Genomic DNA, 72089 nt, shown 5'->3' with positions numbered 1-72089 from the left:
GCTTCCTCTCAGAGGAAGAGCTGCTCTTCATCACTGAGAAAGTAGAAAATCTCCCAACCAATAACCATGCGGAGGAAACCAGTGGTCCACAGGACAACGAGTCATCTTCAGGGACGTACTGGCCTGTCCACTCGGACGTGGAAGCGCCCGACTTGGACTTGGGTTGGCCGAATGTCATGCAAGAAAAACTACAGACAAATATAGATCTGCTCTTTCATCCACCAAGACAAAACAACCCCACCATCAAAGAGGTGATTCGGAAGCATATTCAAGATGCAAGACAGGTAATCAAAACTACCTGGAACAATATTATGCTAAGACAGAACCCATATAACAAGGTTGGATGTGCGGTGTTCAGACTGATAACACTTTATTTTAGAGCAGCACATTGACTCGGACGTACTGTTTCTCCACTGTGTTCAGCTTGAGCTCTTCTAAAGTATGTCGCAACCACCATTTCCCGCCAGGGAATGTCCTCAGACCTTTGTTGCTCTCAACTTCCAGTTGGAAGGAGTGTCGGCTCGGGCTGTTGAGGCCAAAATCTGGTTTAGCAACCCATCCTCGTGAGAAGAGAGTGTGGGAACCATAAACAGTCTGACTGTATTATGGCATCATATCAATCACTCACAAAAAATTGTGTCTTGATGAATTAGAAACTAGTTTTGGAGCTCAAAATTGTGGTTAGTAGACAATTAATATTCTGCTGCATCTGTACAGCCTTGTTACTTCTGCACTGCTGCTCTTAATTAAACCACATATTATAGCAACACACTGACTGGATGTCTGGAGAGAACAAACTATCAGCTTAATAAGAAAATCCTTTTCTCTTTTCAACCTATAATTACAATCAGTACAGTGAAAAGTAATCCAAATGAAATGCAGATACATATGTCATGTGACGCTGGAATGTCTCTCTCTGAATTTCTATTTAATTAAATGTTCACGTTTCTTTGGAAGTTGCATATATGATTAGGAATGAAGAACACTTCTCATGGTTCAACATAAGGGACAGAAACCTCCTCCACGAGAAATTAAACGAGTGAAAGAAATTAGTCTAAATAGCTTACAATGTCGTCGGAGTGATTTCATTAAAGAGCTCATTTCATGCAACTAGAACACAGTATTTCAAACTGTACATTATCTTGTTGGACTTTCCTCACAGTCCATTCAAAGTGAAACGAGAAAGGAAAGCCTTTAATCTGGTCTTTGAATACTCACAATAATTGTTCCACTAGTGACATATATGAATTTAGGATCAATATCTTGGTTAATTCACTTCTCCAAATTGATCTCAGTAAAATGTGCTACTTTATGCTTAGTCTGTCTCTGGTTATTCTAACAACATTTCGTCATTGGCATCACTTTGAGGTATTTATCTGTTTGTAGCACATTTATTATAGATGTGTGTGTTCTTAAATAGGTCACAGGTTTTTTACAAATGTAAACTGGTTAAATGCACTCTTGTCTCTAGCACGTTGAACTGATCATGGTTTATTCACTTTGTCCTTGCAGGTTGTTGCCATTGCGATGGACATGTTCACGGATGTAGATATATTCAAAGAAGCTGTTGATGCCTCTATACGAGGAGTGCCGGTCTACGTGCTTTTGGATGGTTTCCATTTGAAAGGTTTCCTCGCGATGGCTGAAAATCAAGGTGTCAAAATTCATCAACTCAGAGTATGTACAGTCTATGATTTAAAACATCCATTTGATTTTTAGAATTTGAATTAACTTTATTTATTCTAACATTCATTACAGGTACATTTTGAACTGTGTTTGTGTGTTTTTTTTATCGCTTTTTAATTATTAAGCACCCAGCATCATAATAAGCAACATTTAAACTGGCATATTTTGAGGATGACATTCTGAAACTAATAAAAAATAGTTTAATCTCAAGGAAATTTTTGTTCACTTCCTTTCCAAGAGTTAGATGAGAAGATTGTGGGGCGACTGTGGGTCAGTGGTTAGCATGCCCGTCTTTCAATCAGGGGGTTGGCGGTTCAATCCCCACCCTAGTCGATGTGTCCTTGAGCAAGACACTTAACCCTGCATTGTTCCCTCTAGCTGTGTCTACAGTGTATGAATTTAACATGATTGTAAGTCACTTTGGATAAAAGCGTCAGCTAAATGACATGTAATGTAAAAAAGATTGACACCGCTGTTATGTTTGTACGCTAAATATGACAACAATTAGCGTTTATTTATACACTTGCACCTTTGACTATGACCGTGAACTGACATGCATACAAAGGTGCAAATGTCGGGGATATATCACATGCAACAATAACAACTGATGACTGAATAATATTCCTTTATCGTGTGCCTATGTGCTCATGTGCGGGCATCTCTCATGCACGTCAGGCATAATACAAACTACTGCAGCGAATTGCGAGTAGCATGGAATTTGTTTTAGGACCCGCAGTTTTCAAATCTGTTTTAATGCGGCTTTTGATATATTTGATAGGCATGATTCAACAATTCCATATAGGTTTGGCCGAGCACAACACTGGCTGGTTACAAAAAAAGAGTTAGGTGATGATGAGGAGCTCCTGTGTCTACAATTAATGAGGTTGTTGAGAGCTTCTCCACAGAAGTATAAATTAGGCATGGGGGACTCAACAAATGTAACATATTTCAAAACTTTAGATTAATCTGCACAGTACTTCAGTTTTTGGGGTTGGGGGGTTGTGATGATTGACATACTTATTATCTTCTGCTGTAAGATTTAACAATGAAAAATATTTTCTGACATTTTCCTTTCACTGCTTCGACCACAGAACATGAGGGTGCGCACTGTGAAAGGTCTGGATTACCTCTGTCGATCAGGAGCTAAATTTCATGGAGCAATGGAGCCAAAGTTTCTTTTAGTCGACTGCCTCACAGCGATTTATGGCTCATACAGGTAAATAAAACTTCAGTGATTGAGACTACTGAGGCATAAACTAAATGCACTCATAAATCAAAGCAGTACACTTATTGACACACGCCACAAAATTGCTGTCATCATTTCTTATTGATGCTTTTTGAAGTAGATTGAACTTTCTAGAAAATGTGGCAACACAGCTCCTTACAAATAACCTTAAACCTTTGAAAATAATAATATATTTTCTGTTTTTACTGACTGTAGTTTCTTTTTGTTGTTGTTGTTGCTTAAGTTAAATTGAACCCACATTTCTTAAGAGTGTTATATCACACATCAGTCTGTTTTCTCCACTTTCGAGGAATAAATAATTATATTTTTTGTGTGTGTTTGCAGCTTCACATGGTCGTTTGAAAAAATTAATCTGAGCATGGTGCAGGTGATCACAGGCCACCTGGTGAAGTCCTACGACGAGGAGTTTCGAACACTCTACGCCCGCTCGACTGTGCCAGCTGAGCTGTGCCCTCAAGAAGTGTTGTTCCAATGCAATGGACCACATGGACAACTTATTTTGCCAAACACTCAGTCTGCCAAAAACATTGATCAGAAGGACCAGTTGAGGCATACGCTGGACGCAGTCTATCGGAAGACTTGCGGGAGGGAACCAGGAGCGAGAGATCTTGAGGAGGGGCTCTTTGAAGAGGAACCCAACAAGTTTAGGACCTTTATTGAGAACGGGATCGCTGTTCAGAACCAGATGCCCCAATTTCAGTCTACAGAGTCGATGAACTTCATTAAAAGGCACAGCTATGCTGGGGAGAGACAAGATGGACCTATGCCGCAGAACATCAGGCCCGGAGCGAGCAATTGGAATATCTCCAGAGAAAACGGAAACGGAATAAACCACTACCCCATAGACAATTACTTACAGGTTCCACAGATACATAGGGGCCAAAACATGCGTCAGTCTTACAATGGCAATGACAAGCAGATTGTTTCCATGCAGCAGAACATGCCGACGCTAGAGAATTCATCCAAGTCCTTCATGCGCACATTGAGGCTTGAGTCTTACCTCAAACACCCTGACGTCCCATTCGGAGACTCTTGTGACTATTTAGACCAGTTTGAACCACAGGACAAAGCAAACACCTTCATGCAGGGAAGGATAAGGTCTTCCCTTGTTTTCAGGTCCACCATACCAGAGCAAATGGAGCCAAACCGACATCTTCACAACTCCTCCACCAGTGTCAACACCTTAGCAGTCCCAAACAGTCCTTTACACTACTCATCCATGCAGTGGAATCCAACTGCAGCAGCTGAAAATAAGATAAGTAATGACGAGTACATGGTAAAGAGGCAAAGTTCGCAGATTTTTAATGACAATCGGAATAACGCAAACTCTGGTCCAGGTAGAAACTCTTACCACTCTGTATACGCTAGCTTAGGCAGAGCTCCAGGTGGTCACATGGTCACAAACCAGGACACCATGTCAGACAGTTGGCACAAAAGGCATAGCGTAGCAGACCCAAGATCAAACACTGAGTACAAGCATGAATCATCAGATCACATGTATGGAGCTTTTGCAAGGACCCAAGTGAATAGAAGCACAGCAGGGTTCAATGCACAGAGTGGTGGATACGGTTCAAATCTGAAAGAAGACCAGAAATCTGCTTCTCATTATGATGTCAACAGTGACATAGGCACAAAGAGCCATGGTAATCCCATTTGGCAGGATCTGCCATCCCGGACTGTGTCGGCAACAGCCCTGGATGTTGATAGCAAGGATTTAACAGCTAAATCCAACAGCACAAGCTCACAGCTCTTTGCAAAGAAGACTTCCAAAAAAATAAAATCGTTGCTTAACATACCAGAGAAGAAAGAGGATTCAGTAGGAGCCATTGAAACACATAGTCTGAAGTCAACTGGCAGCACAGACACCTTAACAGCTGAGGATGAGGAAAGGACATCCTATAGAGGAGGAAATCGTCCCCAAAGCACAGCCCACTCTGTCAGGTCCTCCTCGCAGCACCAGAGGAAGCAGATAGAGGGCGAAAATCGAGCGCCTTCAAAACCTCATTTCAGAACTGAGGAGCACAGAAATCCAGTGCAAGTCTCTCTTCCTAAACTGAGCTCACAGAAGAAACCCAGCGTTTTTGACAGAGGCGTAAGGCCCGTCCCTGACTCGGCAAGGTGGAACAAAGAACAAGGCCCGGAGACTCGCCTTTACAGCAGATTTGAGCCCTTCGGCTCGTTTGAAAAGAAACACTCTGCACACGGCTTTGGAAACTCCCAGGAGAAACCCAAAGGCCTTCCTGGAGGTGAGGATGCCATCGAACACAACCTCACCCGGGCTGCAAGAGGGCACCATGAGAATAAGCTGGAGAAATTCATTCAACGAATGGGGCATCTCATTAACAAGAACAAGTAGCAAATCTCCACAGCTCACTTCTTACCAATGCACATTTGAGTCATTATGTAAATATTCTTACAGTTGGTCTTTATTTCTGTGTTTAATTGTTTCTAGCAAACACTGTTTACATGTTGACCTCCACTTTTGTTATTGTGTACATATGCACTGATGAATGTTGTTTTATATCAATACAGATATAACGAAATCTTTAAGTCTGTCCTCGACTGGTGTCAACCTGAAGAAATACATGCTTACAATACAAACAACAACAATCAAATGCTGCAGATGCGTTAAGTAGTAGCGGTGCCAAATGGTAATAGATAGGTTTGTTTCGCGGCAACTGCAGGTGTGTTTGTGCACATAGTACCAACGTGCTGTTGTTGCTACTGTACACTAAGAGGATTATTGTCAACTGGCGTTGAAAATACCATCAGCAGAGAATCTAACAACAAATCCACCTCAGACAAGTCGAATGCCATGGAAGTTGCAATTTGTAAAATGGACCAAACAGGACAAACCAATGAAGGAAACGGTCCTCTGTGGCAAACAACATCCTTGCAAGATTTGTTTTATTCTATGAACAGACAAAACATTATTCATTTTTTTCTTTTCTTATTTTGGGCTATTTTGCTTTCTAACATTTCTTCTTTCAGACTAGTGGAAGGAAAACATTGAAAATACTCTTGGATGTTTATTTTACAGAGTCACCAAAGGTTTGCAGTAATGCCTCATTTACATATTTAAACATTGCATTTTAGAAAACTTGTAATACAAAAAATAATTGTTTTAATGTAAGTATTCAAGTGCATGTTGCATGCTGCTTTATAGTTTTACTCTCTTCACCTGGGGTGTCTTCCCTGAAAGCAGAACTCAATGTGCACTACATGCACAATGAAAACTGCAGTACGCTTACTCACTGGCCATTCAGAAGCGATTCAAGTATTTCATTTTTCATCCTTCACTCAAGGTGACAGATGTGTGGGTAAGCACAAAGCAACATGGCCTTCAGAGTAAGACATATGGAAGAAGAAGAATTATTCTCCTAGTTCATAAATATTCATTCTTTACAGTCAGGTGCTCAGTATTCTGACTGACTATTCAGCTCTATTTAAACTGTATATTTAATGGTGCTTGACAGCCAGTCCCACATTGCTTCTCTAGGTTTTGTCTTAGTGATATATGTGGTGGGAATAAAGTGGATCATTTTAAAACAGCAGATGTTCTTCCAGTGCACTTTCTATAATAATAATGGTGATAAAATGCTGATAACAATTATTGATGATGATTATTGTGTTTCTTCCTGTCTGACATGTATGGATGAATCATGTAACCGTAAAGTTTTGTTAGGTTTTGCTTTGAAAAATTATAAAAATGAAAGTGACTATAAAAAACCATTTTTACAAAATTTGGAGCAGAAGGAAAAGAAGATGAATAATAAGTAGCTCTTTGGCTGATCTTGAACCGACATGCCTACATTTCTTAGGCCTATCACAGCATCTTCCTGGAGTGTAACTAAAGTGGAAAACTAAAATATGTTGATTGTTGAAGGAGAAAACAACCAACTATATCTGCACACTGGAATCAGAGCCCCCTCAAGCTTTTAAAAGCAACGTTTTGACAAAACAAAAGTCTTCCAGGAAATTGATTATTAACAGAACATAAAACAATAGTGGTAGCCTCAACAATTTAAATTAAAACTACAGGCAAAATAGTTATGCATATATGTCATACAACAAACATTTAATGACCAGGCACACTTAACATCATTTACATAATTTTCCAAGATAGAAACCATAGTTAAAGCCTAAAGTAAAACATTTATGTTGATAGGAGTTATGTATTTTTAGAATATGTGTTTGTGTTATTACAATAAGCCAATGCATATGATACAATCCAACCATATGTGAGGCTGTGTTGGGTCACAGTGCACACAACTCATTCTAGAAAAATACAGTGATTGGACCACTACTTGTAGAGCGCTTTTCTATTCTTCCGACCACTCAAAGCTTTAACACTACATGACATAATTCACCCATTCACACCCATTCATACACTGATGGGAGGAGCTAAGGTTCTACCTGCACATTATTATTATTATTATTATTATTATATCTTTATTTAAAAGGAACCATGTACAGTTAAAACATAAATGTCACAATTTGATGCACTGTACCAGATTATAGCTACAGCTAATTTGCATCTGTAGTCCCTTGACAGACATAACAAACATAAAACAATAGCAAACAGTACAAGTAATATAACATCAGCAGTAACTAACATTCACACACATTCACAAACAGCTACGGGAGCAATTGTGGGGTCAAGTCTTGCCCAAGGACACATCGACATGTGCTAGAGGAGGCGGGGATCGAACCGCTCTCTTGTCCTCTGATTGAAGGACGACCTCACCACTGAGCCACAGTCGCCCCAGTGATGAGTGATTTAAGTATATACATTTCCTTGTGATTTACATATATGTGGTTAAAGACAGTTGTTAAGCATCCATTACAGCACAAATCCACATGTATCATATAAGGAATGCGAGAAAGAGATACATGTTGACCTGTTACATACAATATATTTAAATAGCGATGTGGGATTTAACATGAATAAAAAATATTTTTGTCAAATATATTATATATATTATATATTATTACACCATTTATATAGAGAAGGATGTCAAATGAAGCTTTGTGATGAAATAATTGGTCACACATTGCCAAGCCAACAGTTAAAACAAAATCCTGCTGCCGGTCTTCTGCTGTCCTGCATCTCCATCCATCCATTATCACCCGCTTATCCGGGGTCGGGTCGCGGTGGCAGCAGGTTCAGCAGGCCGACCCAGGCTTCCCTCTCACCCGCAGCACTTTCCAGCTCATTCTGGGGGATCCCGAGGCGTTCCAAGGCCAGCCGGGAGATATAATCCCTCCAGCGTGTCCTCGGTCTTCCCCGGGGCCTCCTACCAGTTGGACGTGCCCGGAAAACCTCTAATGGGAGGCGTCCAGGAGGCATCCTAACTAGATGCCCGAACCACCTCAGCTGACTCCTTTCGACACGAAGGAGCAGCGACTCGACTCCAAGCTCCCCCCTGATGTCCGAGCTCCTTACCCTATCTCTAAGGCTGAGCCCGGACACCCTACGGAGGAAGCTCATTTCGGCCGCTTGTATCCGAGATCTCATTCTTTCGGTCACGACCCAGAGTTCGTGACCATAGGTGAGGGTTGGAACGTAGACCGACCAGTAAATGGAGAGCTTTGCCTTCCGGCTCAGCTCCCTCTTCACTAAGACGGACCGGTACAGCGCCTGTTTTACTGCTGCAGCCGCACCGATCCGCCTATCGATCTCCCGCTCCACCTTACCCTCACTCGTGAACAAGACCCCGAGATACTTGAACTCCTTCGCTTGGGGTAGGCAGTTTGCCCCCACCTGGAGGGAGCAATCCGCCGGTTTCCGGCAGAGCACCATGGCCTCAGATTTGGAGGTGCTAACTCTCATCCCTGCCGCTTCGCACTCGGCTGCAAAACGCCCCAGTGAATGCTGGAGGTCACGGTCCGAGGAGGCAAACAGGACCACATCATCCGCAAACAGCAGAGAGGCGATCCCGAGACTCCCGAACCGGATCCTCTCCGCCCCCTGGCTGCGCCTAGATATCCTGTCCTTGAAGGTCACGAACAGGACCGGTGATAAAGGGCAGCCCTGGCGGAGGCTAACACCCACCGGGAACGTGTCTGACTTACTACCGAGGAGACGAACACAGCTCCTACTGCAGGCGTACAGAGACCGGATGGCCCGTGCCAACGGGTCCGGCACCCCATACTCCCGCAGCACCCCCCACAAAAACCCCCGAGGGACCTGGTCGAAAGCCTTCTCCAGGTCTACAAAGCACATGTAAACTGGTTGGGCAAACTCCCAGGACCCCTCCAGTAATCTTGCAAGGGTAAAGAGCTGGTCCACTGTTCCACGACCGGGACGGAATCCGCACTGTTCGTCCTGAATCTGAGGTTCGACAAGCGGTCGGAGCCTCCTCTCCAGCACCCTGGCATAAGCTTTTCCCGGGAGGCTGAGCAGTGTGATACCACGATAGTTCGAGCACACTCTCCGGTCCCCCTTCTTGAAGATGGGAACCACCACCCCGGTCTGCCAGTCCATGGGCACTGTTCCCGACCCCCATGCGACACTGAAAAGGCGTGTCAACCAAGACAGCCCAACAATGTCCAGCGCTTTCAGCATCTCAGGGCGGATCTCATCCACCCCTGGCGCCTTGCCACCAAGGAGCTTTTTGACTACCTTAGCGACCTCTGCCAGGGATATGGGTGAATCCACCCTAAAGTCTTCCGGCGCTGCCCCCTCTCCGGGGGACATGTTGGCCGGGTTTAGGAGTTCCTCAAAGTGCTCTTTCCACCGCCCGACGATGTCCCCAGTCCGGGTCAGCAGTTCCCCCCCCCCTGCTGAGAACAGCCTGGGGTAGACCCTGCTTTCCCTTCCTGAGCCGTCGGATGGTTTGCCAGAACTTCCTTGAGGCCAACCGAAAGTCCTTCTCCATGGCCTCCCCGAACTCCTCCCATGCCCGAGTTTTAGCCTCCGCGACCATCGTCGCTGCAGCCCTTTTGGCCCGCCGGTACCCGTCAGCTGCTTCAGGAGACCCCTGGGCCAGCCAGGCCCGAAAGGCCTCCTTCTTCAGTTTGACGGCTACCCTCACCCCCGGTGTCCACCACCGGGTTCTAGGGTTGCCGCCACGACAGGCACCGATGACCTTCCGGCCACAGCCCCGAGCAGCCGCGTCCACAATAGAGGCTTTGAACAAGGTCCACTCGGATTCCATGTCCCCAGCCTCCCTCGGGATTTGTGAGAAGTTCTTCCGGAGGTGGGAGTTGAAGACCTCCCGGACAGGATCCTCTGCCAGACGTTCCCAGTTCACCCTCACTACACGTTTGGGCTTGCCAGGTCTCTCTAGCCGAGTCCCCCGCCATCTGATCCAACTCACCACCAGGTGGTGATCAGTTGACAGCTCTGCTCCTCTCTTCACCCGAGTGTCCAAGACATACGGCCGCAGATCAGATGATACGATTACAAAGTCGATCATTGATCATTGATCTCCGGCCTAAGGTGTTCTGGTACCAGGTACACTTATGAGCCACCTTATGTTCGAACATGGTGTTCGTTATGGACAAACTGTGGCACAGAAGTCCAACAACAAAACACCATTCGGGTTCAGATCGGGCAAGCCGTTCCTCCCAATCACGCCCCGCCAGGTTTCTCTGTCATTGCCCACGTGAGCGTTGAAGTCTCCCAGGAGAACTATGGAGTCGGCAGGCGGCGCCCTTTCCAGGACCCCTCCCACCGACTCCAAGAAGGCCGGATACTCCGAAATGCTGTTCGGTGCATAAGCACAAACAACAGTCAGAGCCTTACTCCCCGCAACCCGTAGGCGCAGGGAGGCGACCCTCTCGTTCCCCGGGGAAAACTCCAACACAGCGGCGCTCAGCCGGGGGCTCGTGAGTATCCCCACTCCCGCCCGGCGCCTCTCACCCTGGGCAACTCCAGAAAAGGACAAAGTCCAACCCTTCTCCAGGAGCTTGGTTCCAGAGCCCATGCTGTGGGTGGAGGTGAGCCCAACTAGATCTAGCTGGTACCGCTCCACCTCCTGCACCAGCTCCGGCTCTTTCCCCGCTAGTGAGGTGACGTTCCACGTCCCTAGAGCTAGTCTATGCTGCCGGCGATCGGCCTGCCCAGGTCTCCCGCCTGGCCCGCCGCCCGGTCTACATAGCACCCGACCCCGATAATTCTCCCTGCGGGTGGTGGGTCCACAGGGTGACTGCTGCTCCATGTTGTTCTTTCGGGCTGAGCCCGACCGGGCCCCATGGGCGAAAGCCCGGCCACCAGACGCTCGCCGACGAGCTCCCCTCCTGGGTCTGGCTCCGGGAGGGTGCCCCGGTTTCCCTTGTCCGGGCAAGGTGGCTACAATCCGTGGGCTGCTTATCATCAGGGTTTGTTGAACCGCTCTTAGTCTGGGCTCTCCCCCGAGACCTGTTTGCCTTGGGAGACCCTACCAGGGGCTGACGCCCCGGACAACATAGCTCCCAGGATCACTGAGCCACTCAAACGTTAAGGTGGCGATTCATAGGAGGAGTCCTGCATCTCAATTACATTTTTATCATACGATTTTATTGAAGCAAAAAGATGAAAAAAAATATATATCTTGTTGTTTTGTATTATTATTATTATATTATGTTTGGACTATATGTACATAAGCAATTTTGTAAAAACTCCAGGTATCTTTGATAGTAAAAAATATAATTTGCAGTGGAGGACATATAATTTCCTCAAACTTTCTCCAGTTCTTTGAGTCTCTTTTCCATTCCCTTTCTTCCACACACCTGCAATCAATGCTTTAGTAAATTGTTGCATTGGTTTGCACCAGCACCTGTGTTCTTTATCTATAGTTATATGCATCTGATTTGTGATCTATGTATCACTTGGGGATGGATATCATGGATATCATCCTTGCAAACTGACTACCTTGCAAAAGGCCCAGAAAAATACCTGGATTTATTTTTAGATAAAATTAGTTATGTATCAACATCTCCATCTGCAAAACACCTGATATAGGGGCAAGACACATTGCCCCTGATCTAATGCAGCTGAGGCTAATTAAGCCTCTTCCCGGCACCTGTTCCCTGAGCCACTTCCCCGCTCCCCCCTGCAGCTGAGCCTAACCACGCCCCATGCCACCACATACCTCCACCGCCCGACTTAGGCCAGGGTACCATCTGGCCTAACCTCCCCCCCCCCCTCCCCCCCATGAGAGCGGGAGAGGAAGTCGGCCACAACCATCTGTGTCCCCGGCCTATGGATCACCTTGAAATTAAAAAGCTGTAAAGCCAGATACCACAGAGTGATCCGGGCATTGGTATCTTTCAGGCGGTGGAGCCATTGAAGCGGGGTGTGGTCCGACCAGAGGGTGAATGAGCGCCCCAGGAGGTAGTAGCGCAGGGAGTCGACCGCCCACCGGATGGCCAGGCACTCCTTCTCCACTGTGCTGTACCTGGCCTCCCTCTCTGAAAGCTTCCGACTGATGTAGAGGACCGGGCGGTCAACCTGCTGGGACAAAACGGCCCCCAGCCCTCTGTTCGACGCATCAGTCTGCAGAGTAAAAGGGAGAAAGAAGTTAGGTGTGTGAAGGAGTGGTTCCCCACAGAAAGCTTGTTTTACCTTCTCAAACACCAACTGGCACTGCTCCGTCCACTGGACCAGATCTGAGGCACCTTTCCGGGTTAGGTCAGTCAAGGGGCTGGTCAGCTCTGCAAAATTTTGAATAAAGCGCCTGTAGTAACCCGCCAGCCGCAAAAACTGCCTCACCTCTTTTTTTTGTCTTGGGCGGCAGCAGGCGCCGATGGCGGCAGTCTTGTCTACCTGAGGGCGCACCTGCCCGGCGCCCAAGTGGTACCCCAGATAACGTACCTCCCTCTGTCCAACTGCACACTTCCCTGGGTTGGCAGTCAGCCCCGCCTGCCTCAGGGACTCCAGCACCGCTCCCACCCGCTGCACATGCTCCGCCCAGGTGGTGCTGTGGATGATCACATCATCCAAGTAGGCAGCAGCATATGCAGCGTGCGGACGCAGCACCCGGTCCATGAGGCGTTGAAAAGTGGCTGGGGCCCCGGACAACCCAAAGGGAAGCGTGGTAAATTGGTATAAACCAACGGAGTGGAGAAGGACGTTTTTTCCTTGGACTCTGGCGACAGAGGAATCTGCCAGTAGCCCGTGGTTAAATCCAGGGTCGTAAAGAAACGCGCAGTGCCCAGTCGGTCCAGGAGTTCGTTGAGTTCATCGGGTAAGCATCGAACCATGACACATCGAGAACAATGGGGCTACACCAGGCACTGTGGGACTCTTCTATTACCCCCATCTCCAGCATAGCAGCCAATTCCCTCTGAACCACTTTTCTTTTGTGCTCAGGTAACCTGTAGGGCCGTAACCGCACCGTCACACACGGAGGAGTCTCAATCTGGTGCATGATGAGGTTTGTGCGTCCTGGCAGGAGAGAGAACACGTCAGCAAACTGCTCTTGCAACTGGCCAATGTCTGTTCTCTGGGTCCCGGAGAGATGGTCTTCAACAAAGGAGCGAGGCCGGATTGGTGGATTTTGGGACCTCAGGGCCCCAGCTCCTCTTTCTCATATACCGCGGACGCCAGAGAAACCGACTCCGCCTCCCTCCATGCTTTCAGAAGGTTGAGGTGGTAGAGCTGTGTAGCGCCGCCCCTGTCAGAATGCACAACCTCATAGTCAACATCCCCCACTCGCCGTGTGACCACAAAGGGCCCTTGCCACTTGGCGAGGAGTTTGGAGCTGGAAGAAGGAAGCAATACAAGTACCTTCTTTTCCAGTGTGAATTGTCTCAGCCTGGCCCCTCTGTCGTACAGGCATTGTTGACGCTCCTGGGCCTGGAGCAAATTCTCACGTGACATCCTACCCAGTGTGTGGAGCTTTGCTTGCAGGTCCAGGACGTACTGGATCTCGTTTTTGCTGGTGCTCGGCCCCTCCTCCCAGTTTTCCTTAATCAGTTTGAGCACCCCCCTCGGAGTCCTGCCGAACAAAAGTTCAAAGGGAGAAAATCCTGTGGAGGCCTGGGGGACCTCCTGCACTGCAAACAACAGAGAGTCAAGCCATTTATCCCAATTACGTTCATCTTCATTAGTAAATGTACGGATCACGGACTTCAAAGTCTTATTCAGACGCTCCACCAGACAGTCTGTGACCTGAAACAGCGCCTGTGCGACACTCTTTGCAGAAATGTTGTGCAATGGCACTGCCTCCGGATATCGTGTTGCATAATCCACCAGGACTAACACAAAGCGATATCCGCGTGCACTCCGGTGAAATGGCCCGATGAGGTCCATAGCGATTCGCTCGAACGGAACCTCCATTAATGGCAGAAGTTTTGGAGAATGTAGCAGGCGGCTGTTTCTGCAGTGGAGATTATTTCAAAATGACTTATAATAGAGAGTGTCTGGGAAAATTATATTTGCTCCCTTTCTTTTTTTTGTGATCTGATCCGTGGCCCAATCCGTTGCACCACTGATCAACGTCAGATGAACAGGTGTCCTCACTGTCACTATACTATTGGATCTCTCTCCTCTCCTCTCCTTAGAGCAAGAAGAAATACATCAGCAATACATTCACTGATATTAGTGTCAGTGTTATTTGATGCAATGCAGCAACAAGACGTCCTCCTCCGGCTCCACCCCGGTAGCTCTCGCTTTGATGGCAGGCTGGAGCTCTGTACACAATGTGAGACTAAACCTCTTGGCTTCACCTGATATTGATGTTGACAATGCTGCTGGCCTTCCGGGAGCTTAATTGAAATGCAGCTCAGTTCACCACTGAGGTGAATAGATGTGATTGCATTGCTGTGCCCACGTAAGGGTGAGGAAGGAAGTGGAGCCCCTCCGACTTGCACAGTCTCTGTCTCTGACCATTGTAAGTTTTGGAGAGTGTAGCAGGCGGTTGTTTCTGCAGTGGAGATTATTTCAAAATGACTTATAATAGAGAGTGTCTGTTGATAACAACACAAAGTTTTAAATAGTCTCAAATAGTTATGCTACGAAAAGCAATTTTGCGAGCTGTCTGTCTTCAAACCATATTTCTTAACTCAAATTCCAATCACTAACATGAATATTCCTCAAATTTACTCTGTTTCTGATGTGCTCCTAAAACTTACTGACAGCCTGAGTTTAATTACTTAGTCTCCCACAAAATTGCTCCAATCTCGATGACATTTGTTTCAAATTACATATACAGCTCAGCAGAGTTTTGGGATATTTACACAATGTTTCACAGTGGGACCCAACAAAAGCTGATGAAGTCATGCAGGCATCTCAGACAATGACCAATGGCTGAACTAATGGCCGCAGTATATATTTACTGTCTGTACATCTCTAGGTTTTGCAAATATTTTTACATTAGCCATTAAAATTATTATTATGATTTAATAGATTCTACAGATTCATATATGGGACTAATATGCTCTTATGCATGGTGGTCTGCATACGTTTTAGTCAGAGATTAAGTGCTTGAGATGTCACTGCAATGAGCTGTAAAAAAGATAATGCTGAGAAATTAATGATAAATAATTCAAACAGAGCTTACAGTTGGACCAGACAGCTGGTACATATTGCAAAATATAAAGCGAACATAACATGTACACCAATCCAGACAAATCAGATAGCTAGTGTAAAACATTATAATCTTTTTTCTCAATAAGTGTCCGGATGACAAAACATCAAGGTGTACTTGATGATGATGTCATTTCACAATATTCACAGCATGTTATCATGCAGCATGATCTCAGCTCCACATTTTTATTTCATAAAGCCATTTGCTGCCATTCCTTTAAGATATTTCCTGGTTCATATGCTAAAATGTTATTTATTTATTAGTTTATTGTATGGAGATCTTGATAATTGTCCTGTCAATTTCTATGATTGCATGACTGATGTCAATACTGTTCAAGAATTGTAAATAGTTAGCAAGCAAGCAAATCATTTAAACTATATACTGTCGCTAAAAGTAATGGACAAAAAGATTACTGCTGGTAACAGTGGACACATTTAAGAATTTGACACAATCTATGGAAAGAAATAACAAAAACTCTCTGAGACCAAGTGAAGAAGTAACATCTGCTAAATAAGTCAAGTACAGTTGAGGAGGTTCACTAATGTTAATGGATGGACAGGTATGAACAACAACGATGATAAGACCAGGACAACATATAAATCAATTTGCTGTCAAATGATATCTATGCATCACGTTGCTGAACAGACTTCAGTCTCCCTGTTTACACCATCAGTCATTCACAAAGAGGTCGGGAACACATTTGTAGATGTTCTTCCAGTCGTAGATGCAGGTTCTATATCTGCGGTACACTTTGAGTCTCATGAGATGAATATTTGTATTTTTCTGGGGATTGTAGCATACCTATAACTGGGAATCTAATATTAAAAGATACCGTACAATCTCTGTGTTTTACTCATGAGAGGAAATCACAATAATGAGTTAGAGTTGTATTGCATTTGGTTTCATTTCTTAAGTATTTAACATGTGTATATGTTTTCATTCATTAAACAACGAGGTGATTTATCAAATTCATATATTTTCCAAATGGCTGCTGTCGACTCTTTAGATGCCAATACATATGAAGAAGTAATAGTAAAGGAACAGGTTTATAAATGTTGTCAAATTAATGGTTATATGCATCAGTTTCCATTACATGGAAAGCTTTGATGGATTACTTTATTGTTCATAATGTATTGACTGTATGGCGTTCCATGTCTTCTCTTCATGCAAGATGATTTAGGATTTAGAGGCGTAAAGCATTATTCCAACTAAAAATAGAAGAACATGTATCTTATGTGTGATCATCTTTCAAGAAGATCCCCAGAGGAGGAACACTTGACTTTAAACTCAGTGCTGAGTCATATCTGACATCTTTTCCCAGACGTGGTACTTTAGCAGGGGCATATTGATCAAAGGCAAACAAAGGAGAACTATTAGATGGTGTAAACACTTTCATGGGAGGAGCTTCAATCACAGATAATCGTTGATAAGCAACAACAAACACACAAACACAGCAGGAAATTAATTCACTAGGCTTTGGGAAGGTGAAACTAATTCAACAGGCAGATATATACGTGGAACATGGGGACACAGTCCTGATAATATTCAAACAAAAAAATACAATGATAAAAGCAGGAAAAAGGTTTAACTTGGAGTACATGGTGTAGGAAGGCCTTTCTTTAGACTACCTCTACAGCTGCATCATTCGGACAGTTTGACACAAACATATAATGAATGACAAACAAATAGAGAGATTTTGTTTCATGTCAGACATGAAGAAAAACAATAGATTGAATGTTGATAGATACAAAAACAACTCAATCCTGTCAGGTGTTCAAATGAAGATGAAAACCAAGATCAAAATAATCAATGGAAACTAAAGATTGGGTCTGGTCCTCTTACTGAGAAAAGAAAAACTGTGGTGTCATGGCAACTATGAGGCTTTAAATTGAACTGTTGTTGTCAGATGAGCCCGTTCATTTAGCCTGTCACTCAAATAATTAAGTAGAATCCATCATGAATCATGAATCGGGGTTTCACAGCTGTTTGCAATTAGGAATGCAGATCTTCATATATTTGCAGAACAAACTGCAATACTTTTGTCTCTAGTCCTGCTGGGAGGTATCACCAAAGGCACGTTGGTCGGCGTTGTGTTGGACTTTCTTTGTTGTGAGTGTAACTTGGAATAAAGGAACAAAGCAAGAATTCTAAAGGAACAAAGCAAGAATTCCGCAAGAATAAAGTCATATTTCATATTGCTGGTGCTCCGGCTTATACTGACAATGCTTCAAATATAGAAATTAGAAACAGCTTAAAAGAATAGTTCAACATTTTGGGAAAAGAGTTAGACAAGAAGATTGATACTACTCTCATGTTTGTTTGTTTATGAAACATGAAATTACAATCAGTAAGCGTGCTTGGTATTAGGACTGTAAATGAGGAAATAGCACCTCTAAAGCTCACTTTAGACAAAATCTACTGGAAAAAAAGAAGAGAAGAAGAGACCAAGCTCAAACATTGAGAAGCCATATTTATTTTGTCTTTATGTTTTTCTCTGAGGCACGTGTAGCATGTGAAGAGAACAGAATTAGTCGAGTACAGTTGTGGAAGTTTGAGAAAACTAAGTCTAAATAGCGCTCATAGTGGCAGCTATTGGGTAGTGCAAATAAATAATACTGAATGTATGTGATTATATTAAAGAAGTGACATTGAATGTAATAATAGGTTAGATCACAGAAATATAGCACGATGCATTATGCAATCAATTAAATCAAGTAAAGAGCACAACATGTATTATGCAACTATAAACAAGTGAATAACTTTGAATGTGTGATGTGAGTTGGAGGCAGTGAAAGAGAAGACGACATGCTGTAATAAAGAAGGGGATGTAGGATGAAACGGGACACTACAGGACTGGTAAGAAAACGGTTGAAGAAGAGCAATAAAAGATTAAATATCCAATCGTGGAATTGGAAATTGGGGACGAAGAGAAAGTGAAGGACTTTCTCAAAGAAAACGGCTTTTCTCGCGAACCATTGAACAGACCACAGACTACGATGTGCTGGGAGATGGGATGTATTTAAGGCCCTGTTTCATGAAACATACTTTGTCGCACTTCATTTCGGCTTATTTTTGTTTCAACAGAGCTCTCAGACGGGGAAACTCGCTTGGAGGAAGCCGTCATTTCTTAACAGAAGTTAGTGCAGTCTGGAAGTGTGTTCAGGTATGAACAACCAAATGTTTTCATTCCCATATCGTCAAATACTGTTGCTTGGTCAATACCCCTCAGCATCAGAGATGGACACACAGAGGACCCCTTTAGTGGAAGGGAAGATAAACCAACTTTGAATGCAGTCTGCTGAGATGGGGCCGGTGGGGGATGGGTCAGACATACCCAGAACTTACATGAGACTGGTGTTCGTGTTCCGTAACAAACTAAAAGTACAATATTTGAGTTGAGCAACATCAACCATGCTCTTCTCCTCATCCTTACTACGTGGTTTTGTTGCCTCAACCTACATTTCAGTGAAGGCAGAAGTTTGTTGCAACAACAATAATGAAAAGGGGAAATATATCATTAAATTTGCTGTAAATGATATATATGAATCATGTTACTGAACATACTTCTGTCTCCTACAACATTTAACACAAAATGAAGGGATTTAGTATCACCAAAGACCTGTCGCCGTAAATGTCCGACCACAACGCTGTAATAATATCGTCTGAACTAATAACGTTAGCATCTTTAAAAGAACACATTGGAAACATGTTTGGTAACTCAACTATTGGGGCTGTGCTGTACATCAGACAAAACAGTTGAAAACCACGGAGCAACAAAAGATGATACCATGTATGGACCTCAACTCTCAGCAGCCATTGTGTTGTTTTGTCGAGTTTCTCTCACAGCTGGATTCCACCTCTGGCATCATCTGAGGCCTCTTTCTCGCTGAAACGATTCTTTGAAATTATTAAATGACATGATTCTTTGCTCAAAACCGCCGCCTCAACAAACCGGATCACTGTTTTTCACTATCAAACAACAAGACCCTGGCGTACAGTGGGGTGTTGTGTGCAGATTCATGAAACTTGTTATTTTGCATCTGCTGCAGAATTATTCCTCTGCTTCTGACAGTGAACGCACCAAAGAGGTGGAAATATTAAGTTACTGAATTTACTGATTTATAGGATGTCCCTTATATTGGTAAAATAAATATCTAGTCATGTTATGCCATTCAGTCTGTCATATATCATACCATGTTTCCCACATTTGGAGGCCATTCATCCAATTTATTTTAAAAGTGCACTGCTGTGTTGACAGCTGTGCATCACGATCATGCACGTGTGTGAGATGGCCCCAAGTCGTCCTATAGAGGCGTGCACTGAATTCAAAATAGAAAAGGCTGCAGCTCATTATCGTGTCAAGTTCGCCACCGTGTCATGACAGCCAATGTGATGACATCTTAACAACATTTGAGCTCGATTTCAATAACAAAATTGAAAATCTCCATACAGAGTATTTGATGGGTATATAAAAGCAGGACATTATGTACTTTACAGTCAGTAGCCATATACCCTATATCCATTTTCAGTGTGGAATTATATATGTTTTTTAAAGAAGTAATCCACAGCGCTGTGCCATCAGTGTCTGATTTAATATATACTATATAAAATGCAGTTTATGAACTTACACTTATATTGTATTGAATATTTATTAAATAACTATTTTAAAAAGCTTTTTGAATTGATGTAATTTGAAATATATGTTTTAAATATCTCAAGTACCCCCAGGAGTGCCTTCACGTACCCCCAGGATACACGTATACCCCCCATTAGAGAACCACGTGCCCTATAGGGGATATTTAAATGTTCTTATGAGAAAATAATAAATATCCGCACAACGATTTTCCGCTGCTCTGCTCAGGTTTCTACCCATCCTTTGAGAAGGGGGTGGGTCAGTGGAGTGTCTCTCCATGGCTCCCTATCCACTGTGTTGCTGTGTGACCCTGTGGCCGCGCATGAAGACAGAGGAGATATCAGCGTCACGCTGATCGAGCTCCGTAGAGCCTCACAGCGACGCGTCTTCATCGGCAGTCTGCATCCCGCGGTCACGGCGGACGCCGGTCAAACAGCGGGTACACAACGGACACACACACGGCTCGGAAGATGTCTGGGGCAACTGGGAGTTTGGATTGCGAGGAGTGTTTATCTTCAGCACATGTGGCCAACAGCACGGAGTTACAACCGCACTCCGTTGTGGATGATGACGATGAACTTCTGAGATACATCTGGAGAGAGTACTTACACCCCAAGCAGTATGAATGGGTTCTCATCGTGGCTTATATTATTGTCTTCTTCGTCTCACTCATTGGAAACTCGTTGGGTGAGTTGTAGGTTATATATATTTTTTGTATTTCCATTCATGCGTAATCAGTCCACAAATGCACTTTGGATAACTTTTTGAGAATGTGCTTGAGCATGTGACGCTCCAGGGAGAAGAGAGCGTGATGCCACAGTGATTACAAATATAAAGTAGTCCAGTTTTTACTTGTATGTTCTCTTGAACATCATTGTGATGTTCACTTGAACACCTATGCCGCTGGAGAATGATGGAGGAGGGTACATAGAGCCGTCTCTCAGCGCAGATCGAAACGCTCAGAATTGGACAATGTGTTTGAAGATCCAGATTGTGCAAATGATATATCATTTTTTTTGTCACATTGTGAACGGGCATTGCTTGACAAGGGGGCAATGCACACAGATTGACATCTTAATTAACAATACTGTCATGTCTCTGTCAATTTGATCAAATCTGTTCTCAATAATTTGTTCTTATTGGACTGTTTTATTGCCGTTTGTAGTTTTCTGATGTATTTGAGAAAGCCTCTAACTCACACCCAGTATATGAGAAAAATGGTGTGAGCAGGAGCAATTCTATTTAACTTAAAGAGGATTTAAAGTGCCTATGCAGCAGCTTCTCTGAATTGTATTGCCACTGCTTCAAATATATATGGTAGTAAATTATTGGGTGACTAATGTGAAATATTTGGCAAGAATGTATTTATTTATTGTACCAGTGAGGTATCCACCATGGTCCCCTCTAATGTGACGGTTATTACAACCTGCTCAATCTAGTTCAACTACTTTAAAAAAAGGAAAACCTAATTCCAATATTCTAACTAATACATTTGGAAAACAAAAGTAAAATGATTTACACATGAAAAGACCTCCTCTCAGTGTGAATAAAGTAACTGCTCAAAAGGAGTCTTCTAAAAAAAGTAATATTATAGGGAACAGCTGTTCTTTCATCGGTATTGCCATAACACATGCGAATTGCTGCAGACACCTCACAGCAATAATCCATACTGCCACACAGTTCAGTCCACCAAGGCTTTCAGACTAAATAATTGATGAAAGGCAAATAACATGGACCTGCACAAGTATGGACTGCAGTAATCAGGCACTATTGACTACAACAACGCTAATCATCCAGTTTTATATTGACTTTGTACGGTCAAGCCTTATACACGTGTGTATATATATATATATATATATATATATATTTATTTATATATATATTATATATATATATTATATTATATATTATATAATAATTAATAATATAATTATATTTTTTTATTTATATATATATTTTTAAATATATATATATATTTAAATCAGGAGAGACGGGTAAATACAAGACAATTGTTTATTATTTACAGACGATATGTGATGATAAAGTCTCAGAGCCTTTGGCGCTTGGATTCCACAGGGAGATTTATAATTGAGGGCCGTCTGCTCCGATTAGCTTCAAGACAAATCCCACGTGGAGTCCAGACCTGGTGCTGATGAGGCTGATAGAATGATGAGTTAATGAAGCTGATGGACCTGCGAAGACCAGGCGGAGATGTGGAGGTGGAGGGTAACAGCAACATGAATGAACTGAAGGTTCACTCATATTTGAAAGACACAGCAGTGAGACGATAGGCTAACAATGCAATTGTTTCGTTGTGCTTATTGGATAGAGGAGACTGCTGATTAAACAGCTGATGTCATGATTGACATCCCCGAGAAATGACATTTTTGTGAATAAAAACAGTTTTATATCAATGATATGGAAAATGGTATTATAAAGATCATATGTATTCACATGTGATCACATAAACTACATAGAAATGGCTCCCAAAATGGCATTTGTTTATACATGAGTCGATAGATATCGACTCATTTATTTGTCCCTGTGCTTCTTGTGTAATTCTCGATAAGACCAATTGTTGCAGTAACTGTTCTGTGATGGCTCAGATTGGTGATGGCATAATCCTTTAGGGCAGACGCCATTGTATCCGGACCCGGACCTATAACGATAGATAGATAGATTGCCAGGAAGACCGGAGCCTTTAACCACGAATGGTCTTAATTAATGCAATGTGAAGCACTGCTATGAGACAAAGCACCAATCTTTTAAACAAACATACTCAAATCTGAAATGAAGGCACATAAAATAAACTATTTAAGAGCCCAAAATAATCAGACTCTTAATAGAGGAATTCACTGCCCATCCAACAATGCTGTAACCAGAGAGGAGAGGAGAGCTAAAACAAGTGGTTTCAATAAACACAGATAAATTCCCTGCACACCAATTCTTTTTTTTAGAAGATGAGAATAATATGGATATCATATCTTTTTTGATTGGTATCACTTCACACCTGAATGAACACAATTTAAAGCTTTAAGGCAAGGACATTCAGTTCAGTTACTTTTTCTAAAATTAAGGACTTAATTTACATATTAAAAAATGTCAAACGCGTTCTGTTATATTTTATTTTTTAATCTAGCCCTTATTTGACTGAAAACAAGAATACTATTAATGTTTTATAAGATTACTGAGAGGTGTTCGAACTTAAACATATGGGCAGTTGAACCACAACAAGGAATTAGTGTTGTAGACAAGAGAGCTGTATTGGGTAAATCCATCACTGTGTGATATTTAACATTGGTTTATGAATATATCATAACCCATTTAGATTAAAGAGGAAAAGAGTTGGCATATCTGACCGGACACTATATCACATACTATTAGATAATTATATTTATTAATAATAATAATTCGATTTAACTTGATATTGTCCCCAAAAAATACACCTCAAATTAATAAAAGTTAAGCCAAAAATGTTAGGCTATATAATGATCAAATAATGTTGGGTACATTAGCATAATGGGATATTACCATCTCATTCTAAAGTGCATGGATATCATTAACTCTGAAACAATTTCTACAACGAATTAAGCAGGACTTAACACACAACATGATTAATTGATTTACAAATCCAATTTATTTCAATCCAAGTTCCTGAGTGAAATCTACCGTATAAGCAACCCGACCATGTTACAGAAAGTCATTAGATTTAACAAAAACATTGCCCAATAGAGCTTTAATGTCAGCAGCACTGTAGTGAGCAGAATATATATTTTTTTATTTAGAAATTATCCACAAATTTACCCAAATCAACATATTCAATTGTTTAGTTGTTGGCCTGATTATCCAAAACCTTGGGAGGTGCATCAAGCCAGTTAGAACAAGCAAGAAGGGAGGATTTGTAATCCAAAAAAATTGCGATGATGAAAAGTTTAGATGCCGACAAATCCTTGTGGTAACACAGATTTGTCAGAAACGTTGCTTAATTACTCGTGTCACAAATTGGTATTGATCTTTTTTTTTGCTTTTCAGTTTGATAACATGTAAATATGCAGTCAGATATGCTGTCAGTCAGATTTCCATTGCTCAATGATTAAAGTAATAAATCAGACAGCTGTAAAGATGCTGCTTCTGCTGCTCTCCACTCTGCTTGTCCTGGACCTGAAATGTCACTGGGTACAGTACACTTCACATTGAGAGGGACTTGAACAAAGGGGCCAACAATAGGCAGGACAAAGAGTGAGGATCATTAACCCTCTCCATCATGGCAGAGGTTGTGTGTGGCATGGTGTGTTTTTCTACGAAGTCCTCAGACCTGTTATTATTCAGAGTTTGGCAGCAGACAGAGCAGTGGTTGGCAATGTTGTTACAAACGGACCCTCAGATATCAACTTCCGATGCACTTTACTGCTGATTGATCAGTAGTTAGCTTGGTAGACCTGCAGGTTGATGACAGGGTGAAACAAATCTCCAACCAAAGCAAGTTGCGGTGCACCCAGAGTGCAAGAAATGCACTTTACAGAAAGACAAAACTGATCTTTTCTTGTGCTGTGTATCAACAAGATGAGGGAAGGGGGAAGAGCTAGATTGCCGAAAGAGTTTATCTAGACGTTTTTACAGACTATTGCAGGCCAAATAAAGTATTTAAGTATTACAATACTATTTATATTAGTATTTATGAATGTATTGTTATCTGCACATCTTTGCTGCTTTGTTTATGTAAAGTACTTTAAACTGCTTTTGTATGATATGGTGCAATGAACTCATTTATATTTCAATTACTATAGGCATCAGTATTGACATTATTTGTTTGTCAGTGGACAACTTAGTGGACAACTTAAAAACAACTTATTTATCAACTTCTCAGCATTTATTTTGAACAGAATCTTACAAGAAGAGAATGAATAAACACCTTCTCAGCATGAGACTGCAACACTAAATCTCAAGGACTTTAAAGCTACAATAAGCAGTTTAATATAAAATATATTCCTGAGGAGCTCACAACATCTAAACTATAGTGAGCACAAGTGTGTAGTGCACAGGCTAACTAGCTGTGGTTAGGACAGTGCACCTTGCCTTTCTCACGGCAGACATTTAAACGTGTCATCGCATCGCTCATAGCATTACGAATGGCTAAGTTGCATTCACACCGGTAAACCTTATACCAAAGGACACCATAGTTCTAATTCTTAGTCATATTATAGTTGCAGTATAAAAGCCTATAAGCTTAAGTAAGATGGCATTATATGTATACACAAATTCCAGAAATGTATCCAGGAAATGTAAGCTTGAAGGAATACTGGAGAATCCATCCGTCCTCCAGAAATGAAAATAATGTGTTGTTTCGTGGTTCTGAAAATTGAGACGTGGTCTGTGTTTTTGTGAAAACGCCTGCAGCAGCTTGGTGCCTCTAGCAGCATGCAGAGCTGTAAGAGAGACAGCAGTGGAAAAAAGTGTGTGCATCCAACTTCAATACTGCACCAAAAAAAGAGAGAAAGTTTGTCTATATTGCAGCAGACTCTGTTAATATCCCTTTTTTTGTTTTTAGTGACTGTAGATCATTGCAGGCTCAGGGATTGAATCATGGCATTGTAAAAACGTATATCTCATTGACAGTGCTGATCGGATAAGGGTAGCCTAAAAAAAGATAATTTCACCTGACTTTATCTTGTCTTTGATGTCGTGTGTAGTTACAGTCACAGTCTGGCATTTTCATCCTGTTTATATAATCCACTGCTGGTCAACCTCTGCATTTTAAAGTGATGGTAAAAATGATTTAGTAACACTAAATCTAAAAGCATTCAATCAGCGCCAGTGAATAAACAGAGCACTATTCAAAGAGACCAACTAAAGAGTCCATTAAATGTATATTAAAGAGGACAAGGCCAGTGCCCTGTGCAGCCCTGGTTCACCTACTCGTCTCAGCTCTGTTTTTGAGTGATATGTCCCTCGAAATTGAGCCACATTATTAGCCTCACAATTCCGGTCTGCTTGACAAGCAAACCATCTTGTCACAACGTGGACAAGCATAGGGGAATTCATTAGCAATGGTATACTGTAGAATTCCGTGCTTCCAACTGACTTGTGCAGCAAGTAAACAAAATACCACATTGTCAACAATGCAGACCAATAAACACACTCAAATAAGGGTAGAAGGCGTTCTTACCTCAAGAAAACGCTTCTGTCCCTCGACAGCACTCACTGGCTGGTCTCTGCCCTCTGTCTTATTCCAGCTCTCAGGCAGTACAGTGGTTCTCCACTCTGTCCACCTCAGCTGTGCCCCAGTTGCACACTACATTTATTCAGATGATATCTTTAAACTGTAAGATTGGTTGCTTGGGGTGCCGGTTAGGTCAGCACATGACAATGTTTGTGTCAGGTTTGTGAGTCAATATTTGAGTTACTCAACTGCACGCAGGACGTAAATAGGAAGTATAGAGTGCAATAAACACAATACCTTGACAATACTGCTGAACCAGCCCAAAACTGTGGAGATGACAGTGGACTTCAGGAGGAGCCCCCCAACACTACCCCCCCTCACCATACTCAACAGCACTGTGTCTGCGGTGGAGACCTTCAGGTTTCTGGGATACACAATCTCCCAGGACCTGAAGTGGGCCTCCAACATCAACACCATCTGGAAAAAAGGCCCAGCAGAGGGCCTCAGGAGCCGCTGATCCTGTTCTACTCTGCCATAATCCAGTCTGTTCTCTGTTCTTCCATCACTGTGTGGTTTGGATCGGCCACCAAACAGGACAGAGACAGACTACAACGGATAGTCAGGTCTGCAGAGAGAACTATTGGTTCCAGCCTGCCCTCCATCCTGGACTTGTACACTAACAGAGTCAGGAGCTGGAAAGATCACTGCAGACCCTTCACACCCTGGACACAAGCTGTTTCAACTCCTGTCCTCTGGTAGGCGCTACAGAGCACTGTATGCCAAAACCAGCAGACACGGGAACAGCTTCTTCCCACTGGCCGTCACTCTTAATTAATCAGACACCTCCATCTGCACTACTTGCACTATCACCACTTTCTGCACTTCATCCCCAATTAATTGTCACTGTTGTTTTTATATTGTACATACATGTTATTGTTTTTTTATATTGTACATACATATTGCTACTCTGTTGTCTTTAATGTCTTTTGTATATTTATCCTGTCATTTGTAATTTAAATATGTATGTATGACGAGAGCTTACATGTAACCGGAGTCAAATTCCATGTATGTGCACACAGATATGGCCAATAAAGCTGATTCTGATTCTGATTTTGTCAGTTGCAAGAAAGTGATATACTTTACGGTCATAAGAAATTAAACAAGACGCTACTAATGTCAGTTGTGTAAATTTAACATAGAGACGGCAAAAACATATTGAGTTTGTCTCATTGTCTGACTGCTTGAGTTTCTTCCCCCCAACCCTTTGATGCAGCTCTGCTGCTGTTTCCAGATGAGCTACACCTGAACATTCTCTTTTCAGAACATGGATAGTGAGAATCAAATGTAGTATTGATATTTAATATATGTATATTTATACAATTAAAATGATTGCCAATATTTTTATTTTTGTAATAAATGATACACATTACATTCAAAGTCATAATGCAGCAGATAAATAATATACTGCAGTTATTGTGTCAAGCTGTGTGCTGCACCAGGCAAACAACTGTAAGACAAACTTAGACAATTAAAAATCAAAGGTCTTTATGTCTATCATAAAAAAAAGGGCAGATGGGCACATGTTTACTTCTATTTTAAGTATTTGTATTGGTTATATTGGTAATTTATATACTGCTTCACAATTATCTAATTAGATAGATACTTTATTCATATGAAATGTTTTTTTTTTATGAAACTCTAAAACCCTTATGTATATCTGGACACTGGAGTGGATGTATTTTCCATGACATTTGTGATACAGCTGCAAAACTGTTGATACTTCACCTCAACGCACGAGAACACACTTTACTGTGACAGTCTCAGCATTTAATGTTACACTAAAACTTTAACCTTTCATTATCTATGTGTACGTATATTTGATTGGTTCATATTTTGCCAACGGGAATACATATGTAAACAGGACTACCGTGGATTCATTCAAAGTCTATGATTGGGAGAATACATTCAAATCAGTGGTGATGAACAGTAAAAAACCCGGCCGGCGTGTGATAAATATGTCTTTAATAAGTTCTTGGGCAGTCTTTGATTGTGCATTGTTTTCAGTTTGTTTTGCAGTCTGGAAAAACCACCACATGCGCACGGTGACAAACTACTTCATCGTGAATCTCTCCTTTGCCGATGTCTTGGTCACCATCATTTGCCTGCCTGCCAGTCTTGTGGTCGACATCACAGAGACGTGGTTCTTCGGAAACACTCTTTGCAAAGTTGTGCCTTATCTGCAGGTAAGAGATCGACTTTCCACAGTCCTCAAACTTGATAGAGGAACTCTTGACCTGATCTAAACCAATTCACTCGTGGAAAAATGTTTATGATTGTGTGTCATGAAGTGGTTCACGGTTTAGACAATGTTACAAAGTAAACCAAACAAACAAAGGGGGACATGCAGACCGGCTATGAAAGCTGTGCTTGGCTTCTTCCTGAAAAGTGAGGCAAAAGAGACCAAGCAAACTAAGCAGAGCAGGGGAGAAGGAAGGGTATGGACACAAGTCAAGACCTCGGCTTCCATTATTGCACATTTTTCCGTCTCTGTATTTATGAGGGGTATACAAAATGTGTTTTCACATCCCTTGAAATGTGCAAGACATTTGATGTCATCCCATAGTGATTTAATGAGCCTGGCAATTTGTTTTGCTTTTCTTTAAATTCCATTGCAGTGCAGCATCAACCCCACTGGGCTGAAACGTCTGCCATAAAGAACTGCAAGCCTCATTCATGGATAAAGTGGACCAACCGCCTGCATTATCCTGCACAATCTCCCATACACACACACACACACACACACACACACACACACACACATATTCAGTGAATACCTTCCCCATATCCCAGAGTATGGAGTCATGTACACAACATGTTCTGGATGGATGCAGCTGTAAACCAGATGATGGGGACTCAATTTATTTCAAGTTTACCACACATATCCAACCCAGTTGACGGAAACCACATTTACGTTGAATGTCAAAGATTCTAAACCAAAAATATGTTTCATATCAGCATCGTATTATGCTTGCACAAATGCAAAATGCCACACGGTCGGCGCTGTAAAACAAAACTTCTTGTTTCAGGTTTAGAAAAAAGATTGTAGTTTGTGTCACAATAATAATGTAACACAACAATCACAATAACGTAACATAAATAAATAAATAAATAATAACAGCTCTAAGCGGACTTTCTGATCCTTACATAGTGTGCAAATTCCCAGATGGCCACCATGGGGGTGGGGGGGGGGGGTTGCAGTGTTATGCTGGAGACTACACAGACTCAATATGCAATGTGGTCTCCAGGATTTCATGGATGCAGGCCAAAGCAAAAAACAATTCCCTACAACAGCACCACTTGTCTCTCACAAACATGACACACTGAAGTACTCAAACACTCAAACTCACACTTCTGAAGCTCCTGGTCTATCACAATTCAGTCACAGCAAACACGCTTGTAACAAGTTAGTGTTACCGTGGGCAGTTCGCCCTCCTAGCACAAAGACACTGTAGACAGGATCTAGTTCACCAAGCTTTATTATTTGGTTCAATAGTCTTTGCAGTGCGCGCTCGGTCTCGCCCCTGAGTGCCCCTGCTGCGTCCACTGGTCTACCTGGATGATGGCGGCGTAGGTCCGATGCTGTGGCAGAATCCATCCCTCTCCTTCTTCTTCTTCTTCAATGGTTTTTAACGGCAGCTTGCATCCTCACTGTTGCATTACTGCCACCTTTCGGATCCCACCTCCTACACCTTCCCCATCAGTCCTGTTGCTCTCAAAAACGTGTTCAAGCACCTTCTTCCCAGCTTACTTGATCCCCACTCTAGAATATTCCACAGATCTCTTCCTTCCATCCCTTGTCCTTCCATATCCGCCAGCATGCCCCTCCTTTCTGAATCATCCCTCTCCTTCGTCCCTACTGCCGTTTATATTGGGGAGCAAAACACAATTACCCACAGCTGAGGCCAATTAGGCCTCCACCTGGTACTGTTCCCTGACCACACTCCCCCACTCCCCTCTGCAGCTGAGCCTAACCACGCCCCGTCACCACAATGCTATAATAAAAACTCTTTCTTACCTTATCTCATATTGCGTACTGAGTCTATATTTTTAAGAGTCTAACCATGATTTTGAAGCAGGAACAAGAATCCACATCTTTTCATGTTGTACGGGGTAACGTTAGCTTCCAAAACTACACATTTGCATCGCGGACCATTTGCAACAGCGCCACCAATGGAAGAAGGCCTTAACAGAAACAATTGGGATAATCAATGAAAATATACAGTAAAACAATATTGTTCTGTTTTCATATAATTGAATACATATTTTGCAAATTGGGTAACGAATAGGCTACTGCTAAACATAGTAAGCTGGTAACACTTTATAATAACTGCACACTATAAAGCTATATATAATACTTCATTTACAATTTTTTTTAAATAGATAAAATCTGTAATTGTCATAATTGATTGACTGAATGAACTGTGCTTTTTTCTTCAAATAGAAAATTATATAAACTTGATTCCAAACTGTCTAGGGGAGCTGTGTCTGGTCGAATATAAATCTTAAATCCAGCATCAGCTGTCATCAGCTTGATATATTATCTCTGCTTAAATCTTTTTAAATTTAAATGATACAGTTGAAGATAGACAGGAAAGAGATGGTAGAGAGGAGACAAAATATCACACAAATGTTTTGTTTTTATATCACTTTTCCTCTCGGTAACACTTTATAATAACTGCACACTATGAAGCATTAGTTAAGTATGAGTAAACACTTAATTCATCATTTATAAAGCATTGTTCCACACTTTATTAATGTTGGATTCACCATTTGTAAATGTAGTATTATATAATGCTTCATAGCATGCAGTTATTATAACATTTTTGTTTGTCTCTGTAATATTTGGTCATGTTAAAGGCAGCAGTGGCCTAGAGAAGTCTCTCTCTGATCTTTTGGCTCAGTAACACTTTATAATAACTGCACGCTATGAAGCATTATATAATACTTCATTTGCACAGCTAATTCCTATAAAAATGAACTACCACTGCTATTGTTTGGTTTCTGTATTCTCCTTTATACAAAAAAAGGCGTATTCAGCGTATAAGGCCTGTCATTCTCAGCTTTTAACGTCACCATCAATTTCAAGACCATAATACCTGTCAATCTGTTATTGATTTTCTGTCAGACAGAGGATTTGTTCTTTTCTCCCCTCTTTTGTAGACTTTAGAAATGAAGGAAATTAGACAGGAAAGAGGATTTAGTTCACCGCAGGCATCCTGAGGCTAAACATTTAAAAGTGATGGACCCGAGAGTTTCCCACAGGAGATAAACACAGATGTTTATCTCCCATAGGCCTATGACATTTGTACTGTTGTGAACCAATTTGACTGCTGAAAACAACTTTTCGCAACACGCTGAAATTGGATGAGAGCATCTCTAAAATAGGAAGTTTTCTTCAACAACATGCCACTTCCAAGTTGGTCCAATTTCACAAATCCAAAATGTAATACCTTGCTTCATCCATAGCAACACTGCCTTCCCCGAAGTCTCCTTAATAGCAAGGCAGTAGTGGTGTAACGGACCATCCGTGACCCTCATGGTTCATCTCGCATGTGAACCGCGGATTAATTACACAGTTTAAGGTGAACCATCACAGTGTGAAATAAAGTTTTAGTGAAGATCGTTCAGTAAAATGTGATCAGGACGTCAGTATTTATGCTTTTGTAGTCGCCAATCTCTGATAATGTTACATTGTAAACAACCAGTCCATGTTTAAATTGACAGGAGAAGAGCTGGTAAGGTTGGCAGCACCGGTTGTGGCCAACGAACAAAGGTTGTATTCAGTTACATTATGAAGAGTTCAGGCTCAGTTTAGGGAAAATTAGTATTGGGCAGAGGCAAATTATAACGTTATAAGGTGTTCACAAGTAATTAAAAAAATAATGTTGTGTTATAGACATATAGATGTATAGATAAACTATGACCTATTTACAATACATTTAGCAGCTTATAATATACCATTAAAACTAATGAAAAGATTTGTTTTAATCCATAAAAATACAATCTTATTTTCTAATTTTCTAAGAAAAAAACACTATAAATGGCTATAAAAAAGTAAAAAGGATAACATTTAAAATGTTTGATGGTTTACACTGACTAGACCAGCTACTATAATTAAACAACAAAATGTATCTGTATCTGCCAATATGGATCATCGATGATCAGCAATTAGTGGTTCAATCCTGTCTCGGTAAAGCAAGTGCAGCCATTGTATTTGGTGAATACGATTGATTGCCATCTGGACTTGGTAATGAACACTTGTAAAATCCGTCCTCATGGTGCTACATTCATCAGTGATGTGAATGTTTAACCTGATGTCACCAATGAGGGCCAGATTGAATATGTTGTATTGCAAAGATGATAAAGGATGTTTTGTAGTTGCGGCTTTTTAAATTCTGAATATGTGTCTGTTAGAACTCTTGTAGACAAAATGTAAATCATTAAAAGCCTGAAAAGTATTTCATATCTGCTTTATCTTTATACAGCAAACCATACCTAATGTTTTGGTTTCTCAGTTCATATCTGAATACCTTGGGTATGCTCTGCTGCAACTGTCTTAGAAAAGTAGCTGAAAGCAAATCTCCAGCAACTACACTAATGTTTACTATTGTCCATAACCTCTCCAAAGTATATTCATTTCAAATTCATGTGCATGTATAATGTGTCACAGTTGCAAACCACTTTCTCTGAAATTAGGGGAAATAATGGGTTTGTCTCTATCTAACTGGTGTATCCTTTTTGTTTGTTCCTCCAGACCATCTCTGTTTCTGTATCAGTCCTAACACTGAGTTGCATTGCCCAAGACCGTTGGTATGCTATCTGCCACCCACTGATGTTCAAGAGCACAGCCAAGAGGGCCCGCAAAAGTATTGTTGTCATATGGGTTGTGTCGTGCATCATCATGATCCCTCAGGCTATTGTGATGGAGTGCAGCAGCCTGGTGCCAGAACTAACAAACAAGACCAGCCTGTTCACAGTGTGTGATGAACACTGGGGAGGTTAGTTGCTCAAATGCCAAAAGCTTAAACTGAGACCAAAACCAAATGTCTTTGAAATAAAAGATTGAAGGGACTACTTTCACATACATTTGCTATTGGTTTTTCAAAGGAATGCAACACATAAGAAAGTATGAATTACCTTGTGCCCTACAATCAGTGTATGTGTACCCTTTAGCTGATGTTCGATACTGAAATTGTGAGAGCAGAACACCGTTCATAGGGTTAATAAGGACTAATTAAGCAGGATGGATGTTGTTGCTGCAGTTCAGATATGATAGTCAGAGTGCCTCTTTGATTTATGTCCTAAAAAGAGGAAGAGGAGAACCTTGCAAAGAGACAACGCTGTTTAACCCTCTCATCTCAATTAGCCATTTTAGGCTTTTTAAATGTGTAGGCCTGTCAAGATTTGTATTTCTCCATATGCTGAAATGATGTACACGTGACTGTACTACAGTAAGAGCGATACCTAATACATGCAGGAAGGTACAGTATTTTTATGACCTCTCCAAAGCAAAAAAAAAAAAGAACAAACGTGTTATGGATTAAACTATCTTTAGCTGTTCTAATGTTAGCTGTCTACATTAACAGCCTACCAGTGTTATGCTGAGGTTTGCCTGCCTGTCTGCTCAGGGCTCAATGCCCCTTTTGGGAGCGTGCACAGCTAGAGAGAAGACTGACAGACATTGTAATGATTTCTGAGGCAAAGAACTGTTTAAAAACAATATAATCTTCCTCATCGGGTTCATCGTTGATGGTGATAAATTATCTGAATTATAGTTGACATTGAAAAGAATATGCTGATAACACCATTTGATTCTTATCACAGGCTGGCTGATATGTCGTGTTCTTACTGTATGTATGAAATTCACCCTATTGAGCCACAATATGAGATCAGGATGCCTTTGTTGGACCTTTGGAGATATGTTGGGCAGACTCTTCCACATCTTAAACCAGTTATGAAGTGTGGTTCAGATTACCTCAGCTGAAAAGTGTTTAAATGTATGACCCTCTGTGTGTGACTGAAGAGGGGAAGTCTAATGAGCTCAACAAAAATATGACAGCCCCACTGAATCATGCATCCACCGCTTACAAATCACATGTGTAACATACAACGTTGCCAACACTTGACTTGAAGTGACACTTCACTGGCCAAAGTAGAGGGGAGATACATTTCTCTCCAGCTTTCACAAATCTGGCAACACACCCAGATGGTTAGACACTGTGACAGGGTTGGTTTAGTTAAAGGCATATACTTAATATAACATCATTAAATAGGAGTACAGTTGGCAACTGGCAGGCAGTTCAATCAGGCAGAAACATCCAAAGGCACGAAGGCAGAAAGGAATGCTCATCAAACAGACAGCAGGACGTTGACACCAGGTAGTTCCACAGGTTGTAACACATAATCAACCATTTCAGGCAGATAACAATCAAGAAAGAGGAGCTATGGCTGGGCCTCTAAGACACAAAGGTGTCGTATATAATGTGTAAAACAAAGGCTGTGAGCTGCCCCTGTATATTTATTGGGACTGATAGCTCGGACTAACTTTGTATATCACAAAATATAAATTAGATTTGATCTGATCCTTTGGTCAATATTCCTTTGGTTTATGCTGCCCAGTTATCCTTTATCCTCCTCTACTTTTCTCTAAAAGATGTGTTTTGAAAATACGAACATAAAGTATAAATCTATCAAATCATGAGTCTTCGGCTAGCCATGAGAAGCCTGTTATTGTTGACTTGTATCTGAAGTTAAAGACACATTGTATGAACAAGTACTGTTTATTATGAGTGATAAATCTACCACCATATTATATGCGACAGCGTAAAGATCGACAGGCAACTGATGATAGCAAGTCTAGGTCACTATGACAAATGTTTTGTTTCTTTTCTTTCAGTTGAGATCTACCCTAAGGTGTATCACACCTGTTTCTTCATTGCCACATACTTTGCACCCTTATGTCTCATGGTCCTGGCGTATATCCAGATATGTCACAAGCTGTGGTGTCAACAGGTGAGTAAACCAGCGATTCATATTCTATATATCAGTTCCTACAAAGCCAAGTTTTCAACGACTGATGTAAGCACCCATGAAATCAACAGATTCCTGGAAGCACATCAGTGCAAAGGAAATGGAGGTCCATCCAGTGCTCAACTCCGGCTGCAGGAGAGCCTGTGAGGGTCAAAACCAGCACGGTTTGTGCTGAGATCAAACAGGTCCGAGCCCGACGCAAGGCGGCTCGCATGCTGATCGTGGTGCTGTTTGTTTTTGCCCTGTGCTACCTGCCCATCAGCGTGCTCAACGTCATGAAAAGGTAAAACTATTTGGAGCTCTGCTGCCTCAAGGATCAAAAGCTATTCAAATGAAGACGCTGCGATAGACATGGTTCACATTGTGCATTTATTTTTTACATTAGAAGCTCACCTTAGTAGTTTCCTGTTTAATATTGACTGACACGTGTATATTTAGTACTGAATTGTTGCTTCTTCTTTTATTTTTAGCAATAACGAATTATAATAATGTGCAATATAGTATAGCATTACAATAATAGAAAAATGTATCTTGAACTGATACATTGCACACTTTACCTGCAGAGTTTTTGGGACTTTCAAGAACACAGACGACAGAGAAACAGTGTATGCATGGTTCACCTTCTCACATTGGCTCATATATGCCAACAGTGCAGCAAATCCCATCATCTACAATTTCCTCAGTGGTAAGTTTGTAACCTGCCTCAACACTTAAACCAGTTATGTGTGCTCATTACTGTCCTCTGGTGGACAGTCTGGCCACGGCAACACAGCTCAAAGGCCTAAAATCTCTCTCTCTCTCTCTCTCTCTCTCTCTCTCTCTCTCTCTCTCTATATATATATATATATCGATATGTGCATGTATATGTTGTGCAGCGACTGGCAGAGAGGGTCGTTGTCGCTGCAGGTGTTGTAATTAGCAGCCCTGGCAACACAAGGGCCTTGTGTGCCAGTGCACTGTTAAAAGACCCTTTGGTCTCAGGTGGTGTCTCTCTCTCCTTATGACCTTCTGCCACGCCCACCTGCAACACCTGTAGAGACAACAGCCAGTGGCAGAGAGGGTCGTCACAATATACAACTATAAACTTGCAGTGTTTAGATGTATATGGCTGTGATAGTGACATATGCATCTCAGCTACTGTAGATACCTCTCACCCCACCCCACGACTGAATGGTTTCTGGGCAAATGTTGTCTTTCTGTTTTTCACCAGGGAAGTTCCGTGGGGAGTTCAAAGCAGCCTTTTCTTGCCACAGTCCAAATCAAACTGAGAGGACGAGGCCCAGAGTGAGCACAGACAGTCGAAAGTCACTGTCAACTCAAGTCAACAACATGGACAATGTGTCACGGATATCGGATCACATAGTGTAGTCGTAATCCAGGTGGGGGATTCTGCTTCCACATTGTTGATATTAACATTTGACAGGAAAATATGTAATGTTTGGTTCCACAAGGACACCATCTACTGTTTTATGGAGAACCTCTCACCTCTTTTACAGGATCCTAAACATAGGAATTGGAAATCACTTGTCATTCACTGAAACTGGACACCATTTGAATGGTAGTATTTCAACTCATATCGTATGTATTTGAGGTTAAGTGATATCATTTTGATTGCACATGGATACTTTTATTGTATTGTAAATGTAATATTTTGACTGTCTAAGTGGCCAAAATCTGTAATTATGCGCATTTATTCATATTTATATATTTTGTGGGAGCTATAGAGAATATGTTTTATAACTACCTCTACCTCATCAGCAGATGTCCATCTTCAGTGTAAATGCCCTTTTTGTTCTGTGCCCAAATCGTATGGAAATGATGGCCAGTTAAACATCAAAAACATTCAGACTTCTGAATACCAAAATGATACACGCATCGATGGACCTCATTATGTTCCATTATAGCTGCAAACTTGCCCTCTAATAGCGCCAAAGCAAAATGATTCATTCGAAAATCTTTTTTTTTAAATGCACAGAAACACTTCTGTCATTCACCTCTATTGACATCTCCAGGACACCAGGACACACTGTGCTGTCGGAACAACAGTAGCTGACATGACAACCAACTCATTTTATACTAATACCAACATCTTCATTCATCAAAAGTTCTGACAAAAGGGTTGGGTATTAATCAAGCTCTGCATTACAGCTTCGCTGAGGCTTCTAACTCATCAATAAGTATATTTAATTCAATTTATTTTCATTCATTGAAATATTGGACTTATTATCTGAATCAGTGGTTCTCAACCAGAGATCCTGAAAAAACCATTAACATGTGGAATAGTTCATTTTCACAGCTCAACTGTAGAAATAATATCCTTAGAGCTACTGATACTGTAAGGTTGAACTTAGGTGCCTTTAAAAAAAATACTTAAATACTGCGATTTTTTAATAAATAATCATTCTTAATGTGTTTATAATGACGAAGTGAGTAAAGGCATGTATGGAAATAAAGCAAAACAATCCTGTGAGTTCAGAATATTACATAATTTTACTGTAATTAAGCTTTTAAGACCAGGAAACAACAACACTTTATTATTTATTAAATCTAAGATAATATCTAGTCTCATATCACAATATATACAGTATATATATACATATATATGTATATATCTTGCCAAGCACATGTGACAACCATACAATTATGGTCCTTAATCAACAACCACTGAGCAGCTGGGTGTTAAGGGCTTTGCTGAAGGCCGTAACAAGCAATGTTCTTTCACTTTCTCCTTTAACATTCATCCTCTTGGCCAAGGATTGCATGGGCAACGTTCCAGTCTCAAAAATGTTTCTCTTTTATGGTAATTATTACTTGTTTGGAAGGACGGTGACACTCCACCACAGTTTCTTTTATTCTCATCCGTTTGAGGCATTCGGAATAATTCCCTGAGAGAATAACCATACCACATTTCAGACGACAATTTCTACAACCAGCATACATGTTGACTTGTTCGATTCATGTGTGTAATTGCAGCTTACACACCTGCATGTGGGTGCAATTGTTAAGTTAAAGCAAACTCAAAGTCAATTTTCAAACATAAATACTGAAAGAAAAGTCCATGCACAATTTATCCTGTTTGCATATTCAAACAATAACCTCAAGTTAGTGTTTTGATATGCAAACGGCAGTCAAACTATATAATATCAGTCTGTGGTGGCAGATATAAAAAAAACAATAAGGATATTCAAGCAGCTTCTGCAACCATGCAACAACAAAAACAAGCTGTGCCAGAAAACCATTTCCTCAAAACACTGAGCCAATAAGGTATCTAGCTTATTGGCTCAGTGGATGGAATTAAAATGCACCTGATCACATGGGAAAGGTCCTTCAACATAATCACAACGTGTACTACAGAATATAGACAAACTCAAACACACACCTGAAATACTCTGAAAATTAAAACAATAAAGAAAAACAAGTATTGGTCATCAGGAAAAGTAATTTGAAGGAAATGCACAAACAAGAAAACTATGACGGGAAACAAATACAGGAAAATGATCTCTGGTCAGTGATGTGTTGGCAAAACTAAAGTTGCTGTCGCGAGTTGTTGACTCGTGAGTTGTGGTTGCTGATTTGTGAGATTGTTATTGGTAAAAAGTCTGCTTGTTAAACTGCCACAAATGTGTTATTTGTATTTGTGGATAAGAGTAGATTTATTACTTTTGGTAGTTTTAATACCAATTTATATTGTATCATCTTTAAACTATCTGTTCGATACACATTCAGATAATGTATTTTCACTAATATGGCATTTTATGCATGACCAGCATGCCAATAAAAACATGTCACAATCAGTGTTGCATATTTATCTACCAGCGAAGTGGCATATGAGTTTCATTGCCAAATAGAGGTTTTCACATACAAATAATTTGCCTTGCTATTGTGGTGCATAACAATAAACAAAGTAAGAGAGAATAAACTAAATAAATACTGCAGAATTCAAGAATCATAGATATAAAATAGTAAAAATGTGCAATAAAAAAATTAAATTAAAATAGAGAAATAACTGGCAATCGGATTTTTTACTAACTTACTATCATAACTTGGGCTGCACGGTGGTGTAGTGGCTAGCACTGTCGCCTCACAGCAAGAGGGCCGCGGGTTCAATTCCCGGTCGGAGCGGTCCTTCTGTGTGGAGTTTGCATGTTCTCCCCGTGGCAGCGTGGGTTCTCTCCGGGCTCTCCGGCTTCCTCCCACAGTCCAAAGACATGCTGCAGGTTAATTGATCTCTAAATTGCCCATAGGTGTGAATGTGAGAGTGAATGGTTGTATGTCCCTACATGTGCCCTCGATGGACTGGCGGCCTGTCCAGGGTGTCCCCTGCCTTCGCCCTATGTCAGCTGGGATAGGCTCCAGCGCCCCCGCGACCCTAATGAGGATAAGCGGTATTGAAAATGGATGGATGGACTATCATAACTTAGATGTTATAAACCTCTCCAGAATCTGCGCCCTACTGAGCATTCAGAGATGTTTCTGGATCGGACTCCCCGCATCTTTTTTATCCATATGCCTGCTCACCAAAACTTAAGAACAGCAAAAATGGATTGAAGAAGAATTTCAATAGATAACATGCTTTGAATTTTAATAAATGATTCTATCAATGAATTCTGACCTCTGGACTGAGGACAGAGGTATAAAGAGACGAGGAGTGTCACAACTTTAACTGTATTGCTTGCAAAATGCTTCATGATTCAATTATTTCAAAGCTCAATAATAGCTGAGCCACGCCACCGCCCCCTGGCGATTGGATTGGCCATGAGCAAACTTAAGGAACCATGATTGGAGGTTCCTGAACGCATCGCTCTCTCTCTTCCGGTAAGCGTATTGCATCACTTCCGGTTGCCAGCTTAGCAGCTCGCGATGTTTTCTTCTCCCCCTCCCGCTCCCTCTTGCTCAGAGTGTCTCATGTATAGCTATTCCTCTGCCTCTCTTAATGATAACGGTACATGCAACAAGTGTAGTTCATTTGCTAGGTTGGAGGCAGTTCTAAGTGGGTTAGATGCACGGCTCCGCACCATCGAAGCTCAGACAGTTACGCTAGTTAGCTCGCCACCCCCCATAGCCGGCGCGGGGCCTTTAGCTTTAGCCTCTGTTAGCTGTCCCCCGGCAGCCCCCGAGCAGCCGGATGGCTGGGTGACTGTTCGAAGGGGTTTTAAGTCTAAACAGAAGCCCACTGAGCACCGCCAACCTCTTCACGTTTCGAACCAGTTTTCCCCACTCAGCGACGCACCCGCTGAGAAACCCACTCTGGTTATAGGTAGCTCCATAGTCAGAAACGTGAAGATAGGGAAGCCAGGGACCAAAGTCATATGCATCCCGGGGGCCAGAGCGGGCGACATTGAATCTTGTTTAAAACTGCTGGCTAAAGATGAGCGTAGTTACAGTAAGATTATAATACACGCCGGCGGTAATGACTCCCGACTGCGGCGGTCGGAGGTCAATAAAATTAATGTGGAATCGGTGTGTACTTATGCCAAGACAATGTCGGACACCGTAGTTTTCTCTGGCCCTCTCCCCAATCTGATCAATGATGACATGTATAGCCGCATGTCGTCGTTCAACCGCTGGTTGTCCAGGTGGTGCCCAGCAAACAATGTGGGCTACATAGATAACTGGCAGACTTTCTGGGGAAAGCCTGATCTGATGAGTCGAGACGGCATTCATCCCACTTGGGATGGAGCGCGTCTCATTTCTGCGAACATGGCGAAGTTGATTAGTGGACTTAATCCATGACCCAGAGTTCAGATCAGGAAGCAGAAGCAGAGTTGTAGTCTTCCACCCTTCTCTGCACTTCCATTCGAGCAGTTACCCACCCTTAACCTTAACTCTATAGAGACTGTGTCTGTCCCACGGCCACTTAAATTAATTAAATCAAAAGTAACCAGAAGAGGAGTCATACAAAATAACCTCATAAAGGTTAACATCACTACTGCCACAGTGCAACAAAAGGAGAATTAAATGTGGACTCCTAAATATTAGATCTCTGTCATCTAAAGCTGTATTAGTATTTAATATCAGACAATCACATTGATTTATTGTGTCTTACTGAAACCTGGCTGAGGCATGAAGAATATGTCAACCTAAATGAATCAACTCCTCCAAGTCATATTAATACTCACATTCCTCGAGGCACCGGCCGAGGAGGTGGAGTAGCAGCCATCTTTGACTCAAGCCTATTAATGAATCCTAAACCTAAACTAAACTACAACTCATTTGAAAGCCTTGTTGTTAGTCTTTCACATCCAACCTGTAAAACATTACAGCCAATTCTATTTGTTATACTGTACCGGCCACCAGGTCCATATTCAGAATTTATATCTGAATTTTCTGAGTGTTTATCAAGTTTAGTCCTTAAAACTGATAAGGTTATTATTGTAGGAGAATTTAATATTCATGTGGATATTGACAATGATTGCCTTAGTACTGCATTTATCTCATTGTTGGACTCGATTGGCTTCTGTCAGAGAGTACAGAAACCCACTCACTGCTTTGGCCACACCCTCGACCTTGTTCTTACATATGGCATTGACATTGAGCATTTGGAGGTCTTCCCACAGAACCCTCTTCTGTCAGACCATTACCTCATAACTTTTGAGTTTATACTCCCGGAGTATACACCGTTAGTCAAAAGTTTCTACACCGGATGTCTAACTGACAGTGCTGTAGCTAAATTTATAGAAGCGATTCCTTCTGCATTTGATTCAATACCACGTCTCAATGTGACGGAGGACTCCTGTGCTAACTTTAGTCCGTCCCAGATTGATCATATTGTCGATAGTGCTACAGGCTCACTGAGAATGACACTAGACTCGATAGCCCCACTGAAGAAAAAGACAGTGAGGCAAAGGAGGTTTGCTCCCTGGTATAACCCTCAGACCCGCGACCTAAAGCAAACTTCACGAAAGCTTGAAAGCATATGGCGTTCCACCAATCTGGAAGAATCACGCTTAGTTTGGCGAGATAGTCTTAAAACATATAAAAAGGCTCTCCGTAATGCCAGAGCAGCCTATTACTCATCAGTAATAGAGAAAAATAAGAACAACCCCAGGGTTCTCTTTAGCACTGTAGCCAGGCTGACAGAGAGTCACAGCTCTGTGGAGCCGTGTATTCCTATAGACCTCAGTAGTAATGACTTCATGAACTTCTTCAATGAAAAGATTTTAACTATTAGAGGCAAGATTGATGCTCTCTTGCCCTTAACTACTACCGATCTGTCATCAAGAGGAGTGGCCTTGGAAACGGCTGTATGCCCTGGTGTATATTTGGATAGCTTTTCTCCCATTAACCTAGACCAATTGTCCTCAATGGTTTCTACTTCTAAACCGTCTACCTGTCTCTTAGACCCCATCCCAACGAGGCTGCTTAAAGACGTGTTGCCTTTAATTGGCACCTCTCTGCTGGATATTGTTAATGTGTCTTTGCTAACAGGCCATGTAACACATTCCTTCAAAGTAGCTGTAATTAAACCTCTCCTGAAAAAGCCCACTCTTAATCCAGAGGTGTTGGCTAACTACAGACCAATCTCTAACCTTCCCTTCCTCTCTAAGATCCTTGAGAAAGTAGTCGCAAATCAGTTGTGCTACTTCCTACATCAGAATAGTTTATTTGAGGAGTTTCAGTCAGGATTTAGAAAACACCACAGCACAGAGACAGCACTGGTGAAAATTACAAATGACCTCCTAATTGCATCAGATAAAGGACTCATCTCCGTACTGGTATTATTAGACCTTAGTGCTGCGTTCGACACCATTGATCATGACATCCTATTACAGTGACTGGATCAGTCGATTGGCATTTCAGGTACCGCACTAAGTTGGTTTAAATCCTATTTATCAGATCGATCTCAATTTGTATTTGTAAACGATGAAGCCTCAATGACCACCAATGTTAATCACGGAGTTCCACAAGGTTCTGTGCTTGGACCAATTTTATTTACCTTATATATGCTTCCTTTGGGCAATATTATCAGGAAACACTGCATAAACTTTCATTGCTATGCAGACGATACTCAATTATATCTATCGATCAAACCAGAGGAGACCAACCAGCTCGCTAAAATTCAAGAATGTCTTAAAGACATAAAAACATGGATGACCTGCAACTTCCTGATGTTAAACTCAGACAAAACTGAAGTTATTTTACTGGGCCCTGAACACCTCAGAGATCAATTATCTGGTGATGTGGTTTCTGTAGATGGCATTTCCCTCGCATCCAACACCACTGTAAAGAATCTAGGCGTTATCTTTGACCGAGACTTGTCCTTTAACTCCCACGTTAAGCAAATCTCAAGGATTGCATTTTTTCATCTACGTAACATTTCAAAAATCAGGCACATCTTGTCTCAAAAAGATGCAGAAAAGCTGGTTCACGCGTTTGTTACTTCCAGACTAGATTACTGCAACTCCTTATTATCAGGCTGCCCTAATAAGTCTCTTAAATCCCTCCAGTTGATCCAGAATGCTGCAGCTCGTGTACTTACAAAAACTAAGAAAAGAGATCACATTACTCCTGTATTAGCTGCGCTGCACTGGCTCCCTGTAAAATCAAGAATCACATTTAAAATTCTTCTCCTCACCTACAAAGCCTTGATTGGTGATGCACCATCATATCTTAAGGAGCTTGTAGTACCATATTGCCCCACTAGAGAGCTGCGCTCACTAAATGCAGGGCTACTTGTGGTTCCTAGAGTCCTAAAAAGTAGGATGGGAGCAAGAGCCTTCAGTTATCAAGCTCCTCTTTTATGGAACCAGCTTCCACTTTCAGTCCGGGAGGCAGACACAGTCACCTCATTCAAGAATAGACTTAAGACTTTCCTCTTTGATAGTGCTTATAGTTAGGGCTGAATCAGGTTTGCCCTGGTCGAGCCCCTTGATATGCTGCTATAGGCTTATAGGCTGCTGGGGGATGTTTTAGGATACACTGAGCACCTCTCTCCTCTTCTCTCTCTCCTTATGGATACATTTACATCTCTCCATTGCACCTTATTAACTCTGCTTCCTCCCCGGAGTCGTTGTGACTTCACGTCTCATAGGGTCCATTGGACCTGGAGGTGTCTGATGCCTGGTGAGCCGGCCTCCCACCTTGGCCCTACTGATGCCCCGCCCCCTCCTCTCTACCTCCTTCTGTTTCATGGATTGGAGTTCCATTCATACATTGTCATATTCATGTAATGTGTTTATGTAACTTTGTAAATGCTGTTCATTCTGTACACATGACATCTATTGCTTCTGTCCATCCGGGGAGAGGGATCCTCCTCTGTTGCTCTCCTGAAGGTTTCTTCCCTTTTTTCCCTGTGAAAGGTTATTTTTGGGGAGTTTTTCCTGATTCGATGTGAGGTCCTGGGACAGGGATGTCGTATGTGTACAGATTGTAAAGCCCTCTGAGGCAAATTTGTAATTTGTGATATTGGGCTATACAAAATAAACTGAATTGAATTGAATTGAATTGGACAATATAAAAATAAAGACAATTGCACACATTGAGGGCCCGCCCTGTTGATGAGGGCAGCTGCAGTCAGAAGACAGTGAAATTAAGACTTTTTTTTGTGGTGTTCAATGCATTTTTGTGTGCATGTATATACTAATTTACCTATTTATTAACTCCAGTGAAACATTGCCCAGCTCCACTCACTCATTCCATCATGTAACCTTTTTTAGATTTTTTTAGTTTCAGTCTTAGTGAGCTTTCAAAATGTATTAATTAGTTGTTTATTCCTCACACTGTCTGTATTTCTGCACATCTTTTACCAATAAAGTATGCATTGTACCACGTTGTGTATCTGCTGTCTCTTATCTTTGGGTCTAATCCCTCATGAAAACATGGATAACAAATAGAAAAACACCACCAGTAGAATTGTATAGCAGGTTGGGACCAGCGGTTACATGAGATGTCTTACTGTTGCTCCACGAACTGGGAAACTGAGAATCAGAAAAATCAATAAAGCAAAAACATTCATAATAACTGCCACACTTACAGTGTAAGCAAGAGGTGCACTCCAGTTGCTCAATTTCTTCCAGTTACATCCAGTCCACTTTCATGGAATAATTCAAGTGAAAAAAAACCAACTTGAATAATAATGTGCAAATTGTTGGCCACTTGTTGGCAACAGAAACACACTCTGAGCCCTACACTGATATTATGTACTCATCCAGCAAACACACTCACATTAGCATTCATTTGGAGTTGTGTTTCCAACAATAAGGAACATATAATTCAACCTCCCGTGTGGCAGTTTTTGCTCTCCAATAGCTCCTGAGGGAAATTACTGTTTATTTAGTTGCCTTATGGTCCACTGCTTTATGGTCAGTCTCTTAGAAAGAGATCAGAACAGTAAGAGCTTTAGATACATTCAAGTAAAACACACACTTTGACTTTATCAGGACGAAGGATGTGTTTTTGTTGTTCTTGAGGTCTGTTTTATTCTTGCACTGCATTCATTGCATGCGCACAGTGCCGCCTTCAAATGTGTTACATCCTGTTGACTGTGGGTGGTGTTTCCCAGCTCAAGTACCAACGCCACCAAGAGGCACAGATTAGCAGCAGGAGAGCTCCAGTTGTCCACTGACAGCTTTACAACAGCTACCATGCAACTGATACATCTTGAAGCTGCGGTCATATTTGGTGAGTCAACAGTCACTAGAAGTGACTTTTTTACGGTAAAACCCACTCATCTTAATGTTGCTGTGTGTTGTCCGCAAATGTTCCTAAAACTAAGGACTTAAAGTAGAGCTGCATGTCCAGAAGCCTATATATTATATATTTAAAAGATACTAAATACATATAAATAGTGTGTAGATTTATTTAATGCAATATATTCACTTAAAAATCAGTTTTCATGATACATTTATTATTGGCATGTGTTTGTGTTTCAGGGATTGTGATTCCTCATATTTCAAGTCTCAGCAATTTATCTCCACCTTCTGACTGTTTGGCTGCTGTGGACACCTGCATGTCAAATCTATGCAAGTGGAGCGAAGAGGCATTTTACGACGGCGTCTGTGAGGGTAAAAGTGACACATTTCCAATGTACCTCTTCTGCTGCAGGGTAGTGGAACATTGTGTTATCATAATGTTTGTAATATAATTTCCTCAGGAGCCTCAGGACATGAAGCTACTTAATTGAATTGTACTCCTTGGAGTAAAGCTTAAATGTAATAACTGAGGCAATAGCCTGGAGCAAAGTGTGTATCAATAAGTAAAAAGATGATAATAAATAGGCCATCAAGTGCCTTTCAAATCATATGACCGTTTGGACATTAGAATCATGATGATGGTGAATTGTATGTTGTCTGCGTGTAAAGTCAAAGGAGAAACCATCAGAGCAGCAGAAACAAACTAATGAATACTATATGAGCTGTCATACACTTGTTGTGCAAACAAAACCTTGCTCGCTTATGGCAAATCCTGTTTTTCTGCCTCCCTCTTGTGTTTGTGTTATTCAAGATGAAGGGTGCCAAATAAAAGGCTCAGCAATTTGTAACTTGACCATCCAGACTGTGCTGGACCAATTCCCATCTCTGCACGGGTGTGTGTGTGCCTGGGAGGAGGAGCGTTGTGGCTCTATACAAGCGCTGGCCACACAATGCCACCAAAAGCCAGGTGCAGTATTCTCAGTAGTCTTCGTGATAAGCATTTATTGGTGAAATTGCATTTTTATTTACCAAAGGCAATCTGATGTATTGTTTGAACGAACACTATTGTGCTGCAGAATGAACAACAGACTGGCTTTAACAGGCATTTGTTGGAGAAAAGATAATCATGTTTCCAATTCTTCTTCTTGTAGCTCAGCAGAGGAGGAGCTCAGTGATGGACTGGCAGTCAAGCGGTTTATTAGGCTATGGTAATTATTTACCAGCTGCGATAGAGACGCTGGTATTGTTTTCACCTTGTGAGTCTCTGTGTGTCATCATAGCAAACTGTGTCACTCAAGACGCCGACAGCTGAGGCGGTTTGGAGTACAATGCCATGTTTTTTATTCCAGTGGACAGATTTTGTCACATGCAGTAGCATGGTTTAACTTCACCTTCGCCCCCTTGCTCGGAGGAGGACCAGACCCATCTTCAAACTAAACCTTCATTCTTTATCTCAACTACTGCCCTGTAAAGTTTTGTGATGACACACACAGACGCACAAGGTGAAAAACAAAACCAGTTCCACTGTCACGACTGGTAGTGAGAGGATAAAATGGTGTCCTGAACTCAATCAATATAAGACGATTTCTATGGAGTGAATATAGGTGATTTGGAAATGGTCACAAATCTGTATTACATGATATACAAATGAAAACAACGATTTGTGCGTACATTTGGGTATCCACAAATACGCATCAATCTAAACACAAATACAAAGCAATGGGAAAAATGTAAACTAATCAAGGGCTTTTCAATTACACAATTGAAATTACTTTGAAATTACACAATTTCTTTGAAATTACACAAAGATATTACCGAAAGCCCAGATGTTTTTCCACAAGAAAGTGCATGCAGCATGCATTTATGGATTGTGTAGACCTGGAGACCTAAACACTTCACCATGCGCACACTTTTTATGAAATATGTATACACAGATCTATGAAGTTAAAAATATGCACGTAAAATATTTATATTTCTACAGGTTTGTGATGTGTGCATTTGTAAAACAGTTTTACACGTGTTCAAATTGCTTGGTATATATGTAGTTTGAGCATGCATTTGCAAATGCCCAAAATTGAACCTTAAAAATCCTTAAAAAACTAATCACATTTGTGACCGTTTTGAGATCGATTCCGCTCCATGTATCTGTAATCTAAAAACTCACTCGCTACTTTTCTTTTTGCAGTAGGCCTAAACGATAATTCCGCATCCTGCTTGGACAAAATAGGAGTTTGTCTCAGTGATGGAGTTTGCAACAGGTACCTCGCACCTGTCCTTCAGGCTTGCATGTCACAGTGCGACCGCGCCCGCTGTCAGTCGGCGACTCAGCAGTTCTACGGCAACATGCCGCACAATGTTGCAGAGATGCTGGTCATGTGCGAGTGCGACACTTCAGATCACAGCTGTCTGGAAATGACAACTGCTCTGCACAGCGGTACATGTGGAGGCCAGAGCCGGATCTGCCAGGATACAGTAAACCAGTGTGTTGAGGACAGTAACTGCAGGTATGTTGCTATATTCTGTCTGTATTTATGGTATGTCTAACACTGCAGAAATACTACAGGAGAAACAAAAAGGAGTGTGGAAGTATATTCCACTTCAGGATTATCATAACGTAAGTATTATTATGAAATAAATGAAGCTGTACCAAATTTCAAAACAAATGGCAACCTCATGGTGGTAGAAGAGGAAAAAATCTGGGAAACACACAACTGTACAAAATGTTATGGCAATCCATCCCAGAGGCGTTTGTCGAGATGGTTCAAAAGACCATCGTCCAAAGGCCGGTACAAATTAAAAGTGAACTCATGAATGGCTCAGAGCAAAACCCCCTAAGGTGGAAAGAGTACTAGGTAAGAGTACAGCTACTTTAAATGGATTTCACTCAATGAAAATACATGAAGTAAAGTAAAAATTAGGTCACTTAAAATGTTCCGCAAATGTCACTGTTAAATATTAAAGGGGCGTGGTTAGCTGGTATTGACACTATTGTAAAATCATAGAACAGAAGATTGCATTATATTTCTTACAACACTTGCAAATGACATAAGCAACGGCACCTCTTGTATCTTAAACCAACAGACAGGCACTCTGCAGTCTGTTCATATGTATTTATCTAAAGATACAACTGGCAGCCTCAGTATGGCTTCACAAGAAATGATCAGAAAAGATGCAAATCTCAGGCAACAAAACAACAAAATAAACAAAAATAGCATGTTCCGATGGCATAAAAAAATGATGCTATGGGAATAACGACGCCTGAACATTATTTTAACATCTCATGTAAACAATATAATCGCATATATATAATTACAGCAAAGTGGTTGTTTCCACTCTCACCTGGATAATTCAGCAGTGTCAGCTTTTAGCATGCTAGCACAGAAGCAGCAGTTGCCGACTGTACAGGTAACGGACACCGTGCGCGTGCCACTTATCGTGCTGGCAGGACGGAGCATGAAACACATAGAACCTTTTTATTTTAACCTATGCCAAGTTACAATAATGATAACCACACCCCACATGCTCCTTTATATGACTGCACATGAAGCTTTAGCCCCCTGCTCGAGGACACGACCAATGAATCATGAAGGCACACATCTCTAACGCCCTCCTGCTGCCGCAGAAAACACCTGCAACTTCTGTTCCATTCAAGTGCCACGTCATAAAAAGTACTCAAGAAAAAGTCAAATCGAAACAAAAAACGATTTTTTTTCAGTAACAAGAATAAATGGGATTCTTTACTTGTTACTTGCACCCTTGACGTTACCACATGCTTTGACAGTGGCTTGTCACAGTAGATAGTTTGTTTTTGATATTTCAATAAAGCTGAAATATCACATTGACAATCTTCATATCAGCGGTGCCGTTGAAGAGGCTTTGTTTTGCATTTCCCCATATCCCATTTAATATGGGATCATTACTGAAATAATGGATTGCACCAGGATGTTGAAGATAATGTATGATGATGCATACATTTTTTGTCTTATCCCCAAACACTCATGAAGCAAAGCCCCCAGCAAAACACCTAAGCATGCTTTTCTTTTGTTTCACTAGAGACCTTTTGAAAACCTTCCGAGTGAAATGCTGGAGCCCTGAAGAAGCCCAATGCAGCGACAGTGACCTCCAACATGATGAATGTATCAGCCGGATGGATCCGGCTTTCATCCGTGGTGAAGAGTCAGAATGTAGAATTGCCTTTTTGGCCACTTTGGGCACAGCACTGCACTATCCTTGTGCATGCAAAGGGATGCGCAATGACGATATGCTGTCGTGCAACATTATTCATGATGTGCTTCATAACAGATCACATTTCAGTGAGTATGGATTTTGATTTACATTCTAGTATTTAGTTACATTTTGTTTATTGGAAACATTTTAAAGCATTTTGTGTGTTTTCCAGTGACACCTTGGAAAAGCAGCAGTGATGAATCTGAGCAAGGTCCCACATGGTCACATGGTAAATTTACATTTGAAGTTCAGTACTTTACATACTGACTGGGAAACTGGTCAAATGAAATCCAATACATCAATAGTGCACAGGGTGGATTCATTAATTGGAGACTCTAAATGGGTTGACTGTCTCTTCGTGTCTCAGTGATTGTCTGGCATAGTTTATTGCTCTCATACTGGGATTTGTGCCAAGTATGGTCTACAACAGCTTACTAAACATAACTTTGAGTCGTAATTATTGCGGTACCTACGCTTCCTGAAGGCAACGTTGTTGAGGCAGGTCCTCGGCCTTCTTTGTTATGCTGTCACTCATGATACCGCGCCCCTGTAGTTGATAGCACTTCCCCCACGCCAGATCCAGGCCGAAAGCCTGGATCTGAAAAAAATACCATCTGAAAGTAAAAAAGATTTGAAACTGAAAAAAAATTAAAAATAAGATTGAAATTTGAAAATATAAAATCTGCAACTAAAAAATGGAAAAAATATATTTGATTCAAGATAATTCCAGAACTGAATCAAAATTATATTCAACCCCCAAAACAATTTCATACACTTATATTAATTTCGAATACATTGTTGGATTTTTCATAGTTCAAGACCAAAACTTGAACTTTCAGGTTCAAATCTTTTTTTCAAATGATCAAAACTATTGGCCTGGATTGGGCTGCATACCTGTGCAAGGTGCAACCCGCATGAGGCGGTGTGAGACCCAATGTCTGCTGGGAATCAGATGTACAGTAAAGGATGGATTCATATTAATTAATTGAATATATGTTTTGTATTTCAGATTATCTAATGTATGCTTTTGTAACTATGCTACTCGTTGGAGTTGTATTAATACCTGTGGCCGTTGCCAGTAAAATATGGTAAGTGAGTACATCCACATAAAAAAGCCCCGTCTCTCTGATGTCTAATAATTATACAACACATTTTCATTTGTTGTTGTTTTTGTCTTGTAGGATGTTGAGAAGAAAAGACAAAATCAAATTTCACCATCCGCAGAAAAGTAACTGTGTTGTTATTCTCTGATGCTCATTCATCTGTTAAATAATAAATACATTATTATACACAGATACTTCATTGTTGTAGCATTGTAAGATATAACAATTGGTCTTGGTAACATATGACAATGTTGAAAGGAGGCCTAATCATTGTGAATTCAGCTGAAAGTACATATATTTAAGAGGGTTGATACAAAACTATATTGTTACAGTTATAAATGTTGCACGTCATCCGTGCTTTTCTTTCTTCTTCAGAATAAACTTCACTCTCAACAGTTGTTCAAAATGCTGTATCATTTCTGAGGTGACATGCTGTGTTTTGCTGCACGGTCCAAAAAGCAAGACAACTTTATTAATAACTCCAAATGGGGAACGCATGTAGACAACAAACAGTATAAACATTGCAATCACAGCACATCCTGTTTTAAAAGTGTTCATTCTTTTCTACACTGACCACATGTGAGTACGGAGCTCAGCAGGCTTTTCTGATCATCTTATTGATGCTGTTTATATCATCTGCTGACCCTTAATTATCAGAGGGACACCCCCTCCTTCTTCCTTCTGAAGAACTCTTTAATCTTCCCAACATTTTATTTACAAATGAAAACCAGATGAAAATCATTCAACTTCTATTTTTTTCGTCTGGTGTCATGATGTTTTGTCCCTTTTTTTTAACAAAATATTTTATGAGTAATGGAATTGTATTCAAATAATAATCAAAAACATTTGTATAACTTAATGAAAGAAGTTTGAAAGAATATAAATCAATAGAGAGTATATACAAACAGGTGGGAGGATAATCCACATGGTTAAGAGTTAGGAAACAATGCAGAACAGTCTGAAATAAACTACTCATTTCTTTTGAAGAAATATTTGTTTGAAAGAACAGAAAGCAGGGAGGTTTGGACTAAATATTATAACTTTGGTCTTTTTCTCAATCTACTGGAGAAACATGTTCATCATTCAGGCTCCTGGAGATAATTATATGGTGCGTTAGTTCACTGTAATTATTGGACTCCAGAGGTACACCGGTGAATATGGGTGTCATCAGCCTAACATTTAGCAGTCCTCTGTACCTGCTGCCTGTCTTGTCTAAAACATTTTACTAGCCAAATAATTGAAAGAAAGGACAGAATCAGCGGGAGGCACCGAGGGAATCATAGTAATAAACAGCGTCAGACGTCATAATGTATGTGTACCCCCCCCCCCTTCAATTATGATAAAGTTTCCATTTTTATGCTGATAAGCTAATCCTATTTAGAAGAAGAGAGGTGAAGCTGGACAGTAATCAATGTCTCGACTGTGAGAGGACCGAGAGTGTGTCTTTAACACACGAGCACATGCTCTGCACACAGAAAGAGCCCCGAGGGGAGAAGGCCAGCACATTCCTGCTGAACACAGAGTCAACCATGAAGATGGAGCTGTACATATCGGAGAGGAGGAGATGGATGGACATTTTATTTTCCTTCTTTTGTTTGCATCAAACCCTTTTTGTTCAACTTAGAAACATTGTTGTCTTCCAGACAGCCTCCTCAAGCTTTTTGCTGTTCTGCTGATCAATTTCTTATTTCGTGCTCATCTTTCCCACCATCTCTCTTCGGGTTGAACTCTGGTCCGAGAAGGGCAACCTGCTCTTCTCTCGAGGCTTCGAGTCTCTCTTAAAGCGCCCCTGGCCTCTGTTCGTCCTCTCACACATTTTACTGGGAAGGTTTCAGAGCTGAGACCTTTGCTGGTTCGCCTCGCAGCTTCTTCCCACAGGATGATGGTCTGCGAGGTTGGGTTATTTTTTGCAGCGTTAACTGAAAAAACCAGAAATATATGTTTTTGCTTGCACGCCTGAGTGGCATGCTCTCTCCCCATGCTCCTGCATCACTTGTATGCAGGCTGTGCAAAGGCACCAATTGTAATGATATGAATCAGGCCTCCAACATTTACATTTATGAAAGTCCTTCCTTTGTTTATCTGCTTTAGCCACGAGGTCAACACACCTACAGAAATGTAATGCTAATCCCCAGGCCATAAAAAAAAGACCAAGATAAAAGTGCAAGGACTTTTAAACAACCTTCCCACCGGAACGGAAACACACTTCGATAAAATGACAAGTTGACTCCATCACAAGCTTGCTCGTTATTGGATATCTGCATTGTGATTTCCATTCGTCTACAAGCAGCTCTTTTCCCAGAACATATCTGAGTATGTAAGACTGCACTTGAACGCACAAGTGTATGCAAGCCTGATGAAGAGGGATACTTGGAGATTATTATCACATGTTAATGCATGTATGCATTGTACCAGTTCTCTCCCACGCCTATTTATTCAAGTCACAATTTTGTTAAACCCGTGGGTCATCCAGAATCCAACCAGCTTTCACTCAGACATTTTAATTGGACTAAATATATATGGACTAGATGGGATCAGGTGCCTGAAATTAACGAGAATAAAAAGAGAGGAATAAACTGAATCCTGATGAGCTGGACAGAGACATCCACAATCCATCATATCCTCTCGCATGCATATTGGGACATGAAAAGCCAATTACCTGATAATGACACAATACATACAATACAACATACCCCATTTATTATTTCCCATCATGCTTTAGATTACATTTCATTAATCTTTTAGTGTCACATTCCATTTTAATGTTCATATTTGATCATGTTTTACATAAAGCACATAGGATTTTAACAGACACTCACACAAAGGATCTACCTGGAGAGTAGCTTGTGTCATGGTAAAAGCTTTTTAAATGATCTTTGGCAAACCTGAGTGTTTTTTTGTTGCTATTCATACGGGATCTGATTCCGGTAGGAAAGTGCATAAAGAGATATGCATTTTTCAAAAGCAGGAAGGACATTTTTCTTTTTGCTGTTTGTCTTCTCTGTTTATTAACTGAGTTCAGCGAGTTGTCAAAATAGACTAAATTCATATTGTGACATTACTTTATAAGGCCATCACACAAAAAAACTGGACGTTTCAGTTGATCATAATGGTCCCTCGAGTAATTCGTAATAAACAAACAATGTGGAAATGAATAGAAAGGAAGGGAACTGAACTCAAAAAGTCTGATTTGGGAACACAAAACACAATGTTGTTCGGATCTTTCTTGAGATTATTTGGATGGGACGCACGCCTCTGACAGTTTAATACGAGGATCAATGTACTTCAACTACAAAAGCATAGGCAACATCTGAATGCAGCAACAACAAGGGAAGCACTTGAACGGGGGTCAAATATCTAAATATATTCCTTTAAGGAAACACATCAAAGTGTTCTTGCCCGGGCAACCCTGGAGTTGGTATCGCGACGTAAAGCATTGCAGATGAAGTCTCCAGCCTCTATAACTTTGGTAAGGTTCACACCCTACAAAGAAAAGTATTGTATATCAGTTACAATTAAATGACTACACAGTGATTTTGACTGATGACAAAAATAGTCAGCTTATAGGCGGGCTGTTCACAAATGTAAATTAATGTGTGCAACAGGTGATAGAAAACTAAAGTGTAGTGAAAATATCTCACCAGCAGGGGTAAGGATTGTTATACAAATTGCCCCTGAAGCGGGGCACGCAACACTGTGGGCTTGTGCAAGTTGTGTAAAACCACTGATATTATAAAATAAACATGTACAGGGCAGTGTGTTTGCAGAGCGATCTGTTTATGTAAATAGGCAGTGAAAGACTGTTGAGTTAGGTTAAGCTGTTGAGATTATAGACACATTAAATACAAAGTGCACTGTGAAGACATACTTACAGTTTCAATGCCCATGCCATGGAGCATGTAGAGTACATCCTCTGTTGAAACATTGCCCGATGAACCCTGAGCGTATGGGCAACCTCCCAGGCCAGCGACTGCAGAATCCACCACACAGACCCCCATCTGCAGAGGACACACAACAGAGACGTTCAGCCCCTCCACAAAGGCTTCACCTCAGGTGAAATGGAGGAACAAAGATCCTTGTTCTGTTGGATTGTTCTGCCCGCTGCAGCATGTTCTGCCAGGGCTGCGGTGGTGTTTCACAGCTGTTCAGGAGAACTGTGGGCTCATGTCCTGAGGATGAGTGGGCACAGAATGTCCCGCAGCATGGCTTAGTCATCCTCTTTGTCAGCTTAAATCACTAGCACCACATAATTACGGCCCTGTTTGAACAGAATAGTTCATATGTTTCTGATTCTCCGGGTTACTCGTGTTTTTTCAGCACTACTCTACCCTTAACCATGCGGATTCACTTTCTTGCCGCATTGTCCTCTTACACCGTGCCAACAATACAGGAATTGTTGCATTACATGACACATGAAAATAATCATAAATGAAAATAATCATGGAGAACATGAAAAAAATAATCTGAAATGTTATAAATAATTTCACTGATGAGGTTACAAATGTTTCTCTCGTGGCGGTGCCTGCAAGAGAGGTTGTTGACGTGTTTGGCTCATTGGCTGCTTATAATCAACACAGCCGTTAGATTTTGTGGGAAACTTCTATGTTTTTTTTCTTCTTCCACTGCTAGATATATTTTATAATTTCTCTGAATGCACGCAATACCTAAAGATATACAAACTGCAATTCTTGCCATGTAAGTGTCTATCCTAACCCCAAGTGCAACTTTTCTTTCTTTTCACACCAAAGAATGATGAACCAGTTTTTCAATCATTACAGCCTAAGGTCTCTGGGATGTTTTCCACATGTCCCAGGGATTGCCATGAGAATATAAAAGATGTTTTCCAGCTTCCGTGGCAAAGCCAGATGTCAGAGGATCCCACAGAGAGACAAAATTAACACACTGGTCCCCTCAGTGGTATTGGGTCATAATGGACTTTCAACCCAATGGAGCAGAACCAAGCCAAATAAATTAAAAGAATCTATATTGCCTTTTTTTTTCGAACAATGCTGCTAATTGGTTGCTTTTCCTCCAGACAAGAACCTACTTCTTTCAGGGGCCGTCTGAGCCAGCCATAATTGCTGTTTGTGTTGGCAGGGGAAGAGGAGGAGGAGGTGGGGTGGAAGGAGGAGGAGATCTACTCCGGTGTGTGCAGAGCACAAGATTTCCAGACCTTGGGTAAGGCCAGAGCAGGATATTGTACAAGGCAGATTTTTTTTTTTGTAGTATAAACACAGAGTTGTTATCTACCGTGCCAATCCTCTCACTTTCAGCTGCTAACCGTGTAAGGCCAGGGGTCCTCAGCATACTGTTTCAGAGGAACAAAACGGACCTTTCAGCAGCGGGCCCTGTTCTTCTGGACACTAATCGTGCAGGAATTGGTGGTCAGCAGCTCAAGCTTGCCAAAGCTCAGTTCGGTTCACACTGCCCAGAAGCCAGATGTGCACTCAGTGTTAAAAAGCCATATTCAGTGAGCTGCGGCCATATAAAAACAATACATTCCTGGGTAAAGACACAGTGCATTTTCTAACTCGCATGATTTGGGATAAGCTTGTTGACATTGTAGACGAGGCTGAAGATGGACAAGCTCCCATTTTTGGTTTTATAACTGCGTCAGAGAGAGAGAGAAAGAGAGAGCGTGTATTCATTGACAGATATGAAGCGGTGATGCTTAACCCATGGCTACATAAACAGAGAAGCTGAAAGAAACTGTCACAGATCCTCTGCTGACACATATATCCCCTCTTTCCAGGAACACATAAATGAAATTACAACTAGATATTAGAGGGCAGCTGGGAGAAATACAAAACAAACATACATAGAATAAATAAATGACATTTTTACTGTATAATCACATTTTTCACCGTCCATATCAAACTCTTCATGGATTACCTGGCTCCACGAAAGCAGAACAACCAATAACCACGACAATTAATCTTATTATAGAAAAGCGGTGTGGTCAGTAAAAAGTAAAGAACAATATCAAATCAAAGCATATTTTACTTAATTATCCCAAAAAAGGAAATTCATTTGGTTGGAGCGACAGACAATTGACTATATATATATATATATATATATATATATATATATATATATTCATCCTTTTATGCCTGAACCTCTTATAAACACTATGATATTGTTTTGTATGCGTTTTCTTTAAGTCTTAAAGCTTTTTCTTTTAATGTATTACATGAACCGCCCTGAGAGCTGCAGGTGAAAATTAGCCTTAAGACCAATTCTACATCATATACATGTTAATTTGTGTTGACCTTGGCACAAATAAATAAAAAGGAAGAAAAGCTTAAACAACATTATTCCCTTTACTGTAAAACTATAATTGTCTGCACTTGCATTGTTTGTTGTTGCTTTTTTGCTAGTTTATTCTATAAATCAAATGTATATTGTAATATGTTTTTATTAATAGAATGTTGATTGTTTATCTAAACTACTCACATTTGAGTGTGAACTTATTATTGGATTTGATTATGTGGGATTTCAAAAACAGCGCTTCACCACTGACATCGGCAATGGTGACCATAACAAAAGTAATAATATGATACTGTTATATTAATGTTACATCATAACATCTGCCAACAATAAATCAAAGAAAAACGACATGAAGTTATACAGTACTACTTCCTGTTAATAAAACAAAGTCATTGACCTTGCACAGTCGTCATGGTTTAGCTTCTTGCTCGCAGACAGCTCAAGTGTGAGCACAAACAGTTTATACCGTCTTCCTCAGCTGCAGACGTACACAAAAAACCAACATTGCAGGTAAGAATAAATAATTTTCTTGCCAAGCCTGTGAAATCTAAGTACATACGTTGTCATTGTGTGACCCACCAGGAGTAGGTTTGTAACAAAGCCCCCCGGACCTCCTGAGAAAAAAAGAGAAAAGGTACAAAGACTGAGGAATGTCTTTATTAAGAACAAAAGAGGTGACTCAGGGCTGACAGCGCTAGGGGAATTCATTTCTCTCCCAGTTGGTGGTGTGGACTTCTGGCACACTAATGAAAAGCTATGATAAAATCTTTCATTTCCATCTTGTTTATGGGTGAGCAAATGGTAGGCAACATGTCCCCGGCTGCTATTATTTTCTGTGGCCACGGGGCAGTTGCGATGAATCATTCTAAATATGATCTAGAGGAATTTAACCGTTCCTCTGTGCTTTCTCACTCAAGAATAATTTGTGTAATATTTCCTTCTCCACACATGGCCATTTTCTTCAGCACGATGTTGCTGCAGGGTCACAGATGAATGGTATGGTTGATAATCAATAGAAAAGCATAAATAATAAAGTAAGTCAAACCATTAGAGATTCTAAATACTTTTAACGGCGTTTTGTGTCCTGACAGAGATGAATCATATTTTAGGATTGTACCGAGAAATGTTTTGGCGCAATAAATATTTGTTTGAGGTTACAATACTATGAACTGCCATGTATTCATATCGTATATATTTAGTAGACAAGAACGCAGTAAGAGAACGTTGCAGTTAGTGGAAAACACCAGCTAGGCATGTGGCAACTCTTATTTACCAGTATCAACAATAAGGTGCTTTTTCTTCAGTGGGAGTGTGACTCTTATTAATTAAATGTTTCCAGGTCTGATAAATAGGTCTTTGTTATAATGACATCACCACAGTAATTATTAGGCAATTTACACACACTAAAAAGGCACAACGCATAATTGTCTTCTGCACATGAGCTATTTAAAAGTGCTATCAAAGTTTCTCGAGTTGGGTCCGCAGCTGCAGCGCCATTCATCACGTGCTCGGCAGCGAGCGAATAAAAGGATCATTTTCCACTGGCCTTTAAGCACAGCATTGTCAGAGCGTTCAACAGCCGAGCGACAGATGAGTTAGGAGCCCCCCAGGGCCCTTCTATCCACCTAGCTCTCAGTTGCTTTGTCCAACAGACACTGAATAGGTGAGCCTTTGTGCTGACCCCCTCACATCTGTTGACCCACCCAGCCCCCAATGAGCTTCCTCCTCTGCAATGACAATGTGCTCCAGAGAACCGATACAGCCATATCTGCGTTACCTCTGTTTTATGTGTGGCTTTCTGTCAGTTTTACACTCGCTACCAGCCAATCTGTGAAAAAACACCCCCGACAAGAGCTCCTCCACAGGGATTTACAACCTAATTACATTTTTGTGAGCTGTGTATATAAACAGAGTTTATTACTGTAATAGTCCACACAGTTTTTTCCCCCTTCACTACGACACATGTGCACTGTGACAGAAGGGTCCATTGGAAATATCTTCTGTTCATTAAGATTCAGTTTTTTAGGGGGCAGTTTGTGAATCATCTTGTTTTGTGGAGAAGCAGAGATCATGTTTCTTAATGCCCCTCTGCCTTGTTGACTGAGGGTTCCTGTGTTTCTGTGTGTCCCATTGTGATCTGCACATTTGTTTTGCGCGTTCTTGATACTCCCCACAACAGAGGATACATTCATAATGTCTTAAACTGACATTTTGTCATTAAAGACCAGATTCTAGTTTACAGTCAGTTTCATAAACATTTGGACAGTGATACATTGTTTTACACCTCAGTTAAAATTACAGTATTTAGGTTAGAAGAAAATGTCCACAGCATTTTTTAGATTTATATTAGATGAACACTTGTATGTGTAATCTCTAAAATACTTTATATGATTTCAAACCAACTTAAGTAGACAGAATAAATGGCCATCAGTCAAACATTTTGATGATAAATTAACTTGATTTTGCCTGATTCCAGTAGAATAGTTACTATTTGCTCTTAGGAATGAAGATAAGATGATGATTTTGAATGTTCTGTAACTTGATGGATCGGGAGCAGTTTAACAAAGGAGTATCCCAAGTAGGAATAATGATTTATACCTTTAAAAATATGTGTGATCCCTACAATCAGTTCCTTAAGGAAGTTGAAATATATCCTGGAACACGAATCATCACCTCTAATGTGCTTCCACATCTGGTTGCTCCTCTTCATGTCATCATAAGTAAAAACATTGATTTATGTGGCTGGGCATTTATCCATAATCGGCTTGCGGTTCTCCACAAGAGTGGTCATAATCATAAGGAGAAAGATGTGCATTTGAAGGAGAATATACCCAGAGGTTGCCTAGCCACTGCAGAAAGTAAAGCTGTCCAACAACTCAACATGAGAGAATGCATGGATCAAGAGGATGAAGCATTACTGTCTTTTGCTTGGACAGAGGAGAGATCTCGAGGTAAATGGGCCTCCTCCTCCAACAGTGCCAGTATTTGTAAGAGAAAGTATGAGTATTTTTCACCTCTCTCACACAAAGATCAGGATGTCTTTTCATACTTTTCTTCTCAAAGGAGTTGTGATTCCCTCTCGTCCTCCAAGAAATTATCAGAGCTGCAATTGTTTTCCTCCTTTTTTAGAGATCCAATGTTACTTGGATTACAGAGATTTAGAATGTTCAAACCCCTTCCTCTGCATTTCCCAGAATTCACAGGACCCTCCACTCAACTTTTGGGGCAGTCTTGGAGCCGTTTCCCTTCATTTTAAGAACTCCCAGAAATGCCGGGTGCCTTGAGCGATTAGTAAGGCAAGCACAGTCCTGCCAGAGAGAGCAGCACCGTGTACACCTTTACCGCAATTTCATTTAGAAAGATGGATGAATGGTTATTAATCTGGGTTTGGGGTTAAGCACTCATTTGTTTGTGTGTATTTTTATTAAATGTTATTTTGCTTTAATTGTTGATGTTTATATCTTTTGTGTCTAAGGGCCCTCTCGTAAATGAGATCCTTCTCGGCGTGTATCCTTGAGGCTTCAAATCCATTTAAAAAAAAGGGACATGTTTGGGTGCGTTCATCTTATTTTTTACAATCATCCTTTCCATAATAAAACTTCTTAAATGACTATGAAGGTATAGTCAATGCATAATAAGTTGATACATTTTATTAAAATACGGTAACTGGTAGTGTGGCTGATGTCTTGTATTTGATTGAGATATTACGAATATTTTTTCACCACTACTTCTGCTACCACAGTATTACATAAGCACACTACTTCTTCTGCTACTGGTCATACTGATTATAATAATAATAATGATCATGACATTCAGTGTAAATCAGTGGTCAAAAGTAGTAGTAGTTTTGAGACTACTCTTCACACTCTCAAGATGAGTTCTTACCTGAAGTGCAGTCAGGATGTTGGGCAGTGCTTGTCCATACGTGTCATGGCAGTGAACTGCCAGAGCGTTGGTCGGCACCTCGTTCATCACACTCTGCAGCATCTTAAACATGGAACCTGGTGTACCAACGCCGATGGTATCCCCCAAGGAAATCTCGTAGCAGCCCATTTCATACAACCTCTTTGCCACCTAAAGAATAGTGAAAATGTGGTCAAATGCCTTCATGAATAGGAAATCATCCAAGAAAAGAACCTCAACCAATGTAATAGTACACATGTCTAGAAAACCTGTATTTTGTAAATGTGATAACGTTTCAATAATATTCCCTCGACTGAAAGTTTCAGTAAAGATTAAAGTATAATAAGAATGTAAAACATGTATCTCACCTGGGAGACTTTGGAAGGTTCAATGTGTCCCTCAAGGGGGCATCCAAGGGCACACGAAACATATCTGAAAGAGGATGTTTTTGACCATTTTAAATGTGTTTATATAACTTTTGAAGAACTATATAAAACTGTTATGGATTTAACAATTCTCGGCAACATGGACAACTTCAAGCTGCTGATTATTCTGGCATCGTGGTTTCTGTATTCTCAAAGGAAGAAGATTGCTGTTGAGTCTGATGTGTTTTGTTCATCTTTTTGTCCCAAACCACTGATGTGTTCATGTTTTTGGACGGAGAGGTTATCTAAGATAACATGCATTATAATTAAACTATATTCAGTAACCTCTCCTGTTTGGTTTGTTTTAATGTCCATCCTTATTTGTTGTTCACTAAAGCATATACTGTATATAACCTGGTGAACATCCGGAAGTCTGATATAACGCTATCTTTAGTAAATTGTGTGTTTTCTCCTTCATATGGAAACTGGAGTTCTTTCAATAGTGTTCTCATTTGGAGTAAACTAAAAACATTAGATGTGTGTTTTTTCACTCGTAAGTGACAATCGCTATCCAGAATACTAACCCACGGACTGGAATTTGTCGCTCTTTGGCTGCTTTAATGACTTCCTCAAACCGTAGCATGCTTTCATCAATAGAGCAGTTAATATTTTTTTTACTGAAGGTTTCAGACGCTGACCCAAACACCGCCACTTCAGTAGCACCAGCTGCAACCTTAAAACAGGAGAGAAAATGTTACTTGTAAAGCTGTTTTGCAATTGCAGGAACTGGAGAAAAACCTAATGTAATGCCAACAGTTAACTCAAATTGACATGCATGGGTAAATAGCGGATTCATAGCACCAGAAATCATAACACTGAAAAGAAAATGAATGCTTACAGCATCCTGAAAGCCTTGCATGTTAGGTGTCAAAACAGGGTACCGGACATGAGGTTCTCTCTGGATTCCTCTGAGGACATCAGTGTGGTCTGCCATCTAAATCAAGGGGGGGGGGAATGTATGATGTAGAAAAATAAACCTGTCACGTCACCTGAGAATACATCATCCTGCACAAATGTTTTCACAAGCTTGTGCAGCAGACGTTCCATAATGGACACTAGGCAAAATGGGTTCAAAAATGGTTAATGTTTGTTCTTTTTCAGGAAGTAAATAGTGGCACAATTTATGACTTAGGAATGAGAGGGCGACTATATGAAGAGGCTCTTAAAATACTCTTTCCCAAAGCATCTGTGGCTCCAACAAGGATGCCAGAAGAGCAGAGTTTCCTCAGTAGTTATGCAGACAAGAAAGAGAGCCTAATAAATCACTCAGCACTCTTTTGCTGTGCACAAAGAAGAGTTATTACCTGCGGTACCCACTTTGAAGAGACAAAGCTGGTGGCCTCGATCACAGGCAGGCCTGTTCCTGAAAGCATGTCTATCAGCTGGATTTTCACCCCTGTCGGAACAATTTCCTGGGAAACAATGAAACAGAAATTGCTCTTTCTGGATTTGATTCCACTCAAGATGGAGGTACAACAAGTATCTTTTTGCTGCGCTGCTTGTCTATCACATTACTATCCGTGTTCAGATGCAGTCTTGCACTTGCTGAATACTTTGAGGTTTCTCAAAATAGAAAATATTTCTTATAACACATTGTGAAAAAATGATCCCTACATCCACTGCAATCTGTAAAACTGCATGTGTGCAATAAATAAATGACGAAGCAGTGATACGCTATAAGCATAGTATACTAAGCCAGAAGTCGTGTCATCTTTCCTGCTCCCCGGCAATTATGGCACATAACCCATATGTTGTTGTTTCATGTTCAAAAAATGTGGGTTTCCAAGGATGATCATGCATAGTAATACAAAAAAGGGTGCATATGTATGAATATAAATAAAATCTTTGACTAAAATGACAGTGTAAAATGTACCTTCTCATTTTGAAGTCCATCTCTCGGTCCAACTTCAACTATTTTAACAAACTCTGGATACTCATGTCCAGTAAGGGTCTGGAACAATATCAAAGAGAATAAGGAGAATAGAATAAAGAGGAAACAAGCAGCCAGTCATCCTTTTGGCAAGGGATTCTCCAAGACATGTTTAACATGAACAACTGTCTACATCAAAGCCAGATGAAACCCTAGAACCAAAACACAAGCTTGTCGTGACATTAGGATGCAAACTCTGGATATCTCATCGAGGGAGGACTGGGACAGACGGTGAGGGTAACTCCAGACAAACCACACAGTATAGACTGGGAATCAGGGTATTTTCCTGGTCTGCATCTCGTATTTCTAGAGAAAAATCCTTATTGAGTTTAAACATTTGTCCCTAACTGATATTTAAAGATTATATACATGTATATGGCTTAAGTTAGCTTCTTTAACTAAATGACATTTAAAAAGCGGACTCAAAAGCTGCTGCTACAACATTATCCGGTCGATTTGGGTCGACTCGGGACCATCGAAACCAAACGAACTAACGCACCGGGCAGCTAGCTAGTGGAGCTGCAATGGCCGCGACATGTGACCACGCGGTGCCTTCCTCCACACCCAGCGCACGTGGAGCAGCATTAGCATTAGGACTCGTTTTCACGTCTACCTGACACATGCAAGTCGAATACTGACGCTTATTTTGCCTCCGTTGTCCCTAACTTCTGAAACACATGTCTTGGCCTGCGCTCGCGGGTCTTCACCATCTTCACGAGCCGCGAGAGCTGTGCACGTCACCGGAGTAAGCTGCTCCACGGAGCTACTTGTATGGAGTAGTTTAAATTCACTTAAAATGTTGCACTTTTTAATCCACAGTATTTATTTGTAAAATATGAATGTGTTGTCATAGATTAAACTACCCAACAGTGTGTATATATATATATATGTTGCCAATGTGTTGTCATAGATTAAACTACCCAACATTTTGTGTGTGTGTGTATATATATATATATATTGCCATAGTTTCAATTAACTCCCAAGAAATATCATAAAATGCTGCTTGCTTGTGCTTCAGTAATACTGCACATTAAGTACATTTATCTTTGATACTGAGCACTATTAGGCTACATGCTTTCGAGTGAACACGTGGCTTGTACTTTTTTTATACGTGTAGTTTTTGAGGGTAACAATTGAAAACAAAGTCTACAGGTTTTCATGAGACAGAACACCTTGTTAGCTCAAACTCAGCCATTCAAGAAATGTGCAGCCCATAATACCAAAACAATGGGCTATAAGAGGCTAAAAAGCTGATGTAGGTCTACTGCAGTGAATATGCTTCTTGAGTGATTTGATTGTATATATTAGTCTATATTTTAATTATTACAAACTTAGTATGTGATCAGTGGTATTTGAATGGAAAGAACCACTATGGGCAGCCTGTTTTTACACTTGCAATACACAAATAGCCTATTCTTCTTGTAAAATTAATATTAAATAATGGCGTTGAGGCAGCCTAGTCACACAACGCCACAGGCATGTAGCCTGCATCCTTAGTCACATATAGTGTGTAATATATCTAATTTAGGGTAATGCATCCTTAAACATGCAGTAATATGTAAAAGTAGAGCAGAATGTCCATTGAAGAGGACATTACATAAGCAGCACGCACTGCAGCACAAGCCCTGTCATCTGAGGCTGGCTGCTGTCATGTTAGAGTCATGTGGCAGAGCATGTGCAGCAGATTAGAAAAAAGAAAAGCAACGCCCACCTTCTCCTCCAGCAGCCAGCGTTTCAGCCATGGGTAGTCCTGGATGAGTTGCTCATAGCTCAGGCAGTGCTTCACTGTAGTGGGTACGTTGCCCATCCGAATGGCTGCTCTTCAGCCTGCTGCACCTCTGTGTCCTCCAAGACCTGCACGGACTGCTGCAACTAATATAGCAAATCAAAGTGAATATGCTAACGCAGAGGCCTACCGGTGATGGAGGACTTGGCTGCATGGGGAGATGGAATTAGAGGACGGCTGCAGACGGTGACTCAGCAGTTGCCATGGCAGCCACATCCCTACTAGGGAGGGGATTAAAACAGAGGGGGGTGGGGGGATGGAGACTGAGAGAGTGGAAATGGTGTGTAGCAAAGTGGCAAATGGAGCAATATGGGAGATTAGTGCTGCACTTCAGACTGGGAATTCTTGTGGAAGCATTTGGATGAATGTTACAATATGTGAATTCATTAAAGGGATCCGCAGGTGCAGGGCATAGCAACAAGATACGTTAAGGAAAGAAGAGTTTGTACAGCCGCAGTTTTACTTCAAATGATGTATAAACAGGATAAGAATGGAGTGCTTTCTTCCCTGCGTAAGCATTTTACCAGTATTTACTAAAAAGTCTTCCAGTTGATGTTTTATATCTTGGTTCAAAAAGATTAGATACACATTCAACTCCCTGTTCGAGTAAGAATGGAAGGCGTCAGGGAAACAGACTGCTTTGATTGATCTCTTGTGACCTAAACAGTTGAAGGGTTTCCATTGCCAGACGTGCCACTGCTGCTAATGTCAACTGCATGGTGTAATAAAATCCCTTGTTAAGTCAGGGCAACATTTACCAGAGAAAGAGCCATTCTTCTGAACCCAGATGTTAACAATAGAGGGGCTTAATGAAGTCCTAGCATTCAACCATCTCACCACGCTAAACTGCTCTGTGATGAGAGACCTCTACCGACCCCTTTCTCAGGGGAGGAGGGCGACTCATATGATCAGCCCTGAAAAAGCCTTTTTTGTAGTGGACTTCAAGGTTGATGGCTATCAGTTGCCACCCCCTAAAATATGTTGCATTGCTTCTAATCACTCATTCCGGTCCTTTTTTGGTACAGAAACACTATGCAGCTTACTGAAATGGTTGAATTTGGAATAACTCAACTTTTGAATAAAAAATAACACATTTCGTTTAGCTTTTTACATTGAATTAAATCTACATTATATTTGTCTGAAAATAATGAATTCTAAGAAATAATTTCATGGTTTCAGTTGTTTTTAGGCCTTTAAATTATTTTCAGATGTCTGTAAATCTGTGCTTTCAATGTGCCAGAGCCCGGAACTCATGAAAGCAGCAATTTTGCAGAAGCACTTAGTTAGTGCAAATAATTTCTATAATAAGTGGGCTACCTAAGCGCACAGTGTTGTATATCTGTATGTTGAACCTTTTAAATGAATAGGTCGGGGAACAAGATATAATGTACAACAACAACAATCTGTTGTTATTCTTGTAACAAATGCAATTCATCGTTTGTATTTGATGTCTATTGTCAAAAAAAGTTGCTTTCGCAATAGCTCTTTTTCAATCAATGATAACTGCATCAACCAATTAACCCTAACTGGCCTTTTAACATTTATACTTTCAAGGAAACTCGGCAGATACGGTCTTGACAAATACCAGCTGCAGAAGGTCACTTTCAGGCCTTCAGGGGCTTTCCTGAGTCTAGGAGTCAATGCAATGCAGGTGAGTGGAAACTTTAAAGTCTGAGATGGTATGTACCTAAGTGTAGGAAGATTTTAAATTTTACTAAAAAAATAGTACTATCAAACAGGTCATCTTCCATCTGAAAGAAAAGGAAAATAGAATTTTTATCACATGATAAATGCCTTACAATATTAGATAAAAATCAAACGGTGCAAATGTCACGACGTGATTCTGAACTGAAAAAAGTTGCGTTCGAAAATAAAAGAGACGATTCTCTTTTTTTTGCACTAAGAAACAGATGTGAAAAACCATACTTTATAGAGTGCAGGTTTCGGCACGGTTTGAAAGAGCTTTAATCTCTTCAGATACTGAAAACAAAGTGGGTGGACGAAAACAGGATCCAGATTAAATCAATTTTCATCCTCCATCGGTCTTCAATTTCTCCATCATGGGTTTAACTGAACTGTAACAACAAGAGAGTCCTGAAGCTGAGCTAGCCCATGATCATCACCCTGAAAGCAATAATCATGATGACAAAGTCCTTATTACCAGAGAAGATGGAAGGGTTTGTTGGATGTATAGTTAGAATAATTACACCCAGTCCTATAAAAACAGACCACTTGATGGTGTGTGTTTGAAACTGAATCATGTATATGACAAACGAGAACAGAATGAATGTTTATAAATACGTTTGTCCTTGTGGAAGGAAAGGCATCACCACCCTTTCTCATTTCCATATATATTCAACTATGTACCAAGAGAAAAAAATGACCACAAACACTTTAAAAACAAAATGTATAGCCCTGTTAAATATAGCCGCCTACCTTACAGTTTCTTCAGGAAGGCTGGCCGCTCTGAGCCAACTTTCCACAGCTCTCCTTAGAGACAGCATGTGCGTTAAAGATTATCCTCACAGTAATCACACCACAGAGCGTCCTGTGCCTTTCAGTCACAAAAGCCACTGACCTGTGTGTTGTGTCCACATATGATCAAGACTGTTGAGCATCGATGGATGAAATGCGATATCCCTGGCTCTGTACATGTAGCCTCATGTAAGGCTGTGGTACCCGCCTGTTGAGAATGATAGATATTATATATAACAAGACGTGGGAGCAGAAACAAATCCTCACCAGTTAATAATCAGTTGGTTGTAATATAAACATGTCATTCATTCATTCTGCTATACAGTCTTCATTTTTTTCTTCACCATGCTCTAGTTAACCCCACTTTGACACAGAGACATTCAAGCGGATGTTTCTAAGCAGCCAGATATTTATTGTGCAGATTTTTATATTGTACCGCAGAGGACTTCATGCCTGGATTACTGCTCCGACTGGATCATAAAGTATAAAGATTTCCTTCAGCTGATCACATTTCTTGGTGGGAGAAATTGAATTTCACAGCAACATTTACAACAGCAAGAATGCACATGAACTGGGTTATGTGTTGACTGTTGACATCTCTATTTGCTCTCATGTCCGGTAACATGTTTAGTTCATTATTCTTATAGTGGTGCAAGACGATGACAGGAAACTTGGTAAAGTCACAATCATCTTTGTCAAAGGCCGAGGACCATTGTTTTATTATCAATAGTGTCAATAGTTTCAGTACAGATACCAACAACTTGTTTTCAGACCTTACTTTAGATATTGCCAAATATTGCGTTGAGGAATGGACCTGCCTAATATTAGAGGCTGTTTAGTACCATCCAAGAGCTATTGAATCAAGCAGTTTATTGAACTAATTGAAAGATGTGTCATTGTCTTTCTGCAATCAGGTGGAGAGGTTACTAAGACATAGTGCTCAGCAAACTATAACCTCCAATCTACAGTATGAATACTAGATACCTTGAAGTGTCTCATGATTGATTAACTCACAGTCAGTGCCTTCAATTGAAATACTTTTTCCGAGTGCTTTCACTGGTCACTGTTGAAAACAACAGAGCAGCAGGTTTTCATAGAAAGGGTTTACCTTTTATAGAGTGATTTGTGCTTTTTTGTGTCTCATTTGTTATTTTCTTAGTTCATAATTTTGTCCAGATAGGCCGAGGTTCTTCAGATGTACCCTGTTTGGCAGCATTTTAAACATGGATTTGGAAGCTCGGTGGTACAGTAAATCAGCATGATTAGTACAGGAAAGAGACATCCTTGGCCACAGAAACAGGTTAATATCCTGCGCATCTGCTTTGGTTTGTATTTTTCCTTTAAAACCATTTTTTTTTCAATTTACCTGATCTTTGACATAATCGACGATTGATGGGTGACAGGAGGACATAACTAAGCTCCACACAAAGAAGAGCGCAGACATTGTTAGCATATAATGTCAGAAGATTTTTTATTACTACAGAGACCCAAATTAATCTTTAAACACATATGTTTTTACTCGATTCTCGTGGAAAATATATTTAATAAATGCTGCATGCAATAAAAGTCCAACTTAGACTCACTTTAAAAGCAACTGCATTTAAATATATTTTATAGAGTTGTGTAATGTAAACAGAGGGTTTGAATTCATGATGGTTTATTTATGAAATCACCTCAGCAAAGCACTGCAGAGCGATATTTAATGATGAAACTAAGACCTATTGCATGTGTTAAATCCAGCCAAAAGATACAAGATTTCAAAATATAGAAATGGTTTAAATGCCCAGGTGCCAGGTACCTCTAGTGCTAATGGTAAGTGACAGTTGACTTCACAAACAGTCCGTTGTAACACAGAGAGCCCCAAACCCTCTCTTCTCTAGCTGGGGAAGCTAATGTGCATAAGCAATCATCACGGTGTGTCTGCGTTGCCTTTTGTCGGGACACATTCCTCGCTGCAGCCTTGTCATACCAAACAGCGTGTAAAAATGCGACCCATATGGTCTCCCTCTACAAGAGGGACTGATTGAGCTGTATGTAAGTCATAGCCCACCCACTGAATACAAATAAGGAGAACCATATGTGGGGGATGAATTAGGTAAACTGCACAACATTTTTATTAGCTACAATTTCACTTGCCTTGTGCATGGACTGCAAGGTGACACTTTAAAAATAAACGTTGAGCCTCAGAAAGAAAAATTCCTCTAAGGGTATAAATCTGTGAAACATAGAATGACTAAACCAAATGAAGAATAACTGTTATGTTTTGTACTTGTATTAGATTGACCAAAATGTGTATGTTTGTGTAAATACTTCTATGGACTACCGACATTTGGTTTTTATTCAATTACAGTTTTACAGTTTTTATTTTTGTTTGCCCAAACATAATAAGTAAAACATACTTTTTCCTTTCAAAATGTCTTAACTGTTTTCATTGCATGCTTTGCGTTCACTTAGAAACGGAAACTTGTAATTATCTTGAGTTCCTTCGTTAAAAACTAGATTGAAGACTATTTAATATACATGACTGAGGCATCGTTCTTCTAAAAGTGGGCTTTAATCATTATTAGATAAAGAAAACAGACTACAAAATATCTCTGTGATGTGGTCTGTGAGGACATCGCTGAGAAGCCTCCAGCACGAACTTCACTGTCGGTGGTCTGACAAGATGGGCAGCTTGTTACTTTAGCCTTTTGTTTTGTAGTATTTGTCAACATATTTCCTGCTTGTGATGGTTTAGATTAGATTTTTTTTTTTTTAAAGGAACTAAATCATCAAACATTGGCTTCGGCCTGCTAAGAGCTTCAGCATGAACTCACTGAATATTCCACATTTGCTGAACAAAAGAACATGTTCTTTACAGCCCACATGTGGACGTGTCTGTTTTCTCAATCAGCCTATGAGAATAAACATGTTTGTGGTGGAATATCAGCACTGGAAACGCATCCCGATATTATGTGTTTATGTAAAGCCGACAGTATGTTGTGACATATACTATAAAGCCTGAGGGCATGATTAATGCATAATTCACAAGAATCCTTTCACATAAACTGTGATGGGTTGTGACCTTTTTCCAGCATGTTTCAGAAGTGGAAGTGCTGATCTAATGAATGTCAAGGTACCTCTGACTCACTGCAGCCTTTTTTTTGACCACAGGGGTCTCAAAGGAGAAGGGGGCACTATATTTATCTGCCCTGAGTATGGCAATTGTTACCCTTTCCTTTCATGTGGTCGGGAGGTCGCTGTCGAGAGGGCCGTGTAGTTTTGGAGAACTTAAATAGGAGCTCATTCATAGTGGCTTCTGCATAATAGAAAAGGAAGAAATATAGCTATATTGGAAAGAATCCATAATATTAAACAGTAGACGGGATTGTGAAGTGCTACGAGTAATCATGCCAGGCAACAGGCCGCAGGAATGCAAATCACCCCTCAAGCCAGGAGTTAAGTTAGCAGGTGGCCTCTTCTATTCACTGAATGTCAACACTCCTTTTAGATGGAGCCCACATAACATCTGGGCTGGCCAGCCACTGCTTTTAATTAAGTGAAATACAGTCACTCAATGTTCTGCCATGTCAGAGAAAAAAACGTTTTAGAAGTAAGAGGGAGAAAAAGTGCAACAGTACATATCCTGTGTTCAGTTAAGGTCAACACAGTTGTGTAAATAATTATTAATCCTTAACCTAATCCCTTGATTTCCAAGACCAGAGGGCTTCTCTGGAAATAGCTTGTTTGCTCGCACATTTTGGGGAAATTCTGCTTATCCTGAATGAAGGAGTGCAGCAACACTTGCTTGTTTTAGTTTATGGTCACCACTTTGTTACCAGGGGTGAAGCTTAGCTCTGAACAGATGGGAACATCCAAAATATGATAGAGAATGCAGGCCATACAAACCACACAAATCATGCGATGGATGGTATCTTTACCTATAATCAGGAAAGGATTACTTACAAAATGATATACCTCCCTCTGCTTGCAGCCTCATGATAAGCACTTTTTTGGGGGTGTCTAGGTCACA

At 40.8% G+C, this 72089-nt stretch overlaps 4 protein-coding genes across 8 annotated transcripts in view; 3 read left to right on the top strand and 1 right to left on the bottom strand.

Annotated features, from left to right (window-relative positions):
* The window catches only part of fam83b (family with sequence similarity 83 member B), an 8423-nt gene extending 1874 nt beyond the window's left edge, over nt 1-6549 (top strand). For all 5 annotated transcript variants that reach the window (XM_034552852.1, XM_034552851.1, XM_034552847.1 and 2 more), the window contains 4 exons: nt 1-284; nt 1513-1677; nt 2778-2902; nt 3257-6549. The exon at nt 1-284 is cut by the window's left edge and continues 190 nt beyond it. In XM_034552852.1, the coding sequence (XP_034408743.1) occupies nt 1-284; nt 1513-1677; nt 2778-2902; nt 3257-5288 (2606 nt within the window). In that variant the 3' untranslated portion in view covers nt 5289-6549. The remainder of the gene's footprint in view (nt 285-1512; nt 1678-2777; nt 2903-3256) is intronic.
* A 13833-nt stretch (nt 6550-20382) lies between these two features.
* Nucleotides 20383-39123, top strand: hcrtr2 (hypocretin (orexin) receptor 2). Its single transcript, XM_034552433.1, has 8 exons — nt 20383-20767; nt 28305-28483; nt 33055-33298; nt 35197-35312; nt 35402-35613; nt 35894-36015; nt 36541-36709; nt 36827-39123. The coding sequence occupies exons 1-7, from the start codon at nt 20551-20553 to the stop codon at nt 36696-36698; spliced, it is 1248 nt and encodes a 415-aa protein (XP_034408324.1). The 5' UTR covers nt 20383-20550; the 3' UTR covers nt 36699-36709; nt 36827-39123.
* A 6741-nt stretch (nt 39124-45864) lies between these two features.
* On the top strand, nt 45865-51475 carry gfral (GDNF family receptor alpha like). Its single transcript, XM_034552495.1, has 8 exons — nt 45865-45950; nt 46202-46333; nt 46773-46928; nt 48147-48465; nt 50015-50274; nt 50361-50417; nt 51198-51276; nt 51370-51475. Exons 1-8 carry the CDS (start codon nt 45914-45916, stop codon nt 51437-51439), a joined length of 1110 nt encoding a protein of 369 aa, XP_034408386.1. The 5' UTR covers nt 45865-45913; the 3' UTR covers nt 51440-51475.
* Nucleotides 51476-53970: 2495 nt separating this feature from the next.
* hmgcll1 (3-hydroxymethyl-3-methylglutaryl-CoA lyase-like 1) lies at nt 53971-65684 on the bottom strand. Its single transcript, XM_034552345.1, has 9 exons — nt 65528-65684; nt 63760-63837; nt 63191-63298; nt 62725-62820; nt 62411-62559; nt 61830-61893; nt 61444-61632; nt 55164-55289; nt 53971-54774 (listed from the first exon to the last, which is right to left on the bottom strand). Exons 1-9 carry the CDS (start codon nt 65621-65623, stop codon nt 54676-54678), a joined length of 1005 nt encoding a protein of 334 aa, XP_034408236.1. The 5' UTR covers nt 65624-65684; the 3' UTR covers nt 53971-54675.
* Nucleotides 65685-72089: the final 6405 nt, after the last annotated feature.

The sequence above is a fragment of the Cyclopterus lumpus genome, chromosome 15 (assembly GCF_009769545.1).
Source record: "Cyclopterus lumpus isolate fCycLum1 chromosome 15, fCycLum1.pri, whole genome shotgun sequence".
In the NCBI taxonomy this organism is placed as follows: Eukaryota; Metazoa; Chordata; class Actinopteri; order Perciformes; family Cyclopteridae; genus Cyclopterus; species Cyclopterus lumpus.
This window is presented reverse-complemented; position numbering and strand designations above follow the sequence as displayed.

Coding starts and splice junctions, on each gene's coding strand:
- hmgcll1 (XM_034552345.1), bottom strand. CDS start 65,623: ATGGGCAACGTACCCACTACAGTGAAGCACTGCCTGAGCTATGAGCAA. Junction 61,894..62,410: donor CGACAAATTCCAGTCCGTGG/GTTAGTATTCTG, acceptor ATCCTCTTTCAG/ATATGTTTCGTGTGCCCTTG. Junction 55,290..61,443: donor ACATCCTGACTGCACTTCAG/GTAAGAACTCAT, acceptor TGTCCTCTGCAG/ATGGGGGTCTGTGTGGTGGA.
- hcrtr2 (XM_034552433.1), top strand. CDS start 20,551: ATGTCTGGGGCAACTGGGAGTTTGGATTGCGAGGAGTGTTTATCTTCA. Junction 35,313..35,401: donor ACAAGCTGTGGTGTCAACAG/GTGAGTAAACCA, acceptor TGAAATCAACAG/ATTCCTGGAAGCACATCAGT. Junction 36,016..36,540: donor CATCTACAATTTCCTCAGTG/GTAAGTTTGTAA, acceptor GTTTTTCACCAG/GGAAGTTCCGTGGGGAGTTC.
- gfral (XM_034552495.1), top strand. CDS start 45,914: ATGCAACTGATACATCTTGAAGCTGCGGTCATATTTG. Junction 48,466..50,014: donor GTTGAGGACAGTAACTGCAG/GTATGTTGCTAT, acceptor TTGTTTCACTAG/AGACCTTTTGAAAACCTTCC. Junction 51,277..51,369: donor GCCGTTGCCAGTAAAATATG/GTAAGTGAGTAC, acceptor TTTGTCTTGTAG/GATGTTGAGAAGAAAAGACA.